Source organism: Caretta caretta, chromosome 23 (assembly GCF_965140235.1).
Source record: "Caretta caretta isolate rCarCar2 chromosome 23, rCarCar1.hap1, whole genome shotgun sequence".
Taxonomy (NCBI): domain Eukaryota; kingdom Metazoa; phylum Chordata; order Testudines; family Cheloniidae; genus Caretta; species Caretta caretta.
Window position 1 is genome coordinate 12,770,260 of NC_134228.1, and position 66,318 is coordinate 12,836,577.

At 62.6% G+C, this 66,318-nt stretch overlaps 5 protein-coding genes across 10 annotated transcripts in view; 4 read left to right on the top strand and 1 right to left on the bottom strand.

The window, feature by feature from the left end:
* Window positions 1–5,920, top strand: part of ODAD1 (outer dynein arm docking complex subunit 1) — a 21,732-nt gene extending 15,812 nt beyond the window's left edge. For 2 of the 4 annotated variants that reach the window (XM_048832584.2, XM_075122426.1), the window contains exons 5-15: window positions 446–568; window positions 928–1,041; window positions 1,591–1,658; window positions 2,259–2,446; window positions 2,589–2,723; window positions 2,957–3,039; window positions 3,464–3,632; window positions 3,961–4,124; window positions 4,559–4,662; window positions 4,867–4,945; window positions 5,050–5,920. In XM_048832584.2, coding sequence (XP_048688541.2) covers window positions 446–568; window positions 928–1,041; window positions 1,591–1,658; window positions 2,259–2,446; window positions 2,589–2,723; window positions 2,957–3,039; window positions 3,464–3,632; window positions 3,961–4,124; window positions 4,559–4,662; window positions 4,867–4,945; window positions 5,050–5,085 — 1,263 coding nt within the window. In that variant the 3' untranslated portion in view covers window positions 5,086–5,920. Of the gene's footprint in view, window positions 1–336; window positions 569–927; window positions 1,042–1,590; window positions 1,659–2,258; window positions 2,447–2,588; window positions 2,724–2,956; window positions 3,040–3,463; window positions 3,633–3,960; window positions 4,125–4,558; window positions 4,663–4,866; window positions 4,946–5,049 lie in introns of all 4 variants that reach the window. The other 2 variants (XM_048832586.2, XM_048832585.2) reach the window with 2 other exon arrangements.
* On the top strand, window positions 5,118–16,156 carry MYADM (myeloid associated differentiation marker). Of its 2 annotated transcripts, none has more exons than XM_048832630.2 (2): window positions 5,118–5,200; window positions 13,813–16,156. In XM_048832630.2, the coding sequence occupies exon 2, from the start codon at window positions 13,824–13,826 to the stop codon at window positions 14,727–14,729; it is 906 nt and encodes a 301-aa protein (XP_048688587.1). In that variant the 5' UTR covers window positions 5,118–5,200; window positions 13,813–13,823; the 3' UTR covers window positions 14,730–16,156. The 2 variants fall into 2 exon arrangements, with proteins under 2 accessions (XP_048688587.1, XP_048688586.1); XM_048832629.2 differs by lacking the exon at window positions 5,118–5,200 and adding an exon at window positions 10,350–10,534.
* A 4,183-nt stretch (window positions 16,157–20,339) lies between these two features.
* On the bottom strand, window positions 20,340–33,446 carry LOC125627881 (beta-2-glycoprotein 1-like). Its single transcript, XM_048832475.2, has 9 exons — window positions 32,933–33,446; window positions 32,322–32,432; window positions 31,010–31,165; window positions 30,104–30,289; window positions 27,480–27,591; window positions 27,219–27,295; window positions 26,231–26,410; window positions 24,725–24,928; window positions 20,340–24,017 (listed from the first exon to the last, which is right to left on the bottom strand). Exons 1-9 carry the CDS (start codon window positions 33,444–33,446, stop codon window positions 23,953–23,955), a joined length of 1,605 nt encoding a protein of 534 aa, XP_048688432.2. The 3' UTR covers window positions 20,340–23,952.
* Window positions 33,390–58,571, top strand: PRKCG (protein kinase C gamma). The gene is made up of 18 exons (XM_048832464.2): window positions 33,390–33,883; window positions 35,453–35,484; window positions 40,528–40,610; window positions 42,307–42,418; window positions 43,167–43,298; window positions 46,055–46,211; window positions 46,662–46,796; window positions 47,443–47,530; window positions 47,920–47,949; window positions 48,506–48,643; window positions 49,085–49,258; window positions 52,138–52,229; window positions 52,620–52,682; window positions 52,803–52,941; window positions 55,134–55,214; window positions 55,409–55,516; window positions 55,717–55,857; window positions 56,889–58,571. The coding sequence occupies exons 1-18, from the start codon at window positions 33,717–33,719 to the stop codon at window positions 57,069–57,071; spliced, it is 2,055 nt and encodes a 684-aa protein (XP_048688421.2). The 5' UTR covers window positions 33,390–33,716; the 3' UTR covers window positions 57,072–58,571.
* A 3,014-nt stretch (window positions 58,572–61,585) lies between these two features.
* Window positions 61,586–66,318, top strand: part of CACNG7 (calcium voltage-gated channel auxiliary subunit gamma 7) — an 8,539-nt gene continuing 3,806 nt past the window's right edge. Inside the window, exons 1-2 of one of the 2 annotated variants that reach the window (XM_048832512.2) lie at window positions 61,586–61,749; window positions 66,073–66,305. In XM_048832512.2, coding sequence (XP_048688469.1) covers window positions 66,110–66,305 — 196 coding nt within the window. In that variant the 5' untranslated portion in view covers window positions 61,586–61,749; window positions 66,073–66,109. Of the gene's footprint in view, window positions 61,750–63,143; window positions 63,271–66,072; window positions 66,306–66,318 lie in introns of those variants that run through there. The other variant, XM_048832511.2, reaches the window with a different exon arrangement.

Sequence of the window (66,318 nt, forward strand, 5' to 3'; positions counted from 1 at the left end):
ATAACGGGGTTCAAAAGGGAGCTAGATAGATTCATGGAGGATAGGTGCATCAATGGCTATTAGCCAGGATGGACAGGAATGGTGTCCCTAGCCTCTGTTTGCTAGAAGCTGGGATTGGGTGACAGGGCATAGATCACTTGATGATAACCTGTCTCTTCATTCCCTTTGGGGCACCTGGCACTGGCCACTGTCAGAGAACAGGATACTGGGCTTGATGGACCTTTGATCTGACCCAGTATGGCCGTTCTTATGATGCTACAGTGCATCCCAGCATGCTCTGGGACAGAGCCTGGGGGATCAGGCTAAGAGGCCCCCCTTCCTCTCTCCATCCCAAAGGGCACTGCTGGGCATCACGCAGAAACTCTTGGGGGTGCTATGGGGCACCCCAGGCGGTGAGACCGTGGAACTTGGGCTGTGGTTCCTAATGGTGTGTCCCCGCTGGCAGATCCGGAGCTGGGAGAAGCGGCTGGCGGGGCTGGCGAAGCAGGTGGGCAGCGCAGGAGTCAGCCAACGGCACAAGGCCCAGGGCCAGAGGAGGGTGCGCACCCTGGAGAACCAGTTGGACAAGGTGAGGGGGGTAGGGCTGTCACTGCCAGAGGGGGGCCTAGTGGTTAGAGCGGGGGGGGCTGGGTTCTATCCCAAGCTCTGGGAGGAGAGTGGGGTCTAGTGGTTAGAGCAGGGGGCTGGGAGCCAGGACGCTTGGGTTTTCTCTCGGGGAGGGGAGTGGGGGCTAGTGGTTAGAGTGGAGGGTAGGGGGGACGGGAGCCACGACACCTGGGTTCTCTCCTGGCTCAGGGAGGGGACTAGGTGTCGTTGCCGGCCCTAGGGAGTGAGGCTTTGTTCCATGTTGGGCGGCTCCTCCAGCTGTCTGGGCCCTTGTGGGGGGGCTAACGCCAGCATCCCCGCTTCTTGTCCCCCGTGTGTCAGGCATCAGCCCGGTTCAACTCCCAGCTGGCGCTGAACGCCGGCCTGCGCGAGGAGCTGGAGACCCTGCGTATTGAACGTGGGCGCTTCGAACACCTCTACCGCAGGCTGGAGAGGGTGAGAGCTCTGCCAGGGGAGCAGGAGTCTGGGAGCCAGGACGTCTGGGTTCTCTCCCCGGCTTAGGGGTGGGGAGTGGGGTCTAACGGTTAGAGCCGGTGGTGGTGGCTGTTAACCCCGTCTTTCCCTTCATGGTTCGAGCTGCACGGACCCCCTGCACCAGGCCTGTCACATGGTGACCAGGGATCCATCAGGCCCCACCAAGCCCAGCATGGGAAACTGGGGCACCACTGGGAGGAGCACACAGAGTTTGGCCCCACCCACCAGTAGGGCTGGTGAAGCACATAAAATGAAGAATTGTGGTTGGCTGATGCTGGCCCCAGTGGGAAGTAGGCATGGAATGGAGGGATCTAACTGGCCAACAAAGGTCTTGTTAAGAAATTGGTGTGGGATGGAGAGGTCTGATTGGCCAGTGAAAGTCCTGCTGTGACACAGGGCCAGAACGGAGGGATTTGATTGGCTGACAGAGATCCTGCTGTGACACAGGGCCAGAACGGAGGGAACTGATTGGCTGCCAGAAGCCCATGACCTTCTCCCCTTGATTCCCAGGAGCTGCAGGAGACGCAGAAAGCCATTGGAGCAGTGATTGACTCCTCCTCCTCGGCCTTTGATGCTAGGTAGGGCCCCAGGGTGCACCCTGCTGGCCCAGCGGTGCCCCCTGCTGCCCCTGGCGCCTCCTCATAGATTCATAGAATATCAGGATTGGAAGGGACCTCAGGAGGTCATCTAGTCCAACCCCCTGCTCAAAGCAGGACCAATCCCCAATTTTTGCCCCAAGGAGACCCACAGCAATCCCTCGTGTCCCCAGGGTGCCCCTCTGCTGGCCCCAGAACTCCCCCCCACCCCACCCACTGCCCCGTGCACTCAGGATTGGCCATCCCATCCGCGCACATGTCACTAGCCTGTCTGATCTTGCCCCAGGGTACTGTCCCCTCCAGCAGCAGCCAAGGGCTAGACGGGCTGCAGAGACAGCCCCCCTGCATCCTCCATGGGGTCCCGGAAAGGGCAGGGTTGGCCGGGGTCTTGGTATCTCCTACTGTATAGAGTGGGGGAGCCAGGACGCCTGGGTTCTCTCCCTGGCTCTGGGAGGGGAATGGGATCTAGTGGTTAGAGGGAGGGTGGGGTTTGGGAGCCAGGATGCCTGGGTTCTGTCAAGGGCTTTGCAGGCTGTCTGTGGGCAGGGTACCCACTTCTATTGCTCCCCTCCCCTCCTGCAGGGACGAGGCCCAGACCAAGCTGGGGCAGCTGCGGGAGAAGGCGGAGAAGGACCTGGCCCAGTATGGGGCCGAGATGAAGGAGCTGCAGCGGGTTCTGGACCACGACCGGCGCTTACGTCACTTCCTGGACATCAAGGTGCAGGAGCGGACGTTCACCCAGGAGGCGCTGGAGGCCAAGCGCAAGAGAGGTACTAGCCAGGACGCCTGGGTTTTCTCCTGGCTCTGGGAGGGGAATGGGGTCTAGTGATTAGAACAGGGGGGCTGGGAGCCAGGATGCCTGGGTTTGGTGGCTGAGGGGCACTGACCGTGTCTGGTTTACTCCCCGTTCAGAGCAAGAAGAGGCCGAGGGGAAGCACCGGGACCCCAGGGAGGAGCTGCTGGAATCCTATGAAACCGCCTTTAAGGAGATCCAACAGCTGACAGGGGAGGACGATCTGGATGTGCTGGTGGAGAAATTCATAGCAGGTGAGGGGCACCAGGGGACGCTCCGGGGACACAGGGCCTTTCCCCTGCAGGGGGCGCTGGCTCTGATCCAGCCCCAGGGCGGGGGGCTCTCTCTCCAGTCCGAGGGCTGGGGTCTGTTGGGCTGGCTCTGGTGGAAATGGAGGGGTGTGTCGGGGGAGATGCCTTTCTGGTCGGGAGGGAGGGTCTATGGAGTTTCTTCAGCCAGGGGCTCTGACACTCCTTCCCCCTCCCAGTTGAGGACCGGAATTTCGCCCAGTTCATCTACGTCAACGAGCAGAACAACGAGCTGGAGCGACTGGGAGAGCGAATCACCCAGGTGAGGGGGGCCTTCCCCCAACGATGGCTCTGCCCCCCGCAGACAGTCCTGCCCCCAACACCCTCCAGGGCTCTGCCCCCTATAGACAGCCCTGCCACCCACTCTCCCCATCATAGGCACTATCCCCCATTGCCCACAAGCATCCTGCTCCCCCAGAAAGCCCTGCATCCTCCCAACTCCTCCCCAGGGCCCTCTGCACCATGGACTGTCCTGCCCGCCACTCCCCCCCATAGTGATGCTGCCCCCCATAGACAGCCTTGCTCACTCTGTCCCCCATGGCTCTGCCCTCGGGGGCCCTGTCCCCCATAGACAGCCCTGCTGCCTTCCATGGCGGTGCCAAATTGCCCCCCCCCGAGGGCCATGCCTGGCACTGCATGCCCTCCCCGCTTCCGTGCCCTCCCTGTACCCTTCTGCTGCCTCCCAGGTGCGCCGGGAGATCCAGGAGGTGCAGGCCCAGAAGCAGCAGGAGCAGGAGGATCAGTGGGCGCAGACCCGGGCACTGGAGATGCAGCAGGAGGCTGTCATGCAGGAGGCCCAGGAGTTGCTGAGCAAAGAGAAGGTGGTCAGGAAAACCCTGGAACAGCTCAAAGAGGGTACGGAGCCGGGGAGGGGGGTGGGGTTTGGGGTCCCGGGACCCCCATCGCCTCTGTAAGCCATGGGTAGAACCCACGAGTCCTGGATCCCAGCCCCCTGCTCTAACCACTGGACCCAAATCCCCTCCCAGGGCTGGGGAGAGAACCCAGGAGCCCTGACTCCCAGCCCCCCTGCTCCACTAACCACTAGACCCCACTCCCCTCCCAGAGCCAGGGGTAGAAGGAACCCAGGAGTCCTGGCTCCCAGCCCCCGCTCTGACCCACCAGCTCCCCCTCCCTAAGCTATGGGTAGAACCCAGGCATCTCGGCTGTCTGTCTGTCCTGGCAGGGATCAGGTCGCTGTTCAGGAAGCTGGACTGTCAGTGCTCGGAGCTGGATTTGGCGCTGGGGGGCTCGGCTGTGGTGCAGGACAGGAACATCTCCGTGTTCCTGGGTCTCCTGGAGCAGCGGGCCCACGAGCTGTTGGCCATGCGCTCCTACCTGGCCTCCAAGGTATGGGCAGCTGGGATGGGGGGAGGCGGGGTTCTGCATAGGGGTGTGCTGGGGGATAGGACGTTGTGGATAGGGTGAAGCTGGGGTGGGATCTGTACTGGCAACAGTGGTGGGGGATGGGACGGTGGCATGGAGGGGCAGGGAGGGGGGAGATGGGATGGGGAAACCAGGGGCAGGAGATTTGTGCTGGTGGAAGGATCGTGGGGGTGGGATGGGGCAGAGGGGGCAGGTCTGTGTCAGGTGGGAGGAAGTGTGGAGGTTGGTGCTGGGGGGATCCGTCCCAGGTGGGAGGGAGCAGGGAGTGGGATGGGGTGGGGGTATGTGTGTTGGAGCAGGGATCAGGGGGATGGGATGGTCCGAGGAGGTTGTGGGGGGGCAGGAAGTGAGCCCCCCCACCCCCAGACCATCTCCCAACCTTTTCCCCCTCCCCCCAGAATTATGATCTGCCCTACCACCCCGAAGAGACGGCTCGACTGCTCCTGGGGCAGACGGTGGGTTATGCCCCCAAAGCGTACCCCCTACGGCCCCCCACTGCTGGGTAAGCACCGTGCCCCCAACCCCCTACAGCCATGGGATCGGGGGTGGGGGTTCCCACCCACAGCACATATGGTCTAGAAAGACCTGACCCAGGAGAGGGATGGGGTAGAGCTGGGGGGCCAGGACTCCTGGGTTCTGTCTTCCGCAGGAGGCAGTGGGGTTCACACATACTTAGCCCCCTCATTCTCTTTCTCTCCCCCTGCAGGGAGGAATATGAAGCTGGGAGTGAGGAAGAGGAACGACCCCTCACCCACAGTGAACTGAGAGACCGCATCCTCCGGGAGGTGAGTGGGGCCTAGTGGTTAGAGCAGGGGGGCTGGGCGCCATGACTCCTGGGTTCCCTCCCCCGTTCTTCCTGAAACAAGCTATCTCGTTTGCCTCCCCACAGGTGCTGAGCAAGGAGGAGACACCGTCTCACAAGTAGACCCAGTACACCGAGCCGGGGGGGCTGCGGGCGGCTGGGGGGGCCCGGCAACCCGTGGAGGCCTGAGGCCGGGGCTGGAGTCAGAGCTGGGTCTCCTGTGACAAATAGCATCCCGGTCAGACTCCTGTAGTGTGTGCTGCTTCCCCCCACCCCATGGTCCCCTCTTTCTCTGCCTTTCCCCCCATCCCTGTCCCCACTCGGCGCTGTCCTGGGGCTGGATTCCACCTCTGCCCTCTTCCAGTTGAATACACCGCGCCACCATCGTCCCCTCTGCCTTCCCAGGCTGCCTGTCCCCCTAGATCTGGGGGAGCCTTGGGGGGAACCCCCAATACTGATGCCCACAGCAGATCAAGCTGCCCCCCTTTCCATCTGCTGAAGTGGCCGGTTCCTTTGGCCCGACAGCAGGGAGTGTGTGTGTGTGGGGGGGGGGGGTTGCAAGGTGAGACACTCCCACTGTCCCCCCAAAACCACACCCCCATTCTGGGAATCTTGTCTAATCTTCAGGTCTCTCCCGCCAATCAATCATGGATGGAAGCTCGTTAATTTCACACTCTGAAATTGATGTGCTCCAGATGCCCGATACCCCCCCCCATGCACACCATGTCCCCCCACATACCACAGCCAGATGGTCCCCAAGGAGCATGCCCAGATGTGGAGCGAGGATGCCCCCTCCCGGTGAGATGGAAATTTCTCTCCCCCCCTCCCCCGAACCAGGAGAGGGCAGACCCCCAACCCCAAAGTGGAGGGTGCTGCATGGGAATCAGTGGCGGGACTGTATCAGTGGAGGGATGGAATCAGCAATAAACCCCACAAGGTTGTATTGTGTGAAACAGTGCTGCCCCCTGCCGGGCGTTTGTGTGAGCTCCCCACGCCCTGGGATGTGGCCCCTCTGGGGTGGGGTGCGGAGGCTGGTTATCCGGAGACCCCTTGCCTGGCGCTGGGATGCGGCCCCTCTGGGGTGGGGTGCGGGGGCTGGTAATCCGGGGACCCCTCGCCTGGCGCTGGGATGCGGCCCCTCTGGGGTGGAGTGCAGGGGCTGGTTATCTGGGGACCCCTCGCCCGGCGCTGGGATGCGGCCCCTCTGGGGTGGGGTGCGGGGGTTGGGTATATGGGGACCCCTGGCTTGATGTCCCCTAGCACTGCACTGGGGCCAGCGCTGATGGTCAGAGCAGAGCACCCCCTACTGAGCCCCTGCCCCGCTCCCTGCCGCCCAGAATCTCCCAGAGCCAGTTAATGAACCCAGGAGTCCTGGCTCGCTGTCCCTGCTGTAACCAAGGGGCTGAGGGGAGGGGGCCCCAGGAGAGCTGCTGAAAGGTGTTGGCTGCTTCTTGCAATGCCGGCTCTGGCCACAGGAGGCAGCTCTGCCCCAGTAATGGGGCAGGTCCTGCAAGAGGGGAAAGGCCCCATGTCTCGTTTTCTGCCAGCCCCCACAGGGGAGAGGCCCTCAGCCCCATTCCCTGCCCCGCCACTTCCAGGGAGCTTTGGGCCCGGGCTGGGGGGTGAATGAACCTTCTGTTCCTGCTGCCACCAAGGAAAGGGGAAGTGGAACCAGCGGCTGCCTTGTGGAGGGAGCATGGGGGGTGGGGGGATTGGCGAGTGGGGGGGCGGAGGAGCTGGGAATTTTCTTTTCAGGGGGCTCCTCCTGGCTTGCAGCGCTAAAAGGCAGCTCAGAGTGCTCTGTTGGTTCCCAGGCTCTTCCTGCTCTAACCCACTCCCCTCCCAGAGCCGGGGAGAGAACCCAGGAGTCCCAGCTCCTAGCTCCCCCGCTCTAACCACTAGGCCCCACTCCCCTCCCAGAGCCAGGGAGGGAACCCAGGAGTCCTGGCTCCCAGCCCCCCCCCGCTCTAACCACTAGGCCCCACTCCCCTCCCAGAGCCAGGGAGGGAACCCAGGAGTCCCAGCTCCTAGCCCCCCCCGCTCTAACCACTAGACCCTGCCCCCCTCTGCCGCGCTGGCAGGGGGAGGGGCCCTCTAGGGGTCAGGACGGGTGTTATCAAACTGTGGGTCTCGACCCCGTTGTCATGGGGTCGCCAGGGCTGGCGTTAGGTGCCCTAATTGTCGTTGTCAGAAGCGGGTCGGGGTGCGAGGACCTGTGAGAACCTCTGTGTCAGGTGATGGAAGTTGGGGGCGGCGCTAGGGTTGTCCGGGCAACCAAATATTGAGATCCGGGAGGGGCGGGGCCTCCTGTGGGACATCCCTGCATTGGGGGAGGGGCGCTGCTGTCCCCCCAGCCCCGCCCGCTGGTGGCAGAAGCTGAGCCAGATGAGGAGTGCAGCTGTGCGCAGCGGGGAGCCCCTCCCCCTCCCGTCACCATGGGAACGAAAAACAGTCCCCCCAAACACAGCTACAGCCCGTGGGGCACTGCTGCGGGGAAGCTCGCAGCGCCGGAGTCCCGGCTTGGGCACTGCCGGGGGGACTGATGCAGAAGTGATGTGACACTTACCGCAAAGACAGGAAACACCTTTGTTCTCTGAGCAACGCCACAGCAACCTTCCCGCAGGCCCCGGCCCTGCACCGCACCCTCCCTGGCTCGCTCCCTTTCCCCCTCTCTGCCCCAGATCTGCCCCCGGGGCCCATCCACCCTGGTATGGGTATCCTGCCCCTCGGATCCGCCCCGGGGCCCATCCACCCCGCTGTCCTGCCCCTCGGATCCGCCCCGGGGCCCATCCACCCCGCTGTCCTGCCCCTCGGATCTGCCCCGGGGCCCATCCACCCCTGTACCTTGCCCTTCCCCTCGGATCTGCCCCTGTATCCTGCCCCCTCCCAGAGCACCCGCCACACACATCCCCTTAGGGTGAATCTCCCCCATCCCTCTCAGACCCTTCTGAAATGGTTGATGTTTCTGGGTGGGGTAGGGTGTGTGCGGGAGAGGGGTTGGTGCAGAGCTCTGGGGTGCATGGGGAGGGGGTGCATGTGGGGGGCGCTGGGGGTGGGGAGCTCTCAGGTATGGGGGGGTCTGTGTATGGGGTGTGGGGAGCTCTGGGGTGCATGGGGACCGGGGTGCATGTGGGGGCGCTAGGGGTTGTGAGCTCTGGGCTATGGGGGGTGGTGTACATGGGGGGGTGGGAGCTCTGGAGTATGATGGGGGGCTGTGGGAGCTCTGGGGGATGGGGGGGCTGTGTGCATTGGGGGTGGGGAGCTCTGGGGTGCATGGGGACCGGGGTGCATGTGGGGGCGCTGAGGGTTGGGAGCTCTGGGCTATGGGGCTCTGTGTGCATGGGGGGGTGGGAGCTCTGGGGTGGGGGGGTGGTGTACATGGGGGGGTGGGAGCTCTGGAGTATGATGGGGGGCTGTGGGAGCTCTGGGGAATGGGGGGCTGTGTGCAGGGGGGGCTGGGAGCTCTGGGTCACGGGGGGCTGTGTGCAGGGGGGGCTGGGAGCTCTGGGGCAGGGGGGACTGTGTGCATGGGGGTGGGGCGCTCTGGGGCACGGAGGGCTGTGTATATGGTGGGGTGGGGAGCTCTGGGGTATGGGGGGTGTACATGGGGAAGTGGGAGCTCTGGAGTGTGACGGGGGGCTGTGGGAGCCCTGGGGGATGGGGGGCTGTGTGCAGGGGGGGCTGGGAGCTCTGGGTCACGGGGGACTGTGTGCATGGGGGTGGGGCGCTCTGGGGCACGGGGGGCTGTGTGTATGGTGGGGTGGGGAGCTCTGGGGTATGGGGGGTGTACATGGGGGGGTGGGATCTCTGGAGTGTGATGGGGGGCTGTGGGAGCTCTGGGGCACGGGGGGCTGTGTGTATGGTGGGGTGGGGAGCTCTGGGGTATGGGGGGTGGGAGCTCTGGAGTGTGATGGGGGGCTGTGGGAGCTCTGGGGCACGGGGGGCTGTGTGTATGGTGGGGTGGGGAGCTCTGGGGTATGGGGGGTGTACATGGGGGGTGGGAGCTCTGGAGTGTGATGGGGGGCTGTGGGAGCTCTGGGGCACGGGGGGCTGTGTGTATGGTGGGGTGGGGAGCTCTGGGGTATGGGGGGTGTACATGGGGGGGTGGGAGCTCTGGAGTGTGATGGGGGGCTGTGGGAGCTCTGGGGCACGGGGGGCTGTGTGTATGGTGGGGTGGGGAGCTCTGGGGTATGGGGGGTGGGAGCTCTGGAGTGTGATGGGGGGGCTGTGGGAGCTCTGGGGCACGGGGGGCTGTGTGTATGGTGGGGTGGGGAGCTCTGGGGTATGGGGGGTGTACATGGGGGGGTGGGAGCTCTGGAGTGTGATGGGGGGCTGTGGGAGCTCTGGGTCACGGGGGGCTGTGTGTATGGTGGGGTGGGGAGCTCTGGGGCATGGGGGGCTGTGTGCAGGGGGGGCTGGGAGCTCTGGGTCACGGGGGACTGTGTGCATGGGGGTGGGGCGCTCTGGGGCACGGGGGGCTGTGTGTATGGTGGGGTGGGGAGCTCTGGGGTATGGGGGGTGTACATGGGGGGTGGGAGCTCTGGAGTGTGATGGGGGGCTGTGGGAGCTCTGGGGCACGGGTGCTGTGTGTATGGTGGGGTGGGTAGCTCTGGGGTATGGGGGGGTGTACATGGGGAAGTGGGAGCTCTGGAGTGTGACGGGGGGCTGTGGGAGCCCTGGGGGATGGGGGACTGTGTGCAGGGGGGGCTGGGAGCTCTGGGGCACGGGGGGCTGTGTGCAGGGGGGGCTGGGAGCTCTGGGTCACGGGGGACTGTGTGCATGGGGGTGGGGCGCTCTGGGGCACGGGGGGCTGTGTGTATGGTGGGGTGGGGAGCTCTGGGGTATGGGGGGTGTACATGGGGGGTGGGAGCTCTGGAGTGTGATGGGGGGCTGTGGGAGCTCTGGGGCACGGGGGGCTGTGTGTATGGTGGGGTGGGGAGCTCTGGGGCATGGGGGGTGGGAGCTCTGGAGTGTGATGGGGGGCTGTGGGAGCTCTGGGGCACGGGGGGCTGTGTGTATGGTGGGGTGGGGAGCTCTGGGGTATGGGGGGTGTACATGGGGGGGTGGGATCTCTGGAGTGTGATGGGGGGCTGTGGGAGCTCTGGGGCACGGGGGGCTGTGTGTATGGTGGGGTGGGGAGCTCTGGGGCATGGGGGGTGGGAGCTCTGGAGTGTGATGGGGGGCTGTGGGAGCTCTGGGGCACGGGGGGCTGTGTGTATGGTGGGGAGCTCTGGGGTGTGTCTGCCGGGGCGAGGGGAGACGGGGGGACACGGGCAGGGGGTTATGTCCCTAGTCCAGGCAGTCCATGCCCGGGGATCCCGTCTCTGCCTGTGGGGTGGGGTGGGGTGGGGCGGGGACACACACGCTGCCCCACCCTCCCCGGGGTGGCACGTGGACGCCGCTGTCCCGGCTGGGCTGGGCGGGGTGTCTGCCCCCGCCCGGAGCGGAGAGACCCCCCCCCTTCCCCGCCCAGCCCCACGCTTCAAAATTTCCGCAGCTAGCGCGCAGCGGAGGAACCAGCGCCCCAGATCCGCTCCAGCCCCCCAGCCGCCTCTCCGGGCCCCCCAGCGAGGTAAATACCCTGATCCATGCGTCCCCCCGCCGCCAGCTTCCTACACATCGCGCCTAGAGCGTAATGGAAACATGTCTGGGGGACTCCCCAGCTCTGGGAGCGGGGTGTGTGTGGGGGGGTCATACTCGGTGTGGGGCTTGGATCGGAACCGAGGGGTTATTCTGGGGGGGGGGTGAGCGGAACTTTTGGGGGGTATCACCGTTTTGGGGAGGCTGTGGGGAGGATGAGGGGTGTGTGGCTTGGGAGGATTTCTGGGGGCTGGGGCTGGGTCTGAAAGTGAGGGGTTTAGTGGGGGGTGAGTGGAGTACCGGGGGGGGGCTGCAGTGGGTGGGATGACCCTGCTCTCTGGTGGATTGAAGGGGCCGGATGTGATTTGGGGGTGGGGGGATTTGGTCCCTCCGTGGGGGGTTGCCACACCCTGTCAATGGCAGTTTATTCCAGGCAGCTCAGGGTCCAGCCACACCCTGTCTGCACTGAAATTTGGGGGCGGGGACTGTCAAACCTGGGGTGCAGGATTTGTGGGGCTACCCCTCTGTCCCCCCCAAAAAGCCCCACCACAGGACACTGCCCCCATGCCTCTTAACATATCCCCCCACAGCGATTTTGGCCCATCACTGGGGTAAATATTTTGCCGGGGGGGTTACCCCATTAAAAGGAGGGAGCTGTAGAATCTCAGCCCCCTGGAAGAGGGAATTGTGGGGGGAATGACTGTGACCCCATATATTTCATCCCCTGATCTCCCGGCCCCTTGAGTGACATGGGCGGGGTGGGGGGGTCACGGCTGGGGGAAGGAGTTTACCAGGCAGTGTCTGTCTGTCGCACTGGCAGGTGGGCCCTGCAGGGGCTGGTGGGGCGTGTCCGTCTGTCCCGCTGCCCCCTACAGGGAGGGCTCAGAGCTGCCCCTGCTCGGGTGGGGTGGAGGTAGCACAACATGGCAATGCAGGACCCCTCCAGGCGGGTTCTGCGGGCTAGGGTGAGAGAAGTGTGGGCTAGTGGTTAGAGTGGGTGGGGCCCTGGCATCAGCAGTGTTGTATAGAAAACCGAGACCTGGATTTCCCGCGGCTGAGCAGGGCCAGTGCCCAGGGAGGTGTAAATTGAAATGTTGGCGAAGGGGGGGGGGGCTTTCGTCCGGGCTAGTGGCACTCTGGGGACCCGCTGCCCTGGGCCAGCGCCGGGTGCCCGTAGGGCACTCGGTGCAGGAAGGTGTGGGGTCGTGAGCCCCGCTTCCCAGCTGGGGAAACAGACACACAGAGCGGGGTAGTAGCTCGCCCCAGGTAGTCCAGCAAAGCAGTAACAGAGCCAGGGAACGGACCCAGGAGTCCTGGCACCCAGCCCCTGCTCTAACCCCTAGACCCCACTGCCTGCACAGGGGCAGGACAGAATCCTGGCATCCTGGAGCTCTCGCCTTTCCAGGCCTGCGCCCAAGGCCCTGAAATGCCGACGTGAGGTGGAAAATAACATGCCGGGGTTGGGTTTTCTCTAGGCCTTATAAGGGCAGCGGCTGCAGGCTGCCCCCCGCCCCCTCAGTCACCCCCCCACTGCCCTTCCCCCCCTCCCTTTGCCCCTCCTCTCTGGCCCCCAGCCCAGCACTACCCGAGAGACCAAGGGAGTGGCTCTGAGACAGACAAGCACTGGTCTAGTTGGTGGGTTGGTTGCGGGGGCGGGAGGCGGGGCTGGGAGCCAGGACTCCTGGGTTCTATGGTCAGGGAGGAGTAGGGCTCCCAGCCCAGTTGCCTAGTTTCTTCCCAGGCAGAGCAGGATCTAGTGTCTGGCCCCCAGCGTCGTGGGCAGGGCCGGGGCGGGGTGAGTCTCCCGCCTGCCAGGCACCCACACAGCAGATCTGTGCTAGGGAGGGACCGAGAGGAAATGACAGGGCTCCTACTGGCACCGTTAACCGCCTTCACCATCACCCCGGCTGTCAGTGTCTAATTAACTTGACTGACTGACTGGTTCTCCCAGCCCCTTCTCTCCTCGGAGGTGGGGAAACTGAGGCAGACAGAGGGGACGGAGTGGTGCAGAGGGTGCACAGTGTGCCAGGGGTAGAACCCGGGAGTCCTGGCTCCCAGCGCTCCCCCCTGCCCCACTCTAACCACTAGACCCTCCTCCCCTACCATCGGCTGGGCCCACTGCTCAACTGTGGAGGGACCCCAGGACTGGGGTATGGGAACAGGTCTCCCTCCCAGCGTCCGGCTCTCAGTTCCTCCCTCCCCCCCCCGTCATAAACCATGTGGGGCCCGTTAACGCCCCCCCCCCAGTTCAATCTGAAGGTTCCTGGCCTGCCCCAGGGACTGAGAGGTGGGAGGGGCTGTAACCCTTTCACCCCGCATCCAAGCAAGCGGGGAGGGCAGTGGGTGGAAGCTGCGGGGGAGGAAGTGGGGGCAGCACTGGGTGGCAGCGGGGCATATTGGGGAGCAGCCGTCTGACCGCTTGGTTTTGGGGGAGGGGACCTAAGTGTATTCCCCCGCTCCCCTGCTCCCTGCCAGAATATTTCTAGGCCTGGCTGAGCAATTCCAGCTGTTGGAGTTGGGGGCTGGGGGCATCGGCTCCCAGGACCCAGGCGGGGCTGGAGGGGGGGGCGTCGGCTCCCAGGACCTGGACGGGGCCGGAGGGGGGCGGCGTCGGCTCCCAGGACTGGTGGCGGGAGATCTTTCCCTCTGTGAATTTGCCCTATGCCTGGCAGTGCCCCTGGAATGGCTTGGACCCATCCCCCTCTCTGCCACGCAGCCTCAGGGGGCCCCCATCACGAACCCATCTTTCTGTACCAGCCCAGAGCCCTCCGTCACTTCTTCGTTCGGCCGCTCTCTTCCTCCATCTCCCTTTCTCCTCCCCACCCCATTCATGGTACAGAGATGCACACTCCTGCCTCCCCGTGCTCTCACCACTAGCCCCCGCTCAGAGCGGGGGAGAGAGCCCAGGAGTCCTGGCCCCCAGCCCCCTCTCCCCAAGTTTTTCAGCCTGGCACTCCCCACAGGGCACTTGGGTCACGAACCCCAGGGTCAGCTCAGCCGGGCCCTGCCGGCAACTGGGGATGGGGCGTCCGCCTCGGACCAGAGGCACAGAAACGGCCCCCCATTTCGTGTGTGTGTCTGTTCCTGCTGCCCCCTGCTGGAGCAGCTGGGCTCTGCGTGTGTCTGACGCCCCCTGCTGCGGAGACAGGCCCTGGGGGGTGGGAGTGTGTGTGTCCCTGCTGCCCCCTGGATGGAGATTGCCCAGCTCTGTTCATATGCCGGATTCCCGTAACACGCCCTGACTCTCTCCCCCCATCTCCTCCTCCCCAGGTGACCCCGCCATGCCGATCCAGCGCACCAAGTCCGTGGGCAACACGCAGGCCCTGACCTCACAGGTGGGCATTGTCCGCCTGCTGGAGGTGCTCTTCGCCTGCGTCACCTTCAGCCTGGTGGTGCACGAGGGGGGCTGGCACAACCGTAATGGAGACTGGTGCATGTTTTGCTGGTGCTTCTGCTTCGCCGTGACGCTGCTGGTTCTGGTGGTGGAGTTCGTGGGGCTCCAGCACCGCATGCCCGTCTCCTGGAAGAACTTCCCCATCACCTTCGCCATGTACGCCACCCTCATGTGCCTTTCAGCCTCCGTCATCTACCCGGTCACCCACATCCAGAACGGCCGCACCACTGGCAAAACCAAGGACTACCGCATCGCAGCCACCGTCTTCTCCTGCCTCACCTGCCTGGCCTACTCGGTGGAGGTGACCATGACCCGGGCCAAGCCGGGTGAGGTGACGGGCTACATGGCCACCGTGCCCGGGCTGCTGAAGGTGGTGGAGACCTTCGTGGCCTGCATCATCTTTGTCTTCATCAGCGAGCCGGTCTCCTACGACCGCCATGAGGCGCTGAAGTGGTGCCTGGCCGTCTACTGCATCTGCTTCATCCTCTCGCTGGTGGTCATTGTGCTATGCATCGGGGAGTGCACCGGCTGGCTGCCCTGTGCCTTCAACAAGTTCCTAAGTGGCTACACGCTGCTGGCCGTGCTCATGTACGCCACGGCCACCGTCATCTGGCCCATCTACAGCTTCGACCGCAAGCAGGGCGGTGAGCCGCGCCGGCCCTCCTTTTGCCAGAGCCACAACTTCTGCTACTGGGATAAGTGGGTGGCCATTGCTGTGCTGACGGCCATCAACCTGCTGGTTTACCTGGCTGACCTGGTGTACTCTGCCCGGCTCATCTTCATCCAGGCCTAGTTGCCGGGGGCTGCTGGACCGGCTGAGTGCTGGGGACAAGGGCTGGTCTCCCAGCGGGTTCTCTGGATTTCATCCGTCTGTTTTGCCCCTCATTCATTTATTTATTCTTTTCTTTTCTTTTTCTTTATCCTTTTTCTTTCATTTATTGTCTTTATCTTTCTTTCTTTTTTCTTTATCCTTCTCTCTTTGATGCTTTCTTTCTTTTTCTTTCTTTTGTACTTTTCCTTTCTCATAATTATTCATTTTTTGTCTATTTCATTTACTGTCTTTATATTTCCTTGATTCTTTTCCTTTATCCCTCTTATTCTTTCTTATTTCTTTGCTCTCTTTTCTTTCATTTCCTCTCATTAATTCATTTATTCTTTCCTGTCATGTATTTATTTGTTTATTTTCTTTCTCTCTCTTTCGATCGTTCTCATTTATTCCTTCTTTTCTTGGAGCTCTCTCTCTCACTTTCTTTTCTTTCTCTTGGTCTTTTGTTCTTTTTCTCTCATTCATTTTCTCACTTTCATTCTTTTTCCTTCTTCTTTTCTCCCCCCTCTCCTCCTCTCCAGCATTGCCCGTCCTGGCATACCCACTCCCTTGTAATAAGTGTTATCCTTTTTGCCTTAGCCTGGCCCTCTGAGAAGCCCGTTGGCTCCCCTCCACAGTGGCTGGGGGGCGGGAGTGGGGGAGGAATCATGGGTAATCACCGGCCATTCTATGCCTTTTATCCAGCGGGAGCTGCAGCAGATGAAAGATCGGTGGCCTGACCAGCAGGGCCCAGTGGGTGCCGGAGCCTTTAAACCCAGCACCTCCAATCCCAGCAGAAGTAGGGGGAGAAACAGTGGGGAGGGTGGGAAAGAGGTGACGACTCCCCTTTAATGGAAATATTTGTCTGGAGGTTAAAAATGCTTGCCTGCCAGAGTCTTAAAGGTAATGGGTGCACTCTGGCACCTTCCTAAGAAAAAGCCACCAGTGGTTAAACAGCACACAGCCTTTAATGAAAATATTTGTCTGGAGGTCAGAAATTCTTGCCTGCTGGAGTCTTAAAGGTAAATCACCGAATCAGCCCTCTAGCTGGAAATTAAAAAAAAACAAACACAAAAAACCCCCCCCATTTGCTTGGTTCTTGAATATTTATCCAGGGGTTTTAAATAGTCCTGCCGGCCATTATCTTAAAGGTGATGTTGCCGGATCTGTGCCTCACAGTGCTAGAATGTAGTTAGCTGCTTACATCGGTCCAGTCTCTCTCTTTGTATCGTTCATCTGGGTTTTTTTATACATCTATTTTTTACACTGGTATAAACGCAGACAAAAAGTATTATGGTCTTTGTTGCAAGTGTTTGTGTCACAATTGACCTAGCAAATTATGGGGCGGGGGGAGTTTATATACGTATAAATATATAGAGAGAAAACGGGAGGTAACAATAAATGACTGAAAGGTACTTTGTGTTTGTCTGTCGTCTCTCCTGTTTAGAGCTTTGCTGATAAGGATAAGCTGGGGTTATCCTGACAAAATGGCTCAGGGGGGCGGGGAATGGGGCATAGGGCCTTTCCCCTCTAGTGGGCGCTGGATCCCATCCAGCCCCAGGGCAGGGACTGGCTGGCTCAGGGGGGCGGGGAATGGGGCCCGGGGCCTTTCCCCTCTAGGGGGAGCTGGATTCCATCCAGCCCCAGGGCAGGGACTGGCTGGCTTAGGGGGGCAGGGAATGGGGTGCAGGGCCTTTCCCCTGTAGGGGGCCCAAGCTCCCATCTGGCCCCATGGCAGGGACTTGCTGGCTCAGGGGGTGGGCAATGGGGCCTTTTCCCTCTAGGGGGCGCTGGCTTTGATCCTGCCCAAGAATTGGGGGGGCAGGCTGGCTGGTGGGGTGAACACAGAAGAGGGGGCATGTGGGGCAGCCCCCCGTCAGTGAAAGGCTTGTTTCTCTGCAGAGGCTGAGGCTGGGCGTGGGGACGGACGGGCATCCGGCCCAGTGGAAATTCCAGCTCAGAGCTCCGTTTCCGCTGTGGGGAGCTCTCTGAACGCAGCTGTTGTTGCGTAGGGATGGGCCGGGGGAAGACCCAGAGAGAGGATATGTCACCATCTCCCGCTGTGGCAACTCCAGTCACCACACTGGGACGCGCAGAGGCCCACGCCCCGCCCCAGAGGCGGCCGCTTCTCAGCCCTGGACAAGGGGTCCACATATACCCAGCCCCCACCGCACCCCAGAGGTGGCCGCGTCCCAGCACCGGGCGAGGGGTCCCTGTACACCCAGCCCCTGCGCCCCACCCCAGAGCTGGCCGCGGTCCCAGCGCCGGATGAGGTCATTGCTATGTATAGGTGGGGGGCTCTGTTTTCCAGCGCTGGGAGGAGCTGGCCAGGGTGCGCTCCCGGGGCTGGTGCCAGAAGGGGCCAGGCAAGGCAGGGCCTGGAATTAGGCGATTCCTACAAACAGCCCTGTCTGGCTAGTGTTAACCCCTTCCTGGCCTCTCCTCCCCTGACAGCTGTGTCCTCCACAGTGAGGGGAAAGCATCAAGGAGAGAACCCAGGAGTCCTGGTTCCCAGCCCCCCCGCTCTAGCCACTAGACCTCTTGCCCATAGCGGTGGCATTGTAGGCTCCGGGCCCGTATCTAGGCATGGGCGTAAATGGTTCATGTAAAGCTTTGAGGCCGAATGGCCTGTCAACCACCCTGAGTTTTGGGGCGCTAGGCCCAGTGGGCTCGGGGTGGGGTGGGGGAGGCGCGATAGCAGGTTCTGGGGTCGCTTAACCCCGAAGCTGCCTTGGCAACTGAGGGGCGTGCGTGGAAACAAGAGACGCTCGTTAAGACCCTCAAGTCTAGGACGTTGCCAGGGGCACGGAGGTTCGATACAGACCCCAGCCAGGAGGCCGGGCATGGCTCTGAATACACCGGCCAGCCTCCCAGGCGCGAGGGCCAGCAGGCCCATTTGCTGGGCCAGGGCAGTACCTTTGGTCCGGGTCAGCCTCTCCCCGAGGACAGGGATGTGCAGATGGGCAAGGGCCGGGATTTCTGCTGGAATTTGTGTGGGCCGGAGCAGTTCTGTCTTCATTTGTTGCACTGAGAAACTTGGCTGGAGCCCTGCTCGGCCTTGGGGTGGGAGCAGCACGGGGTGGGGTGGGGTGCAGCGGGGTTCCCGACCAGACGCAGGATGTGGGAAACTTGATTCTGGACCAAGAAGCCTCTCAGAGCTGAGGCGAGAACCCAGGAGTCCTGGCTCCCAGTCCCAGCCCTGTTCCCCCCACCCCCTCCACACACACACACTATTTTTAGCCTGGATGAGTCAATCTGTTCTCAGGAAAGGGAGATTTATTGGGGGGGGGGCGTGTCCCCAGTGTGAGTCAGGGACCAGCTATTCTCTGCAAGCACCTTCACCTGCCCTAGGGCTGCCTGGTTCAGGGGCTGAACGGGACCCACTTGGGGTGCCCCACAGCAAGCAGAGCACCCCACACTGCCCCAGCCCAGCATGCACTGGGGCATCGTCCAGCCATTGCCCCCAGCACGCCGTCCCTCCCCCCAACCCCTCCATCCCTCCCTTTACCCACGACCCCATCCACCCCCCACCTGTCCCTTTACCCAGCCCTTCCTCCATTCCTCCCCCACACCCCTCCATCCTCCCCACCCCTCCAGCACGGCCGGTGCGTGCGGCCTGGAGGCAGGGCACGGGGGAGTGGGTCTGTGGGAAATCTGGGGTGGTGCTGGGCGGTGAGGGGGTGGGGAAGATGTGTGTGTTGGGGCACTAGGGAGTGGGGTTCGGTGGGGGGTGCTGGGCAGTTGTGGGAGGGCCTGGGGGAGGAGGTGCTGGGCATAGTGGGGCTAGGGGGGCTCTGGAACTGGGGGGGATGTGTGTGTGGCGTGGCCTGGGCCCGCCCCAGGGGGGAAGGGGCACACTGGCAGCAAAGGGCCAGGCGGGCCACTGTGCATCTGCCAATTGCTGGTTTGTAAATAGTGCCCCGCACTGGGCGAGGAGGAGCGGGGCCACCCCTGCCACGCCCCATTGCCCCCGGCCCCCCCCCACGCCGTGTCCCATTGCCCCCGGCCGGCCCCTCGCTCCGGGGACCGCCCCCCCCCCACGCCGTGCCCCATTGCCCCCAGCCGGCCCCTCGCTCCGGGGACCGCCCCCCCCCCACGCCGCGCCCCATTGCCCCCATGGGGTCACACAAGGTTAATCCGGCCCTGCCCCAGCCCGCCCGGGGTTGCAGCTCCCCAGTGTGGAACCGGCAGAAACGCTGGGGCTGCAGCGACACCTGCTGGCTGGTGTGAGACCAACAGAAAACCGCGCCCCAGGGACACCCCTGCGCTCCTCACCCCCGCCTCCGCCTCGGGAGGGGAACGGAGTCTCGTAGTTAGAGCAGGGGGGATGGGAGCCAGGACTCCTGGGTTCTATCCCCGGCTCTTGCATTCTTGTGCTTAATGATACTGGCCATGTTGCTGCCCCTCTCTCTGCCTCAGTTTCCCTACCCGTGCCACAGCAACCCCACCCTGGGCTCTTCTGTTAGGCTCCCCCATTGCCCGGGGGGACAGCCCCCCCTCCTGGCCCCAAGGTCTGATGGGAAGCACATCTTCCTGGGCCATTTGTTCTATACCCCTTCCCCCAGTCCCCTGGGTTGGGAAATCCTCCTCCCCTCCCCACCGCAGCTGTTCCCTGGACTTCTGATAAGACCCCTGTTCCCCTCCAGGCTCTAATCATTAACCCTCAGGGCCATGGGAAACCTAGAGCACAGGACATAGCCTGCCCCCTCCCTGCCCCCCCCCCCCCCCGATCAGCCCCCTGGGCCCATCTACCCCAGTATCCCGCCCCCTCACTGCTCCCCGATCAGCCCCACAGGCCCATCTACCCCGGTATCCTGCCCCCTCACTGCTCCCCGATCAGCCCCACAGGCCCATCTACCCCGGTATCCTGCCCCCTCACTGCTCCCCGATCAGCCCCACAGGCCCATCTACCCCGGTATCCCACCCCTCCCTGCCCCCCCGATCAGCCCCACAGGCCCATTTACCCCGGTATCTCACCCCTCCCTACCCCCCCGATCAGCCCCATGGGCCCACCTACCCTGGTATCCCACCCCCTCCCTGCCCACCGGACCAGAGCCCTGGTGTTACCAGATTTGCCCGTTACTTTGGGGTACGCTCATTTATTAGGGTTACTCTTTGGGTGGGGGGGTTCTGTATTTCTATTAACATGCTGGTTATGTCACTGGTGGTCTCATACGGAGCTCTGCCTCTCCCTGCTGCACGGTCCCTCCCAACGGAGCTTCCTGCAGGACCTCGGTTCCCCTGGGCTGGCTTCCTCCAGCCCCAGAATCGGATGAACACACACACACAGCGCATCGGAGAGGACCCGGTTAATCAGCACCCCCAAGCTGACCCCTTATATGCCCCCAGACTCAGCAGACCGGGTCGAGCAGCACTTCTAAGGTGCCACCCTCCTATGTCCCCGGTTCAGCATGTCCCTATCCTCACTTTCACGGCACAATTGCCCTGGCAGGAACCCACTTGATGAGCAAACCCCACAGGAGTTTTGGGCCCTGCTGGGATCTTTAGCTTAGGTACAAGGAGTGTCGCTGCAGAGCGAATGGGGAAGCCAAAAAAACACCCACAACGGGGACAAAGAGAGAGAGAGAAGCAACCAGCTTAACCGTGAAAGTTATTTATTGCCAGGTAATAGCCAGAGAGGAGCCAAACAAACAAAGCGGTTATAATATTAAATCAAACTAAAACTTGATTGTAAAAGGCAGGTTTAGAAAACTAGAACGGATCACACAAGCCAGGGTCAGAAGGCTACACCGAGAGAGAGCTGGGTTCTCGCCACTCTGTGAAGCTTGAATCGAGCAGGGGTCCCAGGTGGGGGGGGGTAGCTGCGGGTCCAGGAGACAGGCAGAGCCCCCAGCACGATCAGTCAGGAGAGGATGAAGTCCCAATGGAACCGATGCAGATTTTGGATCCAGGTGTCAGAGCACTTACTTGAGCGTGGGTAGAGGGGTAGGGCAAGAACAGTGGTTCAAGGAAGAACATTAGATGTGTTTGGGGGTAAATTGTTGGCCCAAGGGAGGATACCAACGTTGTTTTGTTCAGACTAGACAACAGGAGCTGATCATTCCTGGCTATGGACGGTGTTCCTTCCAGGGAGCTCACAATACAATTAGGGAGCTTCAGTATTTTGGATACCAGTAAAGGAGTCAATACTAGAATTGGGCTGATAACTGCTGAGCTGGGGGTGTGCAGGCGTGGGTTCATTAACATCGGGAGCAGCGATCCCCCAGCGTGTCGTGCTTCCCTGCTCCCAGAGTTCCCTGCGGGTCTTGCCTTGGGATCTCTGGTGTCCAGGCTGTAGGCTGATGGAGATGCCTCCTTGTCCCACCTCCGATGCACATGAGGCCGGGGAGTTGCCTTAATCCTGTCACCCTCTTCCCAGGGGTTTCGGTGGGTCTCCCACGGCCTTTCCATTGTTTTTTGTAAATCTGTCTTCGGAGCAGTTTTGATGCAAGCAGAGGCTTGGGGGAGTGCGGGGTAGATGGAGGTCTTTTGTGAGTCAGACAGACTGGATACTGCGCCCTGGTTCACCAAGAACACAGAGGTGACAGGTATCCTGCCCCCTGCACCACAGCATGGTCTCATCTACCCTGGTATCCCACCCCCTTCCTGCTCCCCAGATCAGAGCCACGGGCCCATCTACCGCGGTATCCTGCCCCCTTCATTGCCTCTGGATCAGAGCCACGGGCCCATCTACCCTGGTATCCCACCCCGCCCTGCCCCCCAGACCAGAGTCACAGGCCCATCTACCCTGGTATCTCACCACCCGTCCCTGCCCCCTGGACCAGAGCCATGGGCCCATCTACCCTGGTATCCCACCCCTCCCTGCCCCCCTCGTCCAGAGGCATGGGCCCATCTACCTCGGTCTCAGATAGTGGTCAGTTGTAGCTTTGTCAAAGTCAAAGGAAGATACCAAACACCCCCACATGGGCAATGGAGGAATAACTCCCCATAAGGAAAGGCTGGTCCAGCCCCCTACTCCCCTCCCCCCTGTAATGCATCTGGGGGATGAGGGAACCTCACAGCCCTTCCTGACCTCACTCTGGGCCCAGGAAGGTCCACTGCCCCTGAGGCCATGCTAACTCATGTGTCGGTCAGTTCCGCAGGCTAAAGGTGACATGTCCTGGGTTTAACAGCACGGGGCACCGCTCCTGTGGTTGGGGGAGGCAAGTCGCTGTGGTCTGGGGTGGGATAGGGATGGACACACTGACCCCCCCCATCCTTGTCCCCCTCCTTCCCGGAGTCCTTCACCTCCGCGCCCCTGTTCTGTTTGTGCGTGAATAGTATCAGGTCTTTGGCCTTTTGTTCCCTGGCTGCCTGCATTGGACGCTGCCCAGGCCCTATTCCAGGAAGCTGCCTGCCTGGGAGAAGGGGAAGTGTGAGCCCCCACAATGCCACCACCCAGCTCTGGGGAATTTGACCCCCACCATGTAGGTTTCCTGGGAGAGGGATTTTGGGGTGTGTTGGTAGAAGCACTGAGGAAGAGAGAAAAGGGGGATCCCTTGCAGCAGGGAGTTTCTCAGCTGAACCCCAAAATTACCAGTCAAGGGAGTGTTCCCCTGGCTGAACCCCAAAATGAGCTCACAAGGGGTAATTCCCTGTGTTCAACCAGAATATTTTCCCATAGCAGGGAGATTTTTCCTGTTGAACCCTGATATGAGTCTGGAAGGGTCCCCCTGAGTGAACCCCAATATTATCCCACAGGGCAGGGGTCTCCTGGGTGAATGTTGATATTAGCCATAGCAGGGATGTGAACCCCCCAATATTATCCCATAGCAGGGAGATCCTGGGTGCCTTGATATTATCCTGGGGGGACCCTGAGAATGAAAACTATTATGCTCTAGCGAAGGGATTCCCTGGATGAACCCTGATATCAGAGGGGTGCCACCAGGTGACCCCAATATATCCCATAGTGAGGAGTTCCCAAGGTGACCTGTGCTATTAGCCTGTAGCAGGGAGTTCCTCAGGTGACCCCTCATATTATCCTTTTTGGGGAACCCTGATATGCTGTAGCAGGGAGTTCCCTGGGTGACTCTAATATTATCCCATAGCAGTGCGTTCTTCTGGTGAACCCCAAAATCATCCCTTTGTGGGGCATTTCCCTCCCCACCCAATTCCAGGCCCCAGAGGATTCTGGGATAGATTTCAGCATCATGCTTTGTTTTATTTCTCTACTAAAAATGGCAACCTCACAGCCAATAAATACAAGTGAACGTACAGCCCCCGCTCTGCCCCCTTCCCCCTCCAGAGAGCAGAGACCTCCCGGGCATGATCCCCCACCTCCTGCCACAGAGATGGACTCAGAGTCCACTCCAGGTGTGGGAATCCGGGCCAGGATTTCACTGAGGCCACAGGGAGGAGAAAACCCGGCACTGGATCACCCTGCCAGCTGGAATGGACTCGACTAGATTCCCCTCTCCCCCCCCCCCCCTCCCCGTCCCATGGACTGGTCCTTCTGGGACTGCAGGCTGGGGGAACCCGGCACTGGATCTCCCTGGCAGCAGGAATGGACTCGATAGGATTCCTCCCACCATGGATTGCCCAAGTGTGCCCTATGGGGGGGAGGGAAAACCCGGCACTGGATCCCACTGCCAGCTGGAATGGAGTTTCCTTGATTTTCTCCCCCCCCCCAGTTATCTATTGGGGCGGAGATGGGCTCTAAAGCCAGGACTGGATCCCCCTGACAACTGGAATTCACTGAATGGGGGCAGGGAAGCCCCCTTCCACTGCCCCACTCCGCCCACAGCTCTTTCATGCCCAGCACAATGGGGCCCTGGTACCGATGGGCCCTTTGCACGACAGGCCCTTGCAAGATGGGACCTCGAACGATAAGACCATCTCACGGTAGGCCCTTGGCACTGCAGCCTGTGCACGATGGGGCTCTCGCACGATGGGTCCTTTGCACAACGAGGCCTTCGCACAATGGGAACTCACACTGGGGCCTTGGCATCGCAGTCTGTGCACGATAGGGCCTTTGCACGAGGGGACCTTCTTTGCACAATGGGGCCTTCGCCCGACGGGCTCCTCACACAACTGGACCTTTGCACAAGCAGCCTTTGCAATCTGGGGCCCTCGCACGAGGAGCTTTCACACGATTGGTCCTCCCACGAAAGGAGCATTGTCCAGCGGGTCCCCTGCTGGCCACTGGCTCCTCCCCGCCACATGGGCGGTCCATCCGGTCAGGCTGTGTGTGGGTGTGGGGGGCCGGGGGGGCTCAGCAGGGGCGGATCTCGGACACCACCCGCTTGGGGAACAGTTTGTACTGCAGCCAGGTGGGCTCTGAAATGAGACGGGGTCAGGGGTGAGGAGGGGAGTGGGGCAAAAATACCCCCAGCACCCCTGCAGCTCCCCTCTGAATTCCCCTGAACCCCACAGGGCTCCCTCCATCCTCTTCAGCTCTCCCCCCACCGGACTCCCCTCTTTTCCCTCCAGGATCCACCTCCTCCGCCCCCTGCCCTGTGGACATACCCCTCCCCCCACAGATCTACACCCCCACCCCTTTCCTACTGCCTCCCTACAGCTCCCTGTCCCCACACAACCGCCCCCCCAGTACATCTCTTGCCCCCACGGCTCCCTCCCTGCCCTCACTTCCCCATAGCTCCCCAACAGCTCCCTCCCTGCCCTCCACTGCCCCATAGCTCCCCAACAGCTCCCCCCCTGCCTCCCACTTCCCCATAGCTCCCCAACGACTCCCTCCCTGCCCCCCACTGCCCCATAGCTCCCCCCATGGCTCTCTCCCTGCCCTCCACTGCCCCATAGCTCCCCCCATGGCTCTCTCCCTGCCCCCCACTGCCCCATAGCTCCCCCCACAGCTCTCTCCTTGCCCCCATGGCTCCCTCCCTGCCCCCACTTCCCCATAGCTCCCCACGGCTCCCTCCCTGCCCCCATTTCTCCATAGCTCCCCAACGGCTCTCTCCTTGCCCCCCCCACTGCCCCATAGCTCCCCCAACGGCTTCCCCGTGCCACCCCAGCCCCCTGCCCCTCACCGTCGTAGCAGGCCGGCAGGGGCAGCAGGCCATCGAAGCAGTGCGAGGGGGCCGGGTAGCTGCAGCTCTGGGTCTGGTTCTGGCTCCGGCAGTAGAAGGTGACGATCTCCCCGTGCTGGACCTGCCCTTCTGGGATCTCCTGGATCCAGAGCTTGCGGCCCTGGTAGAGCACACGGCTCCGCTGGGCGGGCACCACGCAGCGCGCTGCGGGGAGACGGGATACTGGGGTGATGGGCCCGTGGCTCCAGCTGGGGAGGGGCAGGGAGGGGCGGGATAACGGGTAGATGGGTCCAGGGGGCTGATCCAGGGGGCGGGGAGGGGGCAGGATACCAGGGCCCATGGGGCTGATCTGGGGGCAGGGAGAGGGCAGTATACCGGGGTAGATGGGCCCAGGGGCTGATGTGGGGGGATGGGAGGAGGTGGGATACCGGGGTAGATGGGCCCGGGGGCTGATCACGGGGTGGGGATGGGAGGACAGGGGATACCAGGGTAGATGGGCCCGGGGCTGATCGGGCAGGGATAGGAGTAGGCGGGATACCGGGGTAGATGGGCCTGGAGGCTGATCATGGGGGCGGGGGGGGAAATGGGAGGACAGGGGATACCGGGGTAAATGGGCCCAGGGGCTGATCGGGCAGGAATGGGAGTAGGCGGGATACCGGGGTAGATGGGCCCAGGGGCTGATCACGGGGTGGGGATGGGAGGACAAGGGATACCAGGGTAAAATGGGCCCAGAGCTGATTGGGCAGGGATGGGAGTAGGCGGGATACTGGGGTAGATGGGCCCGGGGGCTGGTCACGGGGTGGGGATGGGAGGACAGGGGATACCAGGGTAGATGGGCCCGGGGCTGATCGGGCAGGGATAGGAGTAGGCGGGATACCGGGGTAGATGGGCCTGGAGGCTGATCACGGGGGCGGGGGGGGAAATGGGAGGACAGGGGATACCGGGGTAAATGGGCCCAGGGGCTGATCGGGCAGGAATGGGAGTAGGCGGGATACCGGGGTAGATGGGCCCAGGGGCTGATCACGGGGTGGGGATGGGAGGACAAGGGATACCAGGGTAAAATGGGCCCAGAGCTGATTGGGCAGGGATGGGAGTAGGCGGGATACTGGGGTAGATGGGCCCGGGGGCTGGTCACGGGGTGGGGATGGGAGGACAGGGGATACCAGGGTAGATGGGCCCAGGGCTGATCGGGCAGGGATGGGAGTAGGCGGGATACTGGGGTAGATGGGCCCGGGGGCTGATCACGGGGTGGGGATGGGAGGACAGGGGATACCAGGGTAGATGGGCCCAGGGCTGATCGGGCAGGGATGGGAGTAGGCGGGATACCGGGGTAGATGGGCCCGGGGGCTGATCACGGGGTGGGGATGGGAGGACAGGGGATATCAGGGTAGATAGGCCCAGGGCTGATCAGGCAGGGATGGGAGTAGGCGGGATACCGGGGTAGATGGGCCTGTGGCTCTGGCTGGAGGTTCTGGGGGAGGAGGGGAGGGGGGGAGGGGGCGGTACCTCTGCAGAAGGGCCGGGGCGACCAGGTGCCGTTGCCCCGGCAGGTGACCCGGTTGGTGCCGTCCAGCAGGTAGCTGCGCTTGCAGAGGTAATAGACCAGCTCCCCGGCCCGGTACTGAGCCTTCTCCACCGCCACCAGGTAGCCCTCGGCGATGTCCCCGGGGGGTGGGCAGAACACGGCTGGGGGAGAGAGGGGGTCACGGCCAGGCCCGGGGGAAGGACAGAGCAGGGCCAGGGGGAGGGAAGGACGAAGGGCTGGGTGGAGAGATGGAGGCTGCATGGGGGGTACAGGGATGCAGGAGGGTGGGGGGTGGATGGCTGGAGGGAATGTGGGGGGTGGATGCGGGTGTGGGGATGGATGGGGGTGTGTGGGGATGGATGGCTGGAGAGGATGTGGGGGGACATGAGGGTGTGGGGGATGGATGGCTGGAGGGGATGTAGGGGGCAGATGGGGGCGTGTGGGGGGTGGACGGCTGGAGGGGATGTAGGGGGCAGATGGGGGTGTGGCGGGTGGATGGCTCGAGGGGATGTGGGGGGCAGATGCGGGTGTGACAGGTGGATGACTGGAGGGGATGTGGAGGCAGATGGGGATGTGACAGGTGGATGGGGGTGTGTGGATGGATAGGGGGTGTGGCGGGTGGATGGCTGGAGGGGATGTAGGGGGCAGATGGGGGTGTGTGTGGGGTGGATGGCTGGAGAGGATGCAGGGTATACGTGGCAGATGGGGGGGATGCAGCAGTGGATGGAGGGATGAAGGGAAGGGGGCTGGGGAGGGAGGGGGCATGTCTCTATCTCTCTAGGGCATCCCCCAAGCTCCCTCACAACCCCCTCCAAGAGCACCGTCCCAGCCCCCCACCTTCCCTCCAAGCTGGGAGGGGGCCCGGCCTGGCACTGGAGCCCAGGAGGATGGGCCAGCCCCGGCATGGGGGCAGATGGGGACAGAGAGAAACTAGGACCCTCCACCCCTGCCCCCCTTCGCCCTACTCACGGTGGCAGGTTGGGGCGGGCCCAGACCATTCCTGGTTCTCCTGGCATCGGATGGTCTCTGGGCCCTCCAGCCGGTACCTGAGGAGCGGGGGGAGAGGTGAGGTTGCAGATGGGGCTGGGCTCTCTGAGGGGCTGCGGGTCGGCAGTGAGGGGCAATGGCAGGGCTGGTGTGCGGGGGGGGGGGGGGAGCCCTGGGCTGGGCTTGCAGGGGGCTGCGGGTCGGGAGTGAGGGGCACCAGCAGAACTGGGGGGGGGGACTCACCCGCGCTTGCACTTGTACCGCACCTCCCCGCCTGCCCTGTAGGAGGCACCGCTGTGAAATCCATTGTCGGTCTCTGGCGGGGGGCTGCAGAAGGACGACGGGGCCAGATCCCCTGGAACAGAGGACGGGAGGGGGAGGGGAGTCAACTTGGGGGGGGGGTCACCGCTGTCTGGCAGCCAAGTTCCTCCCCCTTAACCCTTAGCATCCTCCAGACACAAAGAGCCATTAAAGGCCTCCCTCAGCAAGGGGAAGATATATTTTTAGGTTCCTTCCCCTTTACACCTGCAGAAGGTGGGGCAGAATCCCTTTAAGAGACAGGCCCTTGCCCCACCCTCTTCCAATAGGCCCCTCCCCTTTCCCATTTGCTCCTCCCTCTCAGTAGACTCCATCCCCACTGGGACCTTCCTTGTCCCATTGCGCCCTGCAATTCCTTTATTTGCCTCCTCCCTTTTCATGGTAAGACTCTCCTCTGCCCCATTTGGCCCCTCCCTACCCAATTTGGCTTCTCCTTCTCTGTAAACTCCTCCCCTTCTGCCCCATTTGCCTCCTCCCCCTCCCAGCAGGCCCCACCCCATTCCACATTTGGCTCCTCCCCTTATTTAGCTCCGCCTCTCCTCCAAAGCCTTTCCCTTGGGGCTGTAATTCCCAGACAAGTGGGGGAACCCCGTGGGTTTTGCTGGGAGTAGGTCCCTCCCCGAACGCTGCATCTCCCGGACTCCTGGGTTCTGCTCCCCCCAACAGGCTCCATCTCTCTCCTGGGTGGCATGGGGCGGGGAAGATTTCATGTGGGGGGGAATAAAGAAGACTTTGGCTCCTTCCCTCGTGGCTGGAGCCGAAGGGTCAGAGATCATCTTGGAGTGGAGGGGTCACCCAATTTGGGGGTTCAGAGTTTAGATTGAGGATCTGGCTCTAATTTTTTTTTGGGGGGGGGCAGCATCTGAGGCTTGGAGGGGAACATTTCTCTTATTTCACTGGAATTTTAGGGAGGAGGCAGAGTCCTGGCTCTGAGGGGAAAATTCAGGGGAGTAAATTGGTTTTGGAGGTGAAGTTCCTGCCTCCCAACCCCCCGCTCTCCTCATTGTCCTTCCAGAGCTGGGATAGACCCCAGGCGTCATGGCTCCCAGCCCCCCTGCTCTAACCACTAGACTGCACTCCCCTCCCAGAACCAGGGAAAGAACCCAGGAGTCCTGGCTTCCAGCCCTTCCCGCAAGCGTACTGTCGCGGGGGGTGGTGGGACAGTTTCCATGTGGCCCAGAGCTCGGTCCCCCCGGGGAGGCGGTCCCCTAACCCTATTTAGCGCCGGCCCCCTTGCTCCAGATGCTGTGTTCCCTGACTCCCCCTGGGGGTGGGCTGGAGGAGGACGCAGGTCCAGGAGAGCTGCTCTGCCTTCATATCTAGGTCTCCGCTTGCCAGGGGATCCGTTATCCTTGAATCAGCCCCGGGACTCATCCTGATCAGCTCACTGCCTAGAGAGCAGCCTGCCCTTTGCAACTGCCAGCGTGAATGACGGTGCTGGGGGCGGGGTGATGACGCTGGGGTGGGTGTTGGGTGATGACGTTGGGGCGGGTGTTGGGTGATGGGGTTGGGGCAGGGGTTGGGGCAGGGCAGATGTTGGATGATGGTGTTGGGGCAGGGTGATGGGGCCAGGGGCGGGGTGATGGGGTGGATGTTGGGTGACGGTGTTGAGGCGGGGTGACGGTGTTGGGGGCGGGTGTTGGGTGACGGTGCTGGGGGCGGGGTGGTGATGTTGGGGCGGATGTTGGGTGACGGGGTTGGGGGTGGGGTGACGGGGTTGGGCGGGTGTTGGGTGATAGTGTTGGGGGTGGGTGTTGGGTGACAGTGCTGGGGGTGGGGTGGATGTTGGATGATGGTGTTTGGGGCGGATGTGGGGTGATGGGGCAGATGTGGGGTGACGGGGTTGGGGCGGGGTAACAGTGTTGGGGGCGGGTGTTGGGTGACGGTGCTGGGGGCGGGGTGGTGATGTTGGGGCGGATGTTAGGTGACGGGGTTGGGGGTGGGGTGATAGGGTTGGGGTGGGGCGAATGTTGGATGATGGTGTTGGGGCAGGGTGATGGTGTTTGCGGCGGATGTGGGGTGACGGGGTTGGGGCAGGGTGACAGTGTTGGGGGCGGGTGTTGGGTGATGGTGCCGGGGGCGGGGTGGTGATGTTGGGGTGGATGTTGGGTGATGGTTCTGGGGGCAGGGTGATGGGGTTGGGGGTGGGGTGATGGGGTTGGGGTGGGGCGGATGTTGGATGATGGTGTTGGGGAAGGGTGACGGTGTTTGGGGCGGATGTGGGGTGACGGGGTTGGGGGTGGGGTGACAGTGTTGGGGCGGGGTGACAGTGTTGGGGGCGGGTGTTGGGTGACGGTGCTGGGGGCAGGGTGACGGGGTTGGGGAGGGTGTTGGGTGATGGGGTTGGGGATGGGGTGATGGGGTTGGGCGGGTGTTGGATGACAGTCTTGGGGGAGGATGTTGGGTGACGGGGTTGGGGACAGGGTGACAGGGTTGGGGACGGGTGTTGGGTGATGGTGCTGGAAGTAGGATCACGGTGCTTGGCTCTGCAGGGTGGAGGATGGCGAAGGCCCCGACTGGTGACTGGCGGAGGTGTTCCCGTCCCTTACGTTCGCAGGATGCCGTCAGACTCCACTTCCTGTCCCCCTGGCATCGGCTCAGCGCCGCTCCCTGCCCTTTGGACATCCTGAAGCCTGGCTGGCAGGTCACCTCCATGAGGGCCCCGAAGCCGCGGGAAGCCTGGGCCAAATGTGTCTTGGCGTTATCAATCTGCACGGGCCACGGGCAGGTCCGGCCTGGGAAACGCAAAGACAGTTGGGATGGAGAGAGCCAGGACTCCTGGGTTGTGTCCCGGCTCGGGGAGGGGAGTGGGGTCTAGTGATTAGAGTCGGGGGGCTGGGAGCCAGGACTCCTGGGTTGTGTCCCAGCTCAGGGAGGGGAGTGGGGTCTAATGGTTAGAGTGGGGGGGCTGGGAGCCAGGACTCCCTGGTTGTGTCCCGGCTTGGGGAGAGGAGTGGGGTCTAGTGGTTAGAGTGGGGGGGCTGGGAGCCAGGACTCCTGGGTTGTGTCCCGGCTCGGGGAGGAGTGGGGTCTAGTGATTAGAGTGGGGGAGCTGGGAGCCAGGACTCCTGGGTTGTGTCCCAGCTCAGGGAGGGGAGTGGGGTCTAGTGATTAGAGTGGGGGGGCTGGGAGCCAGGACTCCCTGGTTGTGTCCCAGCTCAGGGAGAGGAGTGGGGTCTAGTGATTAGAGTAGGGGGGCTGGGAGCCAGGACTCCCTGGTTGTGTCCCGGCTCAGGGAGGGGAGTGGGGTCTAGTGGTTAGAGTGGGGGGGGCTGGGAGCCAGGACTCCTGGGTTGTGTCCTGGCTCAGGGAGGGGAGTGGGGTCTAGTGATTAGAGTGGGGGGGGCTGGGAGCCAGGACTCCCTGGTTGTGTCCCGGCTCAGGGAGGGGAGTGGGGTCTAGTGGTTAGAGCTGGGGGGTGGGGGCTGGGAGCCAGCAGCAGTCCCGGCGCCTACCAGGTATCACACAGCTCAGCCCGCAGGCCCCATCACACAGGCACTGCCTGCGGCCAGAGCAGTCGCGGTCCTGGGTGCAGGTCCTCTGGCAGGTCTGGCCCATTCCCTCTGCCGGCGCCTCCCTCCGGGCTGGGCAGGGACTGGGCCCATCTGCGCCTGTGGGGACATGAAGGGGAGCTGTTGGGGTGGCTTGTATAGGTGGGAAACTGAGGCATAAAAGGAGGGGAAGGAAGTCACAGCAAATAGAATCCAGAAGTCCTGGCTCCCACTCAGCTGTTTACACAGGGCCCCCCCCCCAAAACTGCTGTTAGAAATGGGGCAGTTTGAAGAGGGGGGGCCTCTTACAAACATTTCCCTCCCCCCGCCGAAGACCCCCTCACTTTAACAGGAAGGTAGGAGGGCAGGTTGCCTGTAGGGGAAAGGGGCCCCTGCAGTCCCCACCATAGCTACCAGCGAGTGCCTCTGGGCGCCGGGGTGGGGGCTGGGGGGGCAGAATTCTCCCCTCCGTACCGGCTGGGAAGCCTGGCGGGGTGTCCATCCCCCAGACACCTGTCTGTTCACCTGGCCCCATGCACCATTCGTCCATCCTCATATCCCCCCCATCCCCATCCACCCCCCCTTCCCCATCCACCCCCTCCTCTCTCTATCCCCATCCACCCCCCCATCCCCATCCATCCATCCATCTATCTATCCCTCCATCTCTTTCTCAATCCTGCCCAGCCCATGGTGGGGGCCCTGGGGGTCACTTCTCTGGGGCTGAGAACTGGGGCCCCTCCCTGGTTTCTAGCAAAGGCTGTTTAAAGCCCCAGCCGGGACAATTACCTGGGAACAAAATCACACGGGACAAGGGCAGGCGGCTGAGCCAGACCCACTCCTCGAGTGGGGGCAGGGGAGGCGAGGTCACCCCCTCCAGTCTATAGGCCCCCTCCCTGGGGGCACGGGATCCCCCCCCAGCCCCACTCCCTGGGAGTGCGGGATCCCCCCTCCAGTCTATAGCCCCCCTCCCTGGGGGGTAGAGAAGAGGGGGTGGAAGGACCCCTGGGGGGGAGAGGGGGAAGAGGCAGGGAGCCGGGGGGTCCCTAGTGAGGGAGGGGGACGCGAGGCCAGCGGGGGGGGGGTGAGCTGCGGGGTTACCCTGACGAGGGAGGGGAGAAGGGAGGACACCGGCAGGCGGGGGAAGGGTATGGGGGAAACCCTCAGAGAGGGGAGGGGGAAGCCTGTGAACCCAGCGGGTGGGGGAGCCCGGGGGGGGGGTAGGCAGGCGGCTGGCGGGAAGATATGCCAGCGGGTGGGGGGGTCCCCTGCCCCTCACCTGTGGTGCAGTGACTGCCCCAGGGCAGCAGAAGCAGCAGGAGGAGGGAGGCACCGTAGGGCATGGCAGGCGGGGTCCTGCGACGTCCCTGTGAAGCCAGTGTCCCCGGCCCTGGATATAAATACCCCCCCCCCCCAGGTTATCGATTAACCACCCCCGTCCCTGGGACTCTGACCTCCCGGCCAGGCACCCAGGAGCAAAACAGCCCCACGTCACTGCGGAGAACCCAGGGGTCCTGACTCCCAGCCACCCCCCACCCACTCTAACCACTAGTCCACACTCCCTGCCCAGACCCCAGGAGAGAACCCAGGAGTCCTGGCTCCCAGCCCCGTCACTCCTCTTGCCTCCTACCCTCCCAGAGCTGGGAACTGGGGGGATTCGGGATCTGGAGGGGGGGTCGGGTGTCTGTCCGTGGGGATCTACATTTGGGGGTGTCCTTCTCAGGCCCCCCTCAGGGAACGCCCCCCCCCCCCCGCCCGGCTCCGTTCTCCTTTAAGGCCGACTCCTCCCCTGGAGCCGTCAGAGACCCGCCTCCCCCCGCCGCTCTCCCCCCACAGCCGACACACTGCCCGACCGGCCGGCAGCTTCCCTGCCGGCGCGCCTGTCCCCACCTCGGCCCCCGGCGGCGGCGGCTGGGAACCTCCGCTCCGCTGTCGCCTTCAGCCCTCCGGTCCCCGCCTCCGCTTCCATCCCTCGTTCTCCATCCCCCCTGCTCTCATCCCTCCTTCTCCCTGTCCCGCATCTCTTCTCCCATCCCTCCGTCCTCTGCCGTCTCTCCATTCGTCTCTCCTCCCTTCCTTCCTTCCTTCTCTCTCCCATCCCTCCGTCCTCTGCCTTCTCTCCATCCCTTTTCTCCTCCCTTCCTTCCTTCTCTCTCCCATCCCTCCGTCCTCCGCCTTCTCTCCATCCCTCTCTCCTCCCTCCCTTCCTTCTCTCTCCCATCCCTCCGTCCTCTGCCTTCTCTCCATCCCTTTTCTCCTCCTTTCCTTCCTTCTCTCTCCCATCCTTCCGTCCTCCGCCTTCTCTCCATCCCTCTCTCCTCCCTTCCTTCCTTCTCTCTCCCATCCCTCCGTCCTCTGCCTTCTCTCCATCCCTCTCTCCTCCCTTCCTTCCTTCTCTCTCCATCCCTCCGTCCTCTGCCTTCTCTCCATCCCTCTCTCCTCCCTCCCTTCCTTCTCTCTCCCATCCCTCCGTTCCCTGCCTCCTTCTCTCCATCACTCCATCTCTTCTCTCCCTCCATCCCCTGCTTTCTCCCCCTCCTTCTGTTCTGTGCATCCCTTCTGCCTCCTCCATCCACCCAGTCCCTCCCTTCCCTCCATTCCCCCTTTCCTCTTTCTGTCTTTCTTCCCCCCCTCCCACCACTCCCGCCCGGGACTGGGGGGCCCAGGTGGAGCCATGGCGCTGGTCACCTCGCCCACCGAGCTGGAGTGCCTGGCCAAGCCGCTGTTCTGCCGCAAGGGGGCGCTGCGCCAGAAGGTGATCCACGAGGTCAAGAGCCACAAATTCACGGCGCGATTCTTCAAGCAGCCCACCTTCTGCAGCCACTGCACCGACTTCATCTGGTGAGACCCCCCCTAGCGCCCCCCCAGCACCCCCAGCGCCCCCCCAATGCCCCCAGCCCACCTTCTGCAGCCACTGCACCGACTTCATCTGGTGAGACCCCCCCTAGCGCCCCCCCAGCACCCCCAGCGCCCCCCCCAATGCCCCCAGCCCACCTTCTGCAGCCACTGCACCGACTTCATCTGGTGAGATCCCCCCTAGCGCCCCCCCAGCGCCCCCCCAATGCCCCCAGCCCACCTTCTGCAGCCACTGCACCGACTTCATCTGGTGAGACCCCCCTAGCGCCCCCCCAATGCCCCCAGCCCACCTTCTGCAGCCACTGCACCGACTTCATCTGGTGAGACCCCCCCTAGCGCCCCCCCAGCGCCCCCCCAGCGCCCCCCCAATGCCCCCAGCCCACCTTCTGCAGCCACTGCACCGACTTCATCTGGTGAGACCCCCCTAGCGCCCCCCCAGCGCCCCCCCAATGCCCCCAGCCCACCTTCTGCAGCCACTGCACCGACTTCATCTGGTGAGACCCCCCTAGCGCCCCCCCAGCACCCCCTAGCTCCCCCCCAATGCCCCCAGCCCACCTTCTGCAGCCACTGCACCGACTTCATCTGGTGAGACCCCCCTAGCGCCCCCCCAGCACCCTCAGCGCCCCCCCAATGCCCCCAGCCCACCTTCTGCAGCCACTGCACCGACTTCATCTGGTGAGACCCCCCCTAACGCCCCCCCAGCACCCCCAGCGCCCCCCCAATGCCCCCAGCCCACCTTCTGCAGCCACTGCACCGACTTCATCTGGTGAGACCCCCCTAGCGCCCCCCCAGCACCCCCTAGCTCCCCCCCAATGCCCCCAGCCCACCTTCTGCAGCCACTGCACCGACTTCATCTGGTGAGACCCCCCTAGCGCCCCCCCAGCACCCCCTAGCTCCCCCCCAATGCCCCCAGCCCACTTTCGGCAGCCAGTGCACCGACTTCATCTGGTGAGACCCCCCTAGCGCCCCCCTAGCGCCTCCCCAATGCCCCCAGCCCACGTTTGGCAGCCACTGCACCGACTTCCTCTGGTGAGACCCCCCTAGCGCCCCCCCAGCACCCCCTAGCGCCCCCCCAATGCCCCCAGCCCACGTTCGGCAGCCACTGCACCAACTTCATCTGGTCAGACCCCCCCTAGTGCCCCCCCAGCCCACATTCTGCAGCCACTGCGCTGACTTCATCTGGTGAGACCCCCCCCCAGAACCCCCCATCTCATCCCCTTCCCACTTCACCCCCCCGCCCCCCCAGGGCTCTGCTGCTGCTGCCCTTCCTTTAGTCTTAGCATAGAGGGACTGGTTGGTCCAGAGCCGGGAACAGAACCCAGGAGTCCTGGCTCCCAGCCCCCTGCTCTAACCACAAGCCCCCACACCCCTCCCAGAGCCGGGATAGAACCCAGGAGTCCTGGTTCCCAGCCTCCTACTTTGTGGCATAGCAGATGTTAGGGCAGGGGAGGAGTGGGGTGCATGTTAAATATGTGTATTGGGGTGAGCTGAGTGTGGGCAACTCATGACAGCTGTGAGCCCTAGAGTAACATTGTGTTTCTCTCTTGCTTTTAGGGGGATTGGGAAGCAGGGACTGCAGTGTCTAGGTAAGAGACCCCCCCCCACCCTGCAGGGTCAGTGACCCCCCCCACTCCACTGAGAGCCATACTTGGGGGGAGACAGTCACTCCCACTCTCAGCCTTGGGGTCCTCTCTTCTGCCTTCTGCTGATGGTATAACCAGCCCGCGCACAGCCGCACCCCACCCCAGAGGGGCCACGTCTCAGCACCGGGCAAGGGCTCCCGGCATAACCAGCCCCTGCGCCCCACCCCAGAGGGGCCGCGTCTCTGCACCGGGCGAGGGCTCCCAGCATAACCAGCCCCCACGCCCCACCCCAGAGGGGCCACGTCTCAGCACCGGGCGAGGGGTCCCGGTATAACCAGCCCCCATGCCCCACTCCAGGTGTGGTCGCATGTCAGGGGGGAACATTGCAGCCTGTTCCCAGCACACAGCCCATGGCTCTGTTAGGCTCTGAACTAGATTTCTCGACTCCGGCTATTTTAGGGACTGGCTGGAAAATTCCATGTTTCTGCTTGAAAAAAGCCCCAAAATACCTAATACTGGGTGACCTTTCAAACGCTTGAAGCTTTATTCTTTAAGCTTCTTTGACAACTGGGGGTCAGGACTCCTGGGGTTCTCTGGGAGGGGAGCGGGGTCTAGCAGTTAGAGCAAGGGAGCTGGGAGCCGGACTCCTGGGTTCTCTGCAGTGACGTGGGGCTCTTTGACCTCCTGGCCAGACACCCAGGAGCAAAAGTCCCAGGGCCAGGGATGGGGGGCGGCTTTGGCACCGGCCTTGCTGGGTTAGAGCAGGCAGGTGGCCGGGAACCAGGATTCCTGGGTTCTCTGCCTGGCTCTGGGAGGGGAGTGTGGATTTGTGGGGGCTGGGGGTGGAGGATGTGGGGCTTTTGTGTTTAGGGGAGTTGTGGGGAGGGGGGGGCTGCATGTGGGGTAGGAGGCCAGTGGGGCTAGCTGGGCGGTTGTGTAGGGGATCTGGGGGTTCTGGGTGGGGTGGGGAGATTTCTTCCTGCCTCCCCCCTCCCGCAGGTATATGTGTGTTGGGGGGGGGGGGATAATGGGGAAATCCCCATATGCTCCAAATGGGGGCGTGGCTCTGTGGTTGATTGGCCAGTGATGAACTGGGGGACCAGCTCTGGGCAGGGTGGGCGAGAGGGACTGCGGGGGCGTGTGTGTTGGGCTCCTCATGTGTAAAATGGGGGTGGGGATTCCTGCCAGTCCTAGAGCTGGTGGGGGGAGAGTTTCTAGTGGACTCTGCCCCCCCCCCCGCCCCCCAGCTGGCAGCATGAGGCCCAGTGTGGTGGGGGCAGGATCTGAGTGTTAAGTGGTGGTGGGGGGGACCAAATAGATGGGAGGGGGGTGGTTCTTAGAGTGTCCTCACTGGGGGTGGGGTGGGGGTGTACACAGGGGTGTGTGTGGAGGGGGGGTGATGCGTGCGTGGGGTGTGTGTGTGCACATGGGGGTGGGAGGAAGGGGGTGTGACGGGTGGGAGGAAGGGGGAGTGCACACGGGGCGGGTGGAGGGGATGTGATGGGTGGGTGGGGTGTGTGCACATGTGTCACGGAGTCCCCGGGCGATGCTCTGGATCTGCTCCCCATGAAGCCAGGCAGGACTCTGGGGAAGTCTCCTCTCTGGGAGCAGGCTGTCTGCAGGACACACAGCTCACCCGGCTCCACCTTCCTGGGTCTGACCTCGGAGCATTCAGCCTCCTCTGCCCCTCCGTGCGCTTCCCCCAGCGAGTCCGCTCAGGCGGGGCTCCTGGGGAAGCCAGAGGGTCCTGCCCCCCAACTTCGCAGCCAGACGTGACTCTCAGCCAGCCAGTAAAACAGAAGGTTTATTAGACGACAGGAACATGGTCTAAAACAGAGCTTGTAGGTGCAGAGAACAGGACCCCTTATCTGGGTCCATTTTGGGGGGCAGTGAGCCAGACAACCCCGTCTGCCCTTCACTCCATGTCCCAGCCCCCAACTGAAACTCCCTCCAGCCCCTCCTCCTCCGGGCTTTGTCCCTTTCGCGGGCCAGGAGACCACCTGATCCCTTTGTTCTCCAACCCTTTAGCTCTCACCTTGCAAGGGGGGAAGGGCCCAGGCCATCAGTTGCCAGGAAACAGGGTGTCGGCCATTGTCTGTGTCCAGACCCCTGCACACACCTGCCCTCTAGGGCTCTGCAACGATCACACACCCTTATCCCACCCCCTAGATACTTAAGAACTGCCTAGGGGAAACTGAGGCACCCCCACACTATTCAGAGGAAACATTAAGAACAGTCCCACTTCGTCACAACATGTGATGGGTGGAAGGGGATGGGACGGGTGGGTGTGGGTGTGTGCACATGGGGGTGGGTAGAGGGGGGTGTGACGGGCGGGTGGGGTGTGTGCAGACGGGGTGGGAGGAGGGGTGTGTGACAGGTGGGTGGGGGGGGTGCAGACGGGGTGGGAGGAGGGGTGTGTGACGGGTGGGTGGGGTGTGTGCAGACGGGGTGGGTGGAAGGGAGTGTGACGGGTGGGTGGGGGGGGGTGTGCAGACGGGGTGGGAGGAGGGGTTTGTGACGGGTGGGTGGGGGGTGTGTGCAGACGGGGTGGGAGGAGGGGTGTGTGACGGGTTGTACACGGTGATGTGGGGGAGGCTGTGGTGGTGGACATATTTGGGGGCTGGGTGTGCAAGAGCAAGTGAGGTATTAGTGTCAAGCTGCTGGGGATGTGCATGAGTGTATCAGGGTGTGGGGCCAGGTGTGCAGGTGCCGAGGTAGCACATGGGGGTGTGTGGCACAGACGCCCTTGCACAAGTGTGTGGCCAGAGGCTAGGTGGCGGGTGCCTTTACACACCGGTGAGGGTCGGTCCATGTGGAGACTGTTGGTGCGACTGGCAAGACATGTCGGCCGTGGGCACAAGTGGGTCAGCTTTTGCACACGTGTGTGTGTTGGTGCAGCAAGGTAGAGCTGGTGGGTGCAGATCTGGGGGATTAGTGGCTGGGCGTGTGAATTGGTGTGCATTTGCATGAGTGCATCTGTATGAGTGTATGCATTTGCACAATGGTGCAGGGTGTGTGTGCATTTGCATGTGTGCAGGAGGCATGCACTAGTGTGTGAATTGGCACACATGCAGGGGTTGCACACGTACGCCCATTTGCACACATGCACCAGAGTATGCAGGTGCATGTGTGTATATGCACAAGTTTGTGGCTTTGGACACGTGTGGTGTCTGCATGTGCACGAGTGTGTGCATGTTTGTGTACACTGGCCCGAGTGTGGGTTGGGGTGTGCATGCAGACCCTTGGTATTAATGCAGCAGAGCGGCGGGAGGATGCGTACAAGGAAGGGGTAGGTTGGCACAAGCATGGCTGGGCGTGCACAGGGATGGCCCCAAGTTGTGCAGCATTTCTGGGGTGTGTGCAGGGGTGGGTGTGCAGGAGGCACTGTCAAGGTGGGTCGTGATGGGGGGAGCGTGCACACGGGGTGTGTGGTGGGGAGAACGACGGGGGGCGAGCATTTGCCCCAGGATACGGCTGGTGCGTGTGGCTATGTGGGGCGGGAGTGTGAGCAACAGGGTACTGGATGGACCCTGGGCAGGGGGAGCTCAGGGCTGTGGGGGGAACCGGGGTCCCCCCTGGAACCTCGGCAGTTGGAAGGGGGGAGCCCCCTGGGAGACTGGCAGAGCCCGGGCGGCTGGTGGCAGCGGTGGGATGCAGCAGGTTCCCAGACACCCCCTCCTCCCTTCACTTCTTGGTGCAGCTGGCCAGGGGGAGGCGATGTGGGGGAGCCGTTGCCATGGGAACCATCAGGCAAGTCCCCAAGGGGGGATTGTTCATTGCATCCCCACCCCCGTAGGTAATGAGTTTGCTTTGTCCCAGTCCAGATCCCTGGGGGCCCCCATCACTCCCCACCCGGGGCAGAAAGCTTGACTGAGGGTGGGAGCCAGGACTCCTGGGTTCTATTCCTGGCTGTGGGCCTAGTGGTGGGAGCAGGGAGCAGCCTGCGTGGCATGGGGGGGATGGCCGGCTCTCAGGATGCATGGGGGAGTCAAGCCCACACCTTGCCCCCCCCAAGTCCTATCTGCCGCCCCCCCAGCTCCTGGCTCTTGTGGTTTCTGCTCCTGCCTGTTTCCATGGAGACCCGTCTTCCAGATCTCCCCGTCTCGCTCCTTGGAGCCTTAAGATGCCGCGAGAGGGGGAAGGGGAGAGAAACGACCCCCCCAAGCTGTCCTCTGCCCCCCCCCCCCGACTCATCCCTGAGACTTCCCCTGAGTGGGCCCCTCCACTCACCCAAACTCCCCCGACGCCCCGACTTGTCCCTGAGCCTTCTCCCGACTCGTCCCCCCAACTCCCTTGATCCATCCCCCTGACTCACCCCAACTCTTCCCCCTCAACTCACTCCGACTCCCCAACCCATCCCCCCCACTCATCCCTCAGCCTTCCCCCGATCCATCCCTCAACTCCCCCGACGCGTCCCCCCGACTCACCCCAATTCCCACGACCCCCCCGACTCATCCCTGAGCCTTCTCCTGACTTGCCCCCTTGACCCATCCCCCCGACTCACCCCAATTCCCTCGACCTTTCCCCCCGGCTCCACCAACTCCCCTGACTCATCCCCCCAACTCAGTCTGACTCCCCCAACCTGTCCCCCAAAACTCCTCTGAACCTTCGCCCCAAACTCACCCCAAACACACTGAATCTTCTCCTCAACCCCCCAAAACATCCCTCCCAAACTTATCCTCGACCGCACTGAACCTTCCCTCCCAACCTCAACCCTGCCCCCCCAATTCACCCTGAACCTTCCCTCAACATGCTGAGCTGCCCACCCCTACCCCCGAACCATCCCCCACTGCCCCAGCTGGCCTGTCCCTCTGGTGCTGGCTGTCCCAGAGTTGTGGGGGGCCCATCTCCCCACAGTGGAGAGGAGGTGCTATAAACCTATGAGTCTAGGGGTCCGTTGAGCCAGGATTTCCCTGCCCCGAATCTGGGTTCTGGGAGGGGTCTGAATGGGGCGGGGGGGGGTGTCGCTGTTACTGTCCAGAGCTTGCTCTGCTAATGTCTCTATTTGCTCCCCCCTCTGTCTGCTCCCCCCCCCCCCCCGCCAAGTCTGCAGCTTCGTTGTACACAAACGGTGCCATGAGTTTGTCACCTTCGAATGCCCGGGAGCCGGGAAAGGACCCCAGACAGATGTGAGTGACAGATGGCTGCCAGGACTCCTGGGTCCTGTCCCTGGCTCTGAGAGTGGGGTGGGGGTCTAGCGGTTTGGGGGGAGGGGCAGGGAGCCAGGACTCATGGGTTCTGTCCCCTGCTCTGGGAGGGGAGTGGGGTCTAGCGGTTAGAGTGGGGTTGGGGGGCTGGGAGCCAGGACTCGTGGGTTCTGTCCCCTGCTCTGGGAGGGGAGTGGGGTCTAGCGGTTAGAGTGGGGATGGGGGCCAGGGAGCCAGGACTCGTGGGTTCTGTCCCCTGCTCTGGGAGGGGAGTGGGGTCTAGCGGTTAGAGTGGGGATGGGGGCCAGGGAGCCAGGACTCCTGGGTTCTGTCCCCTGCTCTGGGAGGGGAGTGGGGTCTAGCGGTTAGAGTGGGGATGGGGGGCCAGGGAGCCAGGACTCCTGGGTTCTGTCCCTGGCGTTGGAGGAAATACTTTGGTGGGGGAGGAGCCCGTGGCCCCCAGGTGAGTGTCCCAATTTCACCTGCTATTTTTACTGCCCGAGTGGGGGGCGGAGCATGGCCCAGATTCTACTGTCCTTGGCCTGGAGAGGGGGAAGGAGGAAGCGGGGTGGAAGAGGAGAAGAGAGCGGGAGGGAAAGGATGCCGGAATGGCGTTAGCAGTCACATCTCTTCTATGCACCCCCCCGCCTCCCCCCCCCGTTCATACTGCTTAGAAACACACAGCCTTGTGCATGGTTGTGTTCCCACCCCTTGCGCGCGCACACATGCTCGCCGTGTGTGCCTCCCCTTTGGGCACCTGTGCAGGGCCCTCTGCACGCTCACCTTCCCCCCTTGCACACTCGGCCCGTGCTAGCTACTCGTGCAATTCCCTGGGCAAGCTCACATTCACACCACTTGCACGCACCTGCATGCTTGCACCCTCTCTGTGGAAACTCGCATTTGCACACGCAGATATGCTCATGCATTCCTTTGTGCAAGCTCCCATGTGCACGCTTAGACACACACATGCACGCTCTCCACTTTGCACACGCATGCCCGCTCCCCATACAAGCTCACACTTGCACGCACTTGTGTGCAATTTCTTGTGCAAGCTCATGCTTACACCCCTTGCACATCCTCACAAATGCACACCCTCCATGCCAGCTCACGTGTGTGCGTCTGCACACACGCATGTATACCCTATTCAAGCTCACTTGTTCACATCTAGATGCTTGTGTATCCATCGGTGCAAGTTGTGCACACTCAGGCATGCTGACGCTCACTTGGGCGTGCTCCGTCCTTTGCATATGCACACCACTCCCCAGTCAAGCTCACGTTCGCACGCTCACACGTGTGTGCAATTCCCTGTGCAAGCTCATGTTGACAGCCCTTGCACATGCATACAAACCCACGCCTTCTGGGCAAGTTTAAGTGTGCACATGGACACACACTCGTGCACACCCCATGCAAGCTCATGTCTGCACACTCCAACACACTTGTGCACCTGCCTCCCTTGGCACAGGCCGGCCTGTTCCCCGTGCCGGCTCCCGTGGGCACACTCAGACATGCCCTTGGGTGAGAACGTTCACCCTCCCGCTTGCACCTCTGGTCTGTGTGGCTAGCCTTGCACGCCCCCCGTGCAAACTCGCACTCGGTGCCTGCACAGACTGTGAGCTCGCACCCCCCTCACCTGCTGGGGGGGGCTCTGATCTGTCTGCTCTCCCCCCCCCACCCCCAGGACCCCCGGAGCAAGCACAAGTTCAAGATCCACAGCTACAGCAGCCCGACTTTCTGCGACCACTGCGGCTCCCTGCTCTACGGGCTGGTGCACCAGGGCATGAAGTGCTCCTGTGAGTGCGGGTGGGCGGGACGCTGGGCAGGGGGACGGGAGCAAGGTGGGGGGATGGGAAGGGGCAGGGGTGAGCAGGGAGGCGGTGGGCCTGGAGGGGTGTGGGTGGGCGGGCGCAAGATGGGGGCAGGGGCCAGGCCTGGGTGTGTGTGGGGGGGTGCAAGATGGGGGGAGGAGCCAGACCTGGGGGTGTGTGGGGGGTGGGCATGAGATGGGGGAGGGGACAGGCCTGGGGGTGTGTGTGGGGGGTGAGATGGGGCCAGAGGCCAGGCCTGGGGCTGGGGGTGGGAGGGGACGCGAGATGGGGCTGGGGGCCAGGCCGTGGGGTGTGTGTGTGGGGGTGAGATGGGGGCAGGGGCCAGGCCTGGGGGCGTGGGGGAGGGTGCGAGATGGGGCAGGGGCCAGGCCTGGGGATGTGTGGGGGGGCACGAGATGGGGCCGGGGGCCAGGCCTGGGGGGTGTGTGTGGGGGGGTGAGATGGGGGCGGGGGCCAGGACTGGGGGGTGTGTGTGGGGGGGACGAGATGGGGCCGGGGGCCAGGCCTGGGGTGGATGTGGGGGTGGGCGAGATGGGGCCGGGGGCCAGGCCTGGGGTGGGTGTGGGGGTGGGCGAGATGGGGCCGGGGGCCAGGCCTGGGGGGTGGGGGGGGCGGGAGTGAGGCCCAAGGGCGGGCCGTTAGGGCTGCACGGGGCGGGGGGCGGCGGCCTAGGGGCGAGATCCCCCCCCTCACTCTCTGGCGCCCCCCGCAGGCTGCGAGATGAGCGTGCACAAGCGCTGCGTGCAGTGTGTGCCCAGCCTGTGCGGGGTGGATCACACCGAACGCCGGGGCCGGCTGCGGCTCCGCATCGAGAGGCTCGGCGGGGAGGAGATCCGCGTCTTCGGTACGGGGGGGGGCCCTGCCGTGGTGTAGACGTTCCCCGCGCCGCCGGAGGGGGTTTCTCCGGGCCGCTGCCCGCCGCGGGCTTCGCTCCGGCGCCCGGCCCTGCCCGCTCCCCACAGGCCTCGGGTTTGGCCACCACCGGCTCTCCCCACGGACACCCCCAGGGGCCGGGCTCTTGCTGGGGGGGATGACGAGGGGCTGCTGGGGGGGGGCACCGAGGCCCTGGCGAGAACGGATCAGCTTGGGAAAGAGGCTGGGGAGGGGGCTGCACCTTGGGAGCCTTGGCTCCGATCGCCCCAAATTTGGATCCCTGACTTACCCCCCCATCCCCCCCCCCCAAACACAGCGAAGTTCAAGGCAACCCGAGCGCCCGTGTGGGGTTCAGAGCCTCCACCAGCCAGAGGGGGCTCCTCAGCCGTAGCACTGTAGGGGTGGCACCCCCAGCTGTCTGTCTGTCCCTACAACCCCGCCCCCCAGCTGTCTGTCTGTCCCTCCAACCCCGCCCCGGCATCTGTCTGCCTCTTCAAACCCCCCCCGGGCATCTGTCTGTCTGTCCCTCCAACTACGCCCCAGCATCTGTCTGTCCCTCCAACCCCACCCCCGGGCATCTGTCTGTCTGTCCCTCCAACCCCACCCCCGGGCATCTGTCTGTCTGTCTGCCTCTTCAACCCCCCCCTGCCCCCAGCATCTGTCTGTCTGTCCCTCCCTCCAGCCCCCCCCCCGCCCCGGCATCTGTCTGTCTGTCTGCCTCTTCAAGCCCCCCCCCCTGGCATCTGTCTGTCTCCCCAACCCCTCCCCCCGCATCTGCCTGTCTGTCTATCTGACCCTTCCCCCGCATCTGTCTGTCCCTCCAACCCCTCCCCCAGCATCTGTCTCTGTCTCTCCAATCCCCTGCCCACATCTGTCTCTATCTCTCTATCTATCCCTCCCTCCCTCCCCTTCACTATATCTATCTATCCCTCCATCCTCCCATCTCTCTGTCCATCCATCCCCCTGCCTCTCTCTATCCCTCCCTCCCTCCACACACCCCATCCCCGTCTCTCTCTCTCTCTGTCCTTCCCTCCCCACACACCCCATCCCCGTCTCTCTCTCTCTCTGTCCTTCCCTCCCCACACACCCCATCCCCGTCTCTCTCTCTCTCTGTCCTTCCCTCCCCACACACCCCATCCCTGTCTCTCTCTCTCTCTCTCTCTCTCTCTCTCTCTGTCCTTCCCTCCCCACACACCCCATCCCTGTCTCTCTCTCTCTCTCTCTCTCTCTCTCTCTGTCCTTCCCTCCCCACACACCCCATCCCCGTCTCTCTCTCTCTCTGTCCTTCCCTCCCCACACACCCCATCCCTGTCTCTCTCTCTCTCTCTCTCTCTCTCTGTCCTTCCCTCCCCACACACCCCATCCCCGTCTCTCTCTCTCTCTGTCCTTCCCTCCCCACACACCCCATCCCTGTCTCTCTCTCTCTCTCTCTCTCTCTCTCTCTGTCCTTCCCTCCCCACACACCCCATCCCCGTCTCTCTCTCTCTCTGTCCTTCCCTCCCCACACACCCCATCCCTGTCTCTCTCTCTCTCTCTCTCTCTCTCTGTCCTTCCCTCCCCACACACCCCATCCCCGTCTCTCTCTCTCTCTGTCCTTCCCTCCCCACACACCCCATCCCTGTCTCTCTCTCTCTCTCTCTCTCTGTCCTTCCCTCCCCACACACCCCATCCCTGTCTCTCTCTCTCTCTCTCTGTCCTTCCCTCCCCACACACCCCATCCCCGTCTCTCTCTCTCTTTCTCTGTCCTTCCCTCCCCACACACCCCATCCCCGTCTCTCTCTCTCTCTTTCTCTGTCCTTCCCTCCCCCCACACCCCATCCCCGTCTCTCTCTCTCTCTCTCTCTCTGTCCTTCCCTCCCCACACACCCCATCCCCGTCTATCCCTGTTTTAGTGGCTAAGGTTGCCACCTAGTGGTGACTTTGATTTCGCTTTGCAATCGGTGGCAGGGATCGGGCGGGGGGAGAGAGGGGCTCAATGGGGGCACTCTCCTGGCGGTCACTGCTGGCCCCAGGGGGTGCTGTGCTGCCTGGTGCTCTCAGACTAAGTCTGGTGGGTTGGATCGGGAGGGGCTGGGAGCCAGGACTCCTGGGTTCTCTCCCTGGCTGTGGGAGGGAGTGGGGGATAGTGGTTAGAGCGGGGGGGGGGGGGCGGGAGCCAGGACTCCTGGGTTCCATTCCCAGCTCTGCAGCTCAGCACTCTCCTCCTCTCCCCTTCGCACCCGCCCTCGCACTCGCGCGCTCCCAGCGGGAGTGTGTAGGAGGTGGAAAGAAACCCCTCGAGCCGTGCTTACATAACGGGGATTCCTCGACACCTCCCTGCATGCAGCCCTCCACCACCACCACGGTCCTGCTGCCCCCGGGCCAGGGCATGGGATACTGCAGCACAACATAGAGTCAGCAGTGGGGAGAGAACCCAGGAGTCCTGGCTGCCAGCCCTCTGCTCTAATCACTAGACCCCACTCCCCACCCAGAGCTGGGCAGAGAACCCAGGAGTCCTGGCTCTCAGCCCTGTCCCGCTCTCACCACTAGACCCCACTCCCATCCAGAGCTGAGGATAGATCCCAGGAGTCCTGGCTCCTAGTCCACCCCTGCGGTAACCACTAGACCCCACTCCCCTGTCTGGGCTGGGGATGGAACGCAGGAGTCCTGGCTCCCAGGCCTGCTCCTAGAAGGGGCTCCGACTGAGCTCTCAGCGCCACGTGCTGATGTGTGGACCCTCCCCCCTAGTGGGTGAGGCCCGGAACCTCATCCCCATGGACCCCAATGGGCTGTCGGACCCCTATGTGAAGCTGAAGCTCATCCCGGACCCCAAGAACGTGAGCAAGCAGAAAACCCGGACTGTGAAATCCACTCTGAACCCCGTGTGGAACGAGACCTTCCTATTGTGAGTGCCCTGGGCAGGGGGGGTGCGGGCGGGCAGGTGGGCATAAGTACGTGCCTGGACAGGAGATATGGGGGCCCTACAGCTCCCACGGGTGTCTGGACACAGCCATGAAACATGGGCCTGCCGGAGCTCCCGCAGGTGTCTGCATCCTACCCCCCCCCGCCCAAGTACTCTCCCCATATACCCAGAGTGCCCCCTCTCGTCTCCTGGGGTTGGGGGGACAGTAGCCCCCCTGTCAGCCATGATCCCTCCTCCCCCGCAAAATAAACCGGGATCCTGCAGCCCCTCCAACAGTCCGGGCCACCCCGGAGATCCCCCCGGCAGCCGCAGTAGTAGGGCTTTTATCCACACATCTTGTCCAGAGGGGAAACATTCTCCCCCACCCCCACTTAAAGGGGCAGGTGGCTGGGTGGGTGATTTAATCCCCCTCCCTTTGAATCCCGCCCCCAGCACGCTGATGCCGGGAGACATGGAGCGGCGGCTGTCCGTCGAGGTGTGGGACTGGGACCGCACCTCGCGCAATGACTTCATGGGAGCCATGTCCTTCGGCGTGTCGGAGCTGCTCAAGGGACACGCGGACGGATGGTAAGGGGGGAGGGGGCTGCGCCCGGGGGGGGGGGCGTGCAGGGGAGGGGGGAAGCCAGGCCCATGGCTCACTCTCGCTCTCTCTCTCCACCGTTCTGTCTGTTTGGGTATTTGTCTGCGCCCGGCTGCTGTGCCCGGCTGCCTCGGCGCGGCTGCGTCCCCGTGCTCCCTCCCCGGGCGGTTCCTGCCCCTCTCGCCTTTCCACCTGCATCCCCTCTGCACTCGTGTCTTTCTTTTCCTTTGCACTGTCACGCTTTTCCTTTGCACACGTGCACGCCATGTTTCTTTCTTTGCACACGGTTGCACTTGTTTTTCTTTGCGCCCCATCACTTTTTCTTTCTTTGCCCTTTCACTTTCTTTGTGTCCCTTCACTTTTTCTTTCTTTGCCCTTTCACTTTCTTTGCATACTTTCACTTTTTCTCTGCACGCCTTTCTTTTCACTTTCACCTTTTATTTCTTCTCACTTTCACTTTTTCTTTGCTCACTTTCACTCTTTTGAACTCCTTTGTACACTTTCACTTTTTTTCTTTGCACCCTTCTTTCTTTCTTTCTTTCTTTCTTTCTTTCTTTCTTTCTTTCTTTCTTTCCATCCCTTGCTCCCCCCCCCCCCCCCCCGGTGTTGTGCCTGTCTCTGTCCCTGTCTCAGGTACAAGTTACTCAACCAGGAGGAAGGGGAGTATTACAATGTCCCCGTGGCTGATGCTGAAAATTGTGAGCTGCTGCAGAAATTTGAGGTAACCCCTCCCCCAAAGCTCTCCTGTTCCTGCCCCGCTGGCAAAGCGGGGTCGGGCCAGTTTAGTTACTGGATGGCAGCTTGACCAGGGTGGGGGCTGGCAGTCTGTGCTGGCCCCATTGCCCGAGTACAGCACTGGGGGGGGGCGCTGCGCTGCAGGGAGCGAGGTTGGGAGCTCGGCAGGGGGTGCCGTGACACAGGCACCCTATCTTTCAGCGGTGACATAACCCCCAAAGCCCAGATGACTGAGGAGTCGGGGCATGAACCCCGGTGCCTGGGGACAGATTCCCGGTCCGGCCCCCCTCCCTCCCTGTCCCCAGCAGCTGTGGGGACTCCTGGGCTGGGGGACGCGGCGTTTGGGCACTGACCCTCTCCCTCTCTCTCTTGCAGGCCTGTAACTACCCCCTGGAGCTGTACCAGGTAACGCCTGGGGCTCGGGGCCCCTCGGCACAGAGGGCGGGGGGCTGGCCAGGCTGGTGATGCTCTGGGTGGCAGTTCCCCTTCTCTCCAGCAGAGGGCAGCAAAGAGCCTCAAGCCAACCCCAGTGGGGCATGGGGTCTAATGGTTAGAACGGAGGGGGGGGCTGGGAGCCAGGACTCCTGGGTTCTCTCCCCGGCTCTGGGAGGGCCGTGGGGTCTAGTGGTTATAGCAGGGGGGGCTGGGAGCCAGGACTCCTGGATTCTCTCCATGGCTCTGGGAGGGGCATGGGGTCCAGTGGTTGGGGGCGGGGGGTGAGCAAGTTGTAGAGAGGGGGGAAGGCCTCCCCGCCCCTTGCGCCTGTGGCCCTGCCACTGTTCCCCCTCTTCTGCTGGTGGCCCCGCCCACAGTCCCACCTCTTTTCTGCCCCTTCCCCGGGGCCCCGCCCATGTTCCACCCACCTATCCCTGCCCCCCCAACTTCCCTCCCCCTGACCTGCTCCCCCTCCCCCTAAGGCTGCGACTAGCCGCTCACCGTGCTCCATCTCTGCCCCCCACAGAAGGTGCGCCACGGCCCGGGCCCCTCGCCCACCCCCAGCCCCACGGACTCCAAGCACGGCAGCTTCTTTGGGACCAGCCGCTTCCACATCTCCGACTTCAACTTCCTCATGGTGCTGGGGAAGGGCAGCTTCGGGAAGGTGAGGGCGCCCCGGACACCTGGGTTCTCTCCCTGGCTCTGGGAGGGGAGTGTGGGCCTAGTGGGTTAGAGCCGTGGGGGCTGGGAGCCCGGATTCCTGGGTTCTGTCCCCGGCTCTGGCAAGGGAGCGGGGTCTGGTGGTTGGAGCTACCTCCGGGGCGAAGTCGACGGGGCTGCTGCAGAAGGTCGGGGTGGTCGCTCTTGGGAAGGCGTTCTCCCTGCACATCCCCCCAAAGCTGTGGTCTTACAGTGGCCCTGGATGTCCTGGAGAGAGACATAACTCGGCCCCTCCCCTCTAGGGGGCGCCAGCTCCCACCCAGCCCTGGGGTGGGGACTGGCTGGCTCAGGGGGCAGGGGATGGGGCCTTTCCCCTCTAGGGGGCACTGGCCCCGATCCGGCCCCAGGGCAGGGACTGGCTGGCTCAGGGCTGTGGCCCCCCCAGGTGATGCTGGCCGAGCGGCGGGGCACGGACGAGCTCTTCGCCATCAAGATCCTGAAGAAGGACGTGATCATCCAGGACGACGACGTGGAATGTACCATGGTGGAGAAGCGGGTCCTGGCGCTGAGCGACCGGCCGCACTTCCTCACCCAGCTGCACTCCACCTTCCAGACCACGGTACCCTGCCGGGGGGGCGGGAAACAGGGGTGGATGGGCCCATGGGTCTGATCCAGGGGGGCAGGGAGGGGGCGGGATACCGGGGTAGATGGGCCCGTGGGGCTTATCTGGGGGGCAGGGAGGGGGCGGGGTGGATGGGCCTGTTGGGCTGATCCGGGTGTTACCAGATATGCCCGTTCCTTTGGGATATGCTGATTTATTAGGGTTACTCTTTGGGGCGTGGTGGGGTTTCTTTTTTTTCTGTAATTTTATCAGTCTGCCGCTTGTGTGTTCACATGGCACGCTCCTCCTTCCTTCTGCAAGTCCCCTCCCAATGGAGCTACCCTGCAGGACCTCGGTTCCCCAGGACTGGGTTCCTCCAGCCCTAGAAACACACACACACACCCACGTCTAAGCAGACTGGGTCAATCCGCGCCCTCCAGCTGATCCCCTCGTAGGTCCCTGGACTCAGTGGGTGGGGTTAAGCACTCTCAGTTGGCCCCTCCGCCCCCCTTATGTGCCACAGGTTTACCACCTCCCTATCCCACTTGGGTAGTAACCCACCGGAGGAGCAAACCCCACTGTATTTTGGGACGCTGCAGGGATCTTTCGCTTAGATAAAAGAGGCGTCACGACAGAGGAAATGGGGGAAGCAAAAAACATAAAAGAGTAAAGTGCAGAGAGAGAGAGAGAAGCAACCAGCTTCACCATAAAAGTTATTTTTTTTGAATAATAGTCATAACTACACAAAGAGAGCCTAAACCAACATAACATTCATTAGTAAAGGTTAATACCTGAGGCAGAAAGGAAAACAGAGAGAAAGAGGGGAATCTCACCCACTCCATGAGGCATGAACTGGTCGGGGTTCCCAGGTGGTGGGGGTCCTGAGTGCTGGAGGCAGGCAGAGCCCCCAGCACGCTCAGTCAGGAGATGATGGAGTCCCAGTGGATCTGATACAGAGTTTGGGTCCATGCATCAGAGCACTGACTGGAGGGTGAGTAGGGATTTTTGTAGAGAAAATACAATGGTTCAAGGGAGAACAAGAGATTTGTTTATAGGTAAACTGATGACTTAAGGGTTTTCTTTAGGCTAGACAATAGGAGCTGATCACTCTTGGCTATGGGTGGTGGTTTCTTCCAGGGAGCTCACAATGCAACTAAGCTGTATTCAGTATTCTGCTCAAATAAATTTGTTAGTCTCTAAGGTGCCACAAGCACTCCTGTTCGTTTTTCAGTATTTTGGATCTCCATCAAGGATTTATTACTAGAATTGGTCTGATAATTGCTGAGCTGGGTGTGTGCAGGCGTAGGTTGTCACTTGTCACGGAGTCCCCGGGCGATGCTCTGGAACTGCTCCCTACGAAGCCAGGCAGGACTCTGGGGAAGTCTCCTCTATGGGAGCAGCCTGTCTGCAGGACACACAGCTCCCCCGGCTCCACCTTCCTGGGTCTGACCTCAGAGCATTCAGCATCCCCTGCCCCTCCGTGTGCTTCCCACAGCGAGTCCGCCCAGGCGGGGTCCTGGGGAAGCCACAGGGTCCTGCACCCCAACTTCGCAGCCAGACGTGACTCTCAGCCAGCCAGTAAAAGAGAAGGTTTATTAGACGACAGGGACATGGTCTAAGACAGAGCTTGTAGGTGCAGAGAACAGGAACCCTCAGCCGGGTCCATTTTGGGGGGCAGTGAGCCAGACAACCACGTCTGCACTTCACTCCATGTCTCAGCCAGCCCCAAACTGAAACTCCCTCCAGCCCCCCATCCTCTGGGCTTTCCCCTTTCCCAGGCCAGGAGGTCACCTGATTCCTTTGTTCTCCAGCCCTTTAGCTCTCACCTTGCAAGGGGGAAGGGCCCAGGCCATCAGTTGCCAAGAAACAGGGTGTCGGCCATTCTCTGTGTCCAGACCCCTGCACACACCTGCCCTCTAGGGCTCTGCAACGATCATACACCCTTATCCCACCACCTAGATACTTAAGAACTGCCTAGGGGAAACTGAGGCACCCCCACACTATTCAGAGGAACCATTAAGAACAGTCCCACTTCTTCACATCTCCCCCCCCCTTCAAGATCGAACTGAGCGGGGTCACTTTAGCCGGTGACCTGGGGAAGTTCGAAGCCACCAACGTTCCCATGGATGCCCCAGCATCTCTCCCATTCCTTGGTAGGAGTTACACCAGGCCCTTCCAGTTTCATGCCCTCCCTTAGGTCGGGGGTGGTCGATAGCACTCGCAGGCCACATGTGGGAAGGTTTATGTGGCCCGTGCCCTTTGGCCACCCCCAAAACCCCAGGGGGTCAAACTGGGATTGGGTCTTCTCGTAGGTTCATTAACATCTGGAGCAGAGATTCCCATGATGCAGTGCGATCCCTGCTTTTCTGGTCCCAGAGTTCAGTGCGGTTCTCTGTTCTTCATTCTTTATGCTAATCCCTGTCCCATCTTTCATGCAGATGAGGCTAGGGGAGTTGTCTCTGTTTTCCATTCTGTATGCTAATGGAGATGTCTTAATCTTGTCAGGAGGGGTCTAGGTGTGTCTCCCAATGCCCTTCACTGCTCTCTGCGAGCCTTTTCTCTGATCTGTTTTGGTTCAAGAAGAGACTGGTGGTGGTGGGGGGGTGTCTTTCATGAGTCAGACAGGCTAGATACTGCGCCCTGGTTCCCCAAAAACAAAGAGCTGACTGGCATCAAGTGAGGGGGCAGGGCAGTGGGGTGGATGGGCCCATAGGGCTGATCTGGGGGGCAGGGAGGGGGCAGGATAAAGGGATAGATGGGACTGTGGGGCTGATCCAGAGGGACAGGAAGCGGGTGGATGGGACCATGGGGCTGATCCGGGGGGGCAGGACATTGAGGTGGATGGACCTGTGGGTCTGTTCTGCCCCCCATGGCCCCGTCTCACCCGCCCCGTCCAGGACCGGCTCTATTTCGTGATGGAGTACGTCAATGGCGGAGACCTCATGTACCACATCCAGCAGGTCGGGAAGTTCAAGGAGCCTCATGCCATGTACGTACAGCTCGCCCCCAAGGGGCCGTGTCCCAGCACCAGGCGAGGGGTCCCCGGATACCCAGCCCCCACACTCCACCCCAGAGGGGCCACATCCCTGTGCCGGGCGAGGGGTCCCCGGATACCTAGCCCCCGTGCCCCACCCCAGAGGGGCTGCATTTCGGTGCTACGGAGGGAGGCCCCATATAACCAGCCCCTGCACCCCACCCCAGAGGTGGTCGCATCCCAGCGCCGGGCGAGGGGTCCCCGTGAAACAGTCTGTGGCCGTGGAGCAGCGAAGACATTGAAGGGACGTTGGAGGTGATGAACCGATTTTGCTAGTCACCTTTGATTGTTCTGTGCCCTTCCCCCCCCCCCCCCCCCGGCTCCCTCCCCACCCCGGGCTTGTAGGTTCTACGCCGCAGAGATCGCCATCGGCCTCTTCTTCCTGCACAACAAGGGCATCATCTATCGGTGAGTGGGCACGGGCTCTGCCGGGTTGTTAGCTACAGTCTCGGCTCCCCACCCACCCTGGGGCCGGATGGGAGCTGGCGGCCCCTAGAGGCGAGAGCCCAGCCCTGTCTCTCCCCACAGGGATCTGAAGCTGGATAACGTGATGCTGGATGCCGAGGGCCACATTAAGATCACGGACTTTGGGATGTGCAAAGAGAACATCTTCCCCGGAGTGACCACCCGGACCTTCTGCGGGACCCCTGACTACATTGCCCCGGAGGTAACACCCCCGATCCAGCCGCGAGACCCCACTCCTCTGCCAGAGCCGGGGAGAGAACCCAGGAGTCCTGGCTCCCAGCCCCCCTCCCCGCTCTAACCACTAGCCCCCACTCCCCTCCTAGAGCCAGGGAGAAAACCCGGGAGTCCTGGCTCCCAGCCCCCCTCCCCCTCCCCGCTCTAACCGCTACACCCCACTCCCCTCCCAGAGCCAGGGAGAGAACCCAGGAGCCAGGACTGGTTGGGGGTGGGAGCGGGGGGGCGACATCCCCCTGGGTACGATCTGGACTGTTGAACTGTCCTGTCCCTTTAATTCTCCATGGTGCCTCTCACGCTGCTTTGCTGGAGACTAGCAGCCTCTCGGGGCTCTGCTCACCCGCAGCCGTCGGGATGCAAAGTCGCACCCAGCTGAGCTGCATGACGGCTCCGCCAGGGCGACGCCCGCCCGTGCCCCAGCCTTGCACCCCAGACTTGTGCCTCCGGCACTGCCCCCAGAAACGGTGCACGAAGATGCACCAGGGCCACGAAGATGCATCAGGACCACGAAGATGCACCAGGACCTTTGTTAACCTGAGGAGAGATTTCCCGAGCGCTTCAGCCGAAACACACTGGCTTCGATACAAGGATAAAACATGGGTGGTCTTAGGTACTGACTCCGTGGGTGCTCCGGGGCTGGAGCACCCACGGGGAAAAATTTGTGGGTGCTCTGCATCCACCGGCAGCCAAGCTCCCCGCCCCTCCGCCTGCGCTCTGCCTCCTCCCCTGAGCGCGCCGCGTCCCACTTCTCCCCCTAGCTCCCAGCGCTTGCCACCGCGAAACAGGTGTTTCATGGCGGCCAGCGCTGGGAGGGAGGGGTGAGAAGGGGGAATGCGGCGTGTTCAGGGAAGAAGCGGGGCCGGGGTGGGGATTTGGGGAAGGAGACCAATAGGGGCAGGGAAGGGGTGGAGTTGGGGTGGGGATTTTGGGGAAGAGGTTGGAATGGAGGTGGGAGGGGTCGGGGCAGGGGTGGGGTCGGGGCGGGGGTGGGGTGGGGTCGAACACCCACCGGCGCCAGGAAAAGTTAATGCTTATGCATGTGGTAACTAGAGGAAGATAGATGATTTTAAGTGATTATAAGTGTTTAAGGCACAAAAGTCAGAATTGGTTACAAAAGAAATAAAAGAGAAAACAGCGAGCTAATTCCTAAACTTTACCCAGCTAAATAAAATTAGGAAGCCAACGGATTTCTCACCCCCCGAAAACCTGCTGCAGTCCATGTGCAAAGCCTTCCAGTTAGACCCACTCGCCTCAGTTCAGTGTACTTCCGGTATTCATTGGCGTTATGAGCAGAGAGATGTAAGGTGAAGAGAAGAGGTCATTTGTGTGTTGTGTGTTCTCCCTTCTTATGCTCCAATCCCCTGTGCTGGAAAAGTCCTTGCTGAGTCATGGGATTAGGCAGTTTCCTGGCATATGGGCAGTGCAATCAGTCCTACATATGAACTGTACCTTCCCCCCCTTCTGCTGAATGTCCGAATAAACAAGTAATGGCTCCAACGAGCCAGTGTGCCTTTGTCTCTGAGAAACTGGCTTGTGGGTGTCACCCTGAATTACAACAAGTTTCAGTAATAATCGCATCGTAAAATCTTATAACTGCATATACAATGTTGGTTCACACATTATCACAAGACAATGATGTTCAGCAGATTATGAGTTTTTAAATGATCCCTCACAAGGCATGCTTTGTACAAAATATAACGTAGCCATATGCAAATAGTGAAAAAGTGGTGGGGTACAGGGTGACACAGAGCGTGTGTGCTGTTTGGGGGGCTGGTCTCCTGGCAGTGACTTCTTCCTACCCACCCCCCACATTACCTCCTAGGGTTGGGAGCAGGGAAGGGATAAACCAATGGGAGAGGCTCTAGCAAGGTTGGCCCCGCCTCCTGTGCTTTAGCACTGCCCCCCCCCCCCATTGCAGATGTTCTCCTCCCCCAAATCCCAGCTTGCTATGCCAGGTGGGGGATACTCTTAAAGGGGCAGTGTGCCTTTAAAGTCTCCTCCGTGCATGTGTGTGTAGGACATTGTAGCTCATGGCTTGTGTGGGGTGGGGAGGAGTTTCCTCTGTCATAATATGTTTCCCTCCCCACTCAGCATGGAGTTAGGGGCCTGTGACACAGGGTAGGAGCCCCCTAACTTGCCCCCGCTTTCTCCCTGCCCTAGATAATTGCCTACCAGCCCTACGGGAAGTCGGTGGATTGGTGGTCCTTCGGGGTGCTGCTCTATGAGATGCTAGCAGGGCAGGTAACTGTGTGTGTGGTGGGGCTGGGGGCATAGATCCTATGCGGGGGAGGCTGGGGGTGAATCCTGGTGCTAGTACTCCACCGTGGGTTGGGGGGGGGCTGATGGGACTGCCTGGCCTCAGCGCTCTGGGGCGGGGGGGGAAGATCCCCCTGGGGGGGGACTGGCTCTGACCCCCCCACCCGCTCTCCCCCCAGCCCCCCTTCGATGGGGAGGACGAGGACGAGTTGTTCCAGGCGATCATGGAGCACACGGTGTCCTACCCGAAATCGCTGTCCCGTGAGGCCGTCTCCATCTGCAAAGGGGTGAGTGACCCCCTGGGGGGGGCGTCACCCTGGCCTATGACCCCCCCAATTTCTGGGGGAGGGGCAGGCTGGGGTGAAGCTGTGTCGGGGTGCAAGTTGGGGTGAGGGGAGGGTACTCCCCCCTCAAGGGGCTGAGAGGGGCGCATCAGCTGGTCTGGGAGTTCCGTGATGGTGATGTCACCGTGTCTCCCCCTCCCCAGTTCCTTACCAAGCACCCCCTGAAACGCCTTGGCTCGGGGCCGGCCGGGGAGCAGGACATCCGGGAACACGGCTTTTTCCGCTGGATGGACTGGGAGAGCCTGGAGCGCCTGGAAATCCCGCCGCCCTTCACCCCCCGCCCGGTGAGTGACCCCCCCCAGCACACTCCATGTTCCCCCTCCTGGAGAGTGACCCCCCCATCCCACTGCCCTGCACCCCCTGCCTGGTGAGTGACACCCCCCGCAGCCCACTCCATGTTCCCCCTCCTGGAGAGTGAACCCCCCCATTCTGCCCCCCCAGCCCACTCCGTGTTCCCCCTCCTGGAGAGTGACCCCCCCATCTCACCGCCCTGCACCCCCTGCCTGGTGAGTGACCCCCGCATCCCACTCCCCAAATGCCCTCCTGGAGAGTGGACCCCCCTATCTAACTGCCCTTCACCCCCCTCCTGGAGAGTGACCCTCCCCAGCCCACTCCATGTTCCACCTCCTGGAGAGTGACCTCCCCATCCCACCGCCCTGCACCCCTTGCCCAGTGAGTGACCTCTGCATCCTGCTCCCCAAATGCCCCCCTGGAGAGTGGACCCCCCCATCCCACTGCCCTTCACCCCCCATCCGGTGAGTGACCCCCCCATCTCACTCCATGTACCCCTGCCTGGAGAGTGACCCCGCCCTTGCTCTCCAAACCCCTTCCTGGAGAGTGGACTCTCCTATCCAACCGCCCTTCACCCCCATCCGGTGAACGACCTCCCATCCCGCTTCCTGCACCCCCCACCCAGTTAGTGACCCGCCCATTATCCTCCATGTACCCCCTGCCTGGAGAGTGACCCCCCCCACAGAGCCGGTGGGGGGCCCTACAGGGAATCGGGGGTCCCAATAGAACATGTGTCTTCTGATGTGATTAGGGGAACCCCATGGGAGTGGCTCTGCCCCAGCCCGATGTGACCACAGGGAGGTGGTGCTGTGGGGGGGAGGCGTGGGGTCACTAGGGTCTTGAGCCGGAGGGAGTGGGGCTGGGGTGGGGGGAACAGTGAAGGGGTGGGGGCCAAAGGAAATAACCCAGCTCTTCTTTCTCTCCCTCCCACTCCATCATCTGTCTTGCTGTCTGTCCGTCCCTGTCTGGATCTGTCTCGCTGTCCGTCTGCCTCTCTCGGGCCATCTCCGTCTGTCCGTCCCAGTGTGGGAGGAGTGGCGAGAACTTTGACAAGTTTTTCACGCGGGCGGTGCCCGCGCTGACCCCCCCGGACCAGCTGGTCATGGCGGGGCTGGACCAGAGCGAATTCCAGGGCTTCACCTACATCAACCCTGACTTCGTGCACCTCTCGCTGCGCCCCCCCACCTCCCCCATCTCCATGGTCTGACCCACCGGCTCCCCCATGGCTTAACCTGCCCGCAAGCTGAGTGCTTCCCCCCGATCTACCCCCCATATGGTCTGAGCCCCCCTCCGCCCGGGTTGTGTGCACAGAAATGCAGCCTCTGGGGTTGGGTGCAGGGGCTGGGTGTATGGGGACCCCTCGCCCGCCCCTATTTAATGGCTATGCAGCAAATCTGCAAAAGAAGTTTGGGACAGGAAACGAAAGAGAATCTCACACCCAACCGCAACCGCGGGCTGGATTTCAGAAGGCACCAGCAGCAAGGGGAGAGTGCCCCCATCGAGCCCCCGCTCCCTGCAGCCCAGCGCCCCCTAGCCCCACCCTGGGGCTTCGGGGCCAGCCCTGCCTGCTCGGGAAGAGCGCCCCCTGCTGATCCCCCTGCAGCCCAGCGCCCCCTGGTGCTGCCTTGGGGCTTCAGGGCCAGCCCTGCCTGCTCGGGAAGAGCGCCCCCTGCTGATCCCCCTGCAGCCCAGCGCCCCCTGGTGCTGCCTTGGGGCTTCAGGGCCAGCCCTGCCTGCCCGGGAAGAGCGCCCCCTGCTGATCCACCTGCAGCCCAGCACCCCCTAGCACCACCCTGGGGCTTCGGGACCGGCCCTGACTGCTGGGGGAGTGGGCCCCCTGCACTAAATAGCTTTGAACCTGTACATAACCCTGGGGGCGGGGAGAGAGCTTGAAGGTTGGGGGGACAATTGCAGCTTCCTCAGTCTCCCCTTAACACGCCCCCCCGCAGCATATAGACCCCCTTCTCTGGTGCATGGAGTACATATATCTACACATCTATATTTACAGCTGTAATGCACTAGGCCAATGCCCCGCAGCTTTCCCAATCTGTGCCCCCCCCCCCCCAATGGTCCAGGGCTGGGGCCCAGGGTATCGGAGTCTCAGACAATCCCCAGGCTGGCCCACCCTCTTCCCAGCCTCAGGCTTGGTGTGGGGCAAAGGTTCACCTGGAAGAGGTGAAGAGAATGGTGGGACCAGGACTGCTGGGTTCTCTGCCCAGCACCTGAAGGGGAGTGGGGTCTAGTGGTTGGGGGTGGGGGTAGGGCTGGGAGCCAGGACTCCTGGGTTCTCTCCCTGGCTCTGGGAGGGGAATGGGGTCTAGTGCTTAGAGCCGTAGGGAGCAGCCCGTTAATCAGGGCCCCCTGCTCTACTCAGCAGAGCCCACTCCCCTCCCAAAGCTGGGGAGAGAACCCAGGCGTCCGGGATCCCAGCCCTTCCTGCAGGATCAGAGGATTCCGAGGGAGGGGAACTGTTGTCCTGAGATGAGCCCACTCCTATCCATGGGGGGGTGGGGGTCTGTTCTTGGTCCCTACCTGCCCCCCACCCCCACCCCCGTTCCCTCATTCAGCCCAGCCCTGGTCTGAGCCTTTCACCCCCATGGTCCAAAAGTGCGCCCCCCCCAGCCCCCGCTCTGAGCACCCAGCTCTGTGTCCGGATGTGAAGAGCCCGGCTGAGCGCCGCAGTTCAGTATAAAAGGTATTTATCCAACTCGCAGTGCCTCTGGCTCCTTTCTGACGTGTCGTGCTGGGAGGGGAGCGGGGTGCTGGGAGCTAGGACTCCTGGGTTCTCTTCTTGTCTCTAGGAGGGGTGTGGGGTCCAGTGGTGGGGGTGTGCGTGTGTGAGTCAGGACTCCTGGGTTCTCTCCCTGGCTCTGGGAAGGGCATGGGGTCCAGTGGTTGGTGTGGGGAGATGAGCCAGGACTCCTGGGTTTTGGGGTGACTGCCTGGCGCAGCGGGTGTTGGGGGGCCCATCTCCACATCATGTTTCCTGCTCCTGTCCCCACATCCTTGGGGTCCCCATCCCGCTCTGGGCCCCGCCCACTGCCTGTCAGCCCCCTCTGTGCTCCACTCTGAGCCGCAGCCCCCGGGATCTCCCTGGACATCCCTCGGACCCATAGGGGGCTGGTTCCACTGCCCCAGAGCTCACGCCCCTCGCAGTGTCCCTGGCAAGCCCCCGTTCAGTCAGGCCTAGTTAACCTGGTTCTGTGGCTGGTGGGTAGGGTAGGGGTTTGTTCTCTTTGGATTCCCCCCCCCCCCCCAAATCTGGACAAAGGGAGGATCTGGTTTCCTGTGGCTTGTTCCCTGCCCAATCCCCAGGTCCCCAGGGACTGGCAGCTGCCTGCAAGGTAGGAATCAAGGAGGAGATTAAAAGATTTGTGGCTTAGAAATGAAATTTGGGCATATAATGGTGAGGGGTGGGGGACAGGGCAGGGATTTAAAAGGGCCTCCAGGCAGGGATGGTAATGCGGCCCACGGCCTTTCCCCCCCCTCTCATTCTGTGGCTCATGCATGTAACGAGTTTGCTGGTTCTCAGGCTCGTTCCCAGGCACCCTCTTCTCAGATCCCCACCCTGCCCTTCCAAACTGGGCTACATCCCCCTCCCTCCAGCAGAGAGGCCAAAGGTTGGAGGGGCCACAAAGACCTGGCTTCCCACTGTGGCAAGGAGGGGAAGGATGCTATGAGGGAGGAGATGGGGTGAGCAATGTCTCTGGGGGAGGGGGGATCTATAGGAGGCAGTGGGGGCTTTCTCTCTGGGTTATCGGGGAATGGTGGGGGAGGCTTCTGTTGGGGGGGTTGCAGCTCCCCCAGCCACCCCCCTGCTCGTACCCCCCCATTCCACGCCAGCCACTCGAGGGGACTGAGCAGAGTGGGGTGGGGACAAGGCCTGGAAACAGACACCGGCAGAGAGAGAAAGAACCGAGCATTCAGCATTTCGGAGCCTGCAGTGCTGAGCTCGGGGAAATCCGACTCTGACCTTGGGCCCAGGGCTGGGACAGTGGGTCAAGAGGAAGCCCAGGGCTGGGCTAGCAGGGGGATGCAGATCAGGCGTGAGGGGCAGCAGCAGGGCTGGGGTGGGGAACCCAGGGCTGGGCTAGTAAGGGGCTGTGGGTCGGGAGTGAGGGGCACTGGCAGGGCTGGGGTGGGGGCGTCAGGACTGGGCTAGCAGGGGGCAGCGCCCGGCGTGATGGGGCCCCAATCTCGGTGGCTCTGGGTCTGGGCAGCGCCTGGCCTGACGGGGCCCCGATCTCAGTGACTCTGGGTCTGGGCAGTGCCCGGCATGATGGTACCCCAGTCTCGGTGACTCTGTGTCTGGGCAGTGCCCGGCCCAGCAGGGCCCTGATCTCGGCGACTCTGGGTCAGGGCAGTGCCAGGGCCCTGATCTCGGCGATTCTGGATCTGGGCAGCACCCGGCGCGACAGGGCCCCCATCTCGGTGACTCTGGGTCTGGGCAGCGCCCGGCACAGCGGGGCCCTGATCTCGGTGACTCTGGATCTGGGCAGCGCCCGGCACAGCGGGGCCCTGATCTCGGTGACTCTGGGTCTGGGCAGCGCCTGGCCTGGCGGGGCCCCGATCTCGGTGACTCTGGGTCTGGGCAGTGCCCGGCACAGCGGGGCCCTGATCTCGGTGACTCTGGGTCTGGGCAGCGCCCGGCACAGCGGGGCCCTGATCTTGGTGACTCTGGGTCTGGGCAGCGCCTGGCCTGGCGGGGCCCCGATCTCGGTGACTCTGGGTCTGGGCAGTGCCCGGCACAGCGGGGCCCTGATCTCGGTGACTCTGGGTCTGGGCAGTGCCCGGCACAGCGGGGCCCTGATCTCGGTGACTCTGGGTCTGGGCAGCGCCCGGCCTGGCGGGGCCCCGATCTTGGTGACTCTGGGTCTGGGCAGCGCCCGGTGCGACGGGGCCCCGATCTCGGCGACTCTGGGTCTGGGCAGCGCCTGGCCTGACGGGGTCCCGATCTCGGCAATTCTGGGTCTGGGCAGCACCCGGCCCGGCGGGGCCCTGATCTCGGTGACTCTGGGTCTGGGCAGCGCCCGGCCTGACGGGGCCCCGATCTCGGCGACTCTGGGCAGGCTCCACAGCATTAGAAGGAGAGTGGCGGGGAGATTACTAATGGTTGAGGACCAGGCTGTGGGGCCTTTCCCTGCAGGGTCATGGACACCAATGCAGCCCCAGGACAGGGACTGGGTGGCTCAGGGGTGGGGGAAGGGGGATCCGGGGCCTTTTCCCTCTCGGGGGCGCCTGTTCCATCCTCTCCCAGGTGCGTCGTGCATTTATCGACTCCTCCTCAGTGCTGCAGGAGGAGGAAGGGGCTACGCGGGGGGGGGGGGGGGGGGGATAATCCCAACAGGTGAATTCAAAGCAAATCCAAGGGAAAACATCTTTGTGTGCCCCAGAGCTTGGGGGATGGAACCCAGGAGTCCTGGCTCCCAGTCCCCCCCCGCCCACACACAACCACTAGACCCTGATCCCCTCCCAGAGCTGGGGACAGAACCCAGGAGTCCCGGCTCCCAGCCCCCACCCCCAACCACTAGACCCTGATCCCCTCCCAGAGCTGGGGACAGAACCCAGGAGTCCTGGCTCCCAGCCCCCACCCCCCCTATTTTAAAAATGTTCCCAGGCAGGGGACTGTCCCGCTGTCGGTCTGGGGGGGGGGGGGTGACTAAGAAAGAAAGAAAAAGCGAAGCCGTCCCTGAAAGAGAAACCAGGAGTCGAGCCCCAGAGCCCGGAACAAGGGACTGGAAAAGAAATGAGAGAAAGGAAGGAAAGAAGGAAGGAAGGAGCCCGGGAGCCAGACCGAGCAGTGTCTGAGTGGGGAGGAAATGAGCGGAAGGGGGGTTAGGAAAAGGAAGGAAGGAATGAGAAAGGAAGAAACAAAGAGGAAGGACGTGAGTGAAGGAAGAAAGGAGCAAAGGGCTGGGGGCTGTGGGGGGAGGGGGTGGGGAGAGGGGTTGGAGGCTGGCGGGGGAAGGGGCTTGAGGCTGCGGGGAAAGGGCTGGGGACTGATGGGGGAAGGGCTGGAGGCTGGGGGGAGGGGCTGGAGGCTGGGGGGGAAGGGGCTGGGTAGGAGGGGTGGGGGAGGGATTGGAAACTGTGGGGGAAGGGGCTGGAGGCTGGGGGGAGGGGCTGGAGGCTGGGGGGGAAGGGGCTGGGTAGGAGGGGTGGGGGAGGGATTGGAAACTGTGGGGGAAGGGGCTGGAGGCTGGGGGAGGGACTGGGGGAAGGGGCTGGGGGGGAAGGGGCTGGAGGCTGGGGGGAGGGGATGGAGGCTGGGGGAAGGGGCTGGAGGCTGGGGGAAGGGGCTGGGGGGAGGGGATGGAGGCTGGGGGGGGCGGGTCTGTCCCTTTAAGCGCGGGGCCCGTGACATCACGGTGTCCGCGGCGCGGGAGGGGTGGGGGGGAAGCTCCCGTGGATTCTCCAGCAGCGAGAGCGGAGCCGTTTTCCAGAGCGGCCGGCCCGGTCCAGCCCGGTCCAGCCCCGCGATCCGACCGGAGCCAGCCCGACCCCCCCCCCCCACATCCCTGCACCCTCGTCCTCCAGCGCAGCTTGTTTTCGCTCCCTTGGTCCCCCCCTCAGCATCCCCCCGCCTGGCCACTGTTCCCCCCCCCAGCCCGCATCCCCGCACCGGGCCCCTGTCCTCTTCCCTCTTCCCCCCACCGCCACATCCCCCCACCAAGCCCCTGTTCTCTCCCCCGCCCCGCCTGGCCACTGTCCCCCCCCCCCCCCCCCCAGCCCGCATCCCCGCACCGGGCCCCTGTCCTCTTCCCTCTTCCCCCCACCGCCACATCCCCCCACCAAGCCCCTGTTCTCTCCCCCGCCCCGCCTGGCCACTGTCCTCCCCCCCGCAGCCCGCATCCCCGCACCGGGCTCCTGTTCCCTTCCCCCCCCCGCCGCATCCTTCCGCTGGGCCCCTGTCCCCTCCCCCCCCCCGTCGCACCTCCCCCTCCCCGGGCCGCTGTCCTCTCCTTCTCTCCCCCCCCCCAAAAAAAATCCCCCCGCCGGGCCCCTTCTGCCCCCCCCCACTGCTGCATCCCTCCTCCCAGATCGCTGCATCCCTCCGCCCGGATCTTTGTCCCCTTCCCTCTCCCTCCCCCCCCCCCGCCGCATCCGTCCGCCGGGCTCCTGTCTCCTTCCCTCTTTCCCCCTCCTCCCCCCCGCCGCATCCCTCCGCCGGGCCCTGGTCCCTTCTGCCCCCCCTCCCCCACTGCTGCATCCCCCCGCCCGGGTCTCCGGCTCCTTCCCCCGCTGCTGCGGCTCCCGGAGGAGAAACCCCCCCCCCCCCCGCCCATGGCTCTCCGGGGCCCGGGGCGCCGCAACCGGAGCGTCTGAGGCCGGCGCAGGAGCGGAGCGGCGGGGGCAGAGCATGTGGGGGCCGCCGACCGGCCAGCGCCCCCGGGAGTGAGGGCAAGGTGAGCCCCGGGGGTGCGGGGTGGACGTGCACCGGGTGTGTGTGTACGTACACCGTTTGTGTGTGCGTACACCGTGTGTGTGTGTGTGAGAGAGAGGTAAACCGTGTGTGTGTGTGTGTACACCATTTGTGTGTGTGTACACCATGTGTGTGTACATCGTGTGTGTGTGTACATTGTGTGTGTGTGTGTGTGCACCATTTGTGTGTGCGTACACCATGTGTGTGTACATTGTGTGTGTGTGTACACCATTTGTGTGTGTGTACACCATGTGTGTGTACATCGTGTGTGTGTGTGTGTGTGTGTGGAGAGTACACTGTGTGTGTGTACATTGTGTGTGTGTGTGAGAGAGAGAGAGGTAAACCGTGTGTGTGTGTGTACACCATTTGTGTGTGCATACACCATGTGTGTACATTGTGTGTGTGTGACAGAGAGGTTCACGGATTGTGTGTACTCATTGTGTGCATATTCGTATGTGGGAGGATACAGTATGTGTATGTGTATGTACACCGTGTGTGTGTACTTTGTATATGTGTGTGTTTGTGTGAGTACACCATGTGGGGTGTGTGTGTGTGTATGTACACCATGTGTGGGAGGGGGATACACCAGGTAGGGGTGGTGGTATATGTACACTGTGTGTGTGTGTGTGTGTGTGAGAGAGAGAGGGGGGGGGATACACCAGGAGGGGTGTACCTACACTGGGTGTGTATGAGAGAGAGAGAGAGACTGTGTGTGTGTGTGTGTGTGTACATACACCTGGTGTGAATGTCAGTGAGAGAACACTGTGTGTGTATGTACATACGTACATGAGATTGTGTGAGGGAGAGAGAGTGGTGCTGCCCCCTGGTGTGTGTGTGTGTGTGTGTGTGTGTCCCCGCGTCCTGCTGTACTCTCCTCTATCCTCTGGAGCTAGCTGGTGACTTCTGGCCTCAGTTGTTGTTTCATTTTCCCAACCCATTTTCCAGAGCGAGGCCGGAGGGAGGGTGTCTCTGTGTGTGTGTGGCAGTGAGTGTTGTATTAGCGTATGTGATATTCATTAGTGCCCCTGTGTGTATGCACATGCCTTATTTGGAGACGTTGTTGTGTACAGAATATTGTGTGTGGGGTGTGTGTGTGTGTTTGGTCGAGGAGTTGTGCTAGGGTTCGTGCCCCTGTAGGTGTGTGAGAATTGTTTGCTGCTGTTGTGAACAGTACAGTGTGTGTGTGTGTGTGTGTGTGTCCCTGCTGCCCTCTGCTGGAGGGGCTGGGCCCTGCTCTGTGTGTGTCCCTGTTGCCCCCTGCTGGGGGTGATGAGCCCCGCTCTCTGAGGGTCTGTGTGTGTGTGTGTGCGTGTGTGGAAATGTTGTGTTGAGCGCATTGTGTAGTTTTGCGTGTGCGTCTAGGTGTGCGCGGGTGTGCACACACATTTTGTTTGGTTGTTCCCGTTTTTGCTGAGTGCCCATTCGTGTGTGGTTTTCAGTACTGTCAGTGTTGTCTGTGTGATTTCCTTAGTGCCCCTCTGTACGTGTGTGTGTGTGTGTGTGTGTGTGTTGCGCTGGTGCTGGTTGTTACTGAGTGTGAGTGTGTGCTAATATGTGCTTCTGAGTGATCTGTGTTTGTGCATTGCACTAGTGTGTGGGTTGTGTGTACTGGTGGCTGTTTTGCGGTGGGTGGGTGTGGGCCTAGTGTGTCTTTAGGTGGGATGTCCTTGGGTACGCTGTGTTTGCGTTAGTTGTGTTGTGGGCTGTTTGGCTGCTTGCTACACAGTCAGTGTGTTTCTGAGACCAGCTACTATGCAGTGGTGGGGCGGGGGAGCCCAGACGGGACTGGGGGAGGAGATGGTGGGGGTGCGGGGTGAGCCCATATGGTACCAGGGGGGTGGGGGGGCGAGCCCCTACGGTGCTAGATGGAGGTAGGTAGGGTGTCTTAGGAGAGCTGGCTTGTCATGGTAGGGTCTGTCAGTCGCTGTGTCTGTCTCTGCCGGCTTGTTCCTGTAGGGTCTCTCCGGAGCGCTGGCTTGTTTTGGTGGGGTCTCTGAGGTGCTGGGGCTGTCCACGCTGGTTTGTTATTGTAGGGTCTCTCAGGAGCGCTGGCTCGTCGGGGTGGGTCTCTGAGGTGCTGTCCACGCTGGTTTGTTATTGTAGGGTCTCTCAGGAGCGCTGGCTTGTCGGGGTGGGTCTCTGAGGTGCTGGGGCTGTCCACACTGGTTTGTTATTGTAGGGTCTCTCAGGAGCGCTGGCTCGTCGGGGCGGGTCTCTGAGGTGCTGGGGCTGTCCACGCTGGTTTGTTATTGTAGGATCTCTCAGCAGCGCTGGTTTGTTATGATGGGGTTATATTAACAGATCCTGTGCACAGGGTTTAAACTCTCATAGAATATTTCCCAGAGAGGGACCCTCCCCCCCCCCACATGCTATGAAAACTCCAGGGGGCTTGAAAATATTTCCCAGAGCCCTGCTCCGGACAGCTCCAGCTGAATTAAGCCCTGTCCGTGCGTCGGTGATGCAGGACCCAGGGGGGCAGCCCAGCCCCTGGCGAGTGGGACCCTTCTCTGCCTGGGCCAGGTGCTGGGGCCAGGGGACTCCCGGGCTGCTGTGCGGCTGAGCCCCATAGACCTGCCCCTACATCCAACTCACCGTCAGGGCTGGCCCCACTGCCCCAGGGCAAGGCTAGGGGGTGCTGGGCTGCGGGGAGTGCAGATTAACTGGGAGCCAGGACTCCGGGGTTCCGTCCCGGGCTCTGGGAGGGGAGTGGGGTCCAGTGGTTAGAGCTGCGGGGGGGGGGGTGTCTGGCAGGGGCTGCTGAGCCTGTTTCTATCTCCCCGGCCAGGTCCGTGTGCTGTGTGTGGCGCCCTCCGTCCCTTAGGATGAGTAACTGCAGCAGCCGCGCGCTCACGCTGCTCAGTAGCGTGTTCGGGGCGTGCGGGCTGCTGCTGGTCGGCATTGCGGTCAGCACCGACTACTGGCTCTACATGGAGGAGGGCATCGTTCTGCAGCAGAACCAGACCACCGAGATCAGGATGGCGCTGCACGCCGGGCTCTGGAGGGTCTGCTTCTTCGCTGGTACGAGCCCCGC

Bases quoted from the DNA above. Each gene is read 5' to 3' on its own strand.
- MYADM (XM_048832630.2), top strand. From the start codon at position 13,824: ATGCCGATCCAGCGCACCAAGTCCGTGGGCAACACGCAGGCCCTGACC.
- LOC125627881 (XM_048832475.2), bottom strand. From the start codon at position 33,446: ATGGAGAGAGAAGGAAGGAAGGGAGGAGAGAGGGATGGAGAGAAGGCA. The intron at 31,166-32,321 runs GTGAGGGGCAGG...ATGTCCCCACAG, and splicing joins GGGCAGTCACTGCACCACAG to GCGCAGATGGGCCCAGTCCC. The intron at 26,411-27,218 runs GTGAGTAGGGCG...TCTCTCCCCCAG, and splicing joins GCCCGCCCCAACCTGCCACC to CCGTGTTCTGCCCACCCCCC.
- PRKCG (XM_048832464.2), top strand. From the start codon at position 33,717: ATGGCGCTGGTCACCTCGCCCACCGAGCTGGAGTGCCTGGCCAAGCCG. The intron at 47,531-47,919 runs GTAACCCCTCCC...TCTCTCTTGCAG, and splicing joins AGCTGCTGCAGAAATTTGAG to GCCTGTAACTACCCCCTGGA. The intron at 47,950-48,505 runs GTAACGCCTGGG...TGCCCCCCACAG, and splicing joins ACCCCCTGGAGCTGTACCAG to AAGGTGCGCCACGGCCCGGG.